General features: G+C 39.6%; 5 protein-coding genes and 1 pseudogene across 5 annotated transcripts in view; 1 reads left to right on the top strand and 5 right to left on the bottom strand.

Moving 5' to 3' along the window:
- LOC146503383 (extracellular calcium-sensing receptor-like) overlaps positions 1 to 8859 on the bottom strand; it is a 10294-nt gene extending 1435 nt beyond the window's left edge. The window contains exons 1-5 of the mRNA XM_085184086.1: positions 2775 to 8859; positions 1752 to 2546; positions 1348 to 1575; positions 1040 to 1163; positions 1 to 637 (exon numbers count right to left, since the gene is read on the bottom strand). The exon at positions 1 to 637 is cut by the window's left edge and continues 1435 nt beyond it. Coding sequence (XP_085040212.1) covers positions 1 to 637; positions 1040 to 1163; positions 1348 to 1575; positions 1752 to 2546; positions 2775 to 3248 — 2258 coding nt within the window. The 5' untranslated portion in view covers positions 3249 to 8859. The remainder of the gene's footprint in view (positions 638 to 1039; positions 1164 to 1347; positions 1576 to 1751; positions 2547 to 2774) is intronic.
- Positions 8860 to 21206: 12347 nt separating this feature from the next.
- Positions 21207 to 30886, bottom strand: LOC146503382 (extracellular calcium-sensing receptor-like). The gene is made up of 6 exons (XM_085131127.1): positions 30533 to 30886; positions 30364 to 30432; positions 23531 to 24325; positions 23153 to 23380; positions 22846 to 22969; positions 21207 to 22448 (listed from the first exon to the last, which is right to left on the bottom strand). The coding sequence occupies exons 1-6, from the start codon at positions 30884 to 30886 to the stop codon at positions 21544 to 21546; spliced, it is 2475 nt and encodes an 824-aa protein (XP_084987253.1). The 3' UTR covers positions 21207 to 21543.
- A 3255-nt stretch (positions 30887 to 34141) lies between these two features.
- On the bottom strand, positions 34142 to 38427 carry LOC146503381 (extracellular calcium-sensing receptor-like). The gene is made up of 5 exons (XM_085184085.1): positions 38125 to 38427; positions 37106 to 37900; positions 36727 to 36954; positions 36431 to 36554; positions 34142 to 35763 (listed from the first exon to the last, which is right to left on the bottom strand). Exons 1-5 carry the CDS (start codon positions 38386 to 38388, stop codon positions 34850 to 34852), a joined length of 2325 nt encoding a protein of 774 aa, XP_085040211.1. The 5' UTR covers positions 38389 to 38427; the 3' UTR covers positions 34142 to 34849.
- A 3141-nt stretch (positions 38428 to 41568) lies between these two features.
- LOC146503380 (extracellular calcium-sensing receptor-like) lies at positions 41569 to 49498 on the bottom strand (annotated as a pseudogene).
- A 491-nt stretch (positions 49499 to 49989) lies between these two features.
- Positions 49990 to 59759, bottom strand: LOC146503379 (extracellular calcium-sensing receptor-like). Its single transcript, XM_085184080.1, has 5 exons — positions 59462 to 59759; positions 58585 to 59379; positions 58206 to 58433; positions 57904 to 58027; positions 49990 to 52247 (listed from the first exon to the last, which is right to left on the bottom strand). Exons 1-5 carry the CDS (start codon positions 59723 to 59725, stop codon positions 51334 to 51336), a joined length of 2325 nt encoding a protein of 774 aa, XP_085040206.1. The 5' UTR covers positions 59726 to 59759; the 3' UTR covers positions 49990 to 51333.
- An 8296-nt stretch (positions 59760 to 68055) lies between these two features.
- Positions 68056 to 69081, top strand: LOC146503378 (general transcription factor II-I repeat domain-containing protein 2A). The gene has a single exon (XM_085131126.1). The coding sequence runs from the start codon at positions 68056 to 68058 to the stop codon at positions 69079 to 69081; it is 1026 nt and encodes a 341-aa protein (XP_084987252.1).
- Positions 69082 to 72089: the final 3008 nt, after the last annotated feature.

Genomic DNA, 72089 nt, shown 5'->3' with positions numbered 1-72089 from the left:
AAAATAAAACATAAAATAGCCAGAAGTCCTATATAACCAAGCACAGCCCAAAAGCCTACAGCTGAGCCTAGAGCACATTCCAGAGTGATCTTGTCTTTGATCTCCTTAAAATTCTTAAATGGAAAAGGAGGAGAAGTTGTTAACCAAATGATACAAATGATAACTTGTATAAGAGAGAATGCTGTAACACAGAGTCTCTGCTGTGTCTGCCCAAACCATTTCTGAACACTACTACCTGGACGTGTAGCTCTGAAGGCCATTAAAACAACCATTGTTTTTCCCAGAAGACAAGAGATACAGAGGACAAAGGTGATGCCAAATGCTACATGGCGGAACATGCAGGACCAATCAGAGGGCTGACCAATGAAGGTCAGAGAACACAGGAAGCACAGAATTAGAGAGAAGAGCAGCAGGAAGCTCAGTTCAGAGTTGTTTGCCCTGACAATAGGAGTTTTCCTATATTTGAAGAAAATGAGTATCACACCAATTGTCATGTATGCCCCAAATACAGATGCTGCAGTGAGCAGTGCACCCATAATTTCTTCATATGACAGAAACACTGCTTCCTTCTTGATACAGGCATCTCTTCTTTCATTTGACCAAAACTCAGGTAGACATTTCACACAGGTGACAGAATCTGGAAATGAATATTGAAGCAGATGGTACAAGTAGTTACACTCAGTACAATTCCATATGCCTGTGTTTGCATCTACAACATCCATGCAATATCCTACTGATGGTTTACAACATGTTTATTGAGTGAATAACACTTGCATTCTGTTTTGTGTTCAAGTGAGGACTGACAGATGTAACATCCAGAGTGTCCATTAATATTTGTGATTGTGGCATACTTTACTTTACATTTTAGAGTAATTTGCATACAATTCTAAATATTTTCCAGAGTGCACAGAATCAGAAAGGAGTGAATTGCCCCCCCCCCACCACCACCACCTTCTTCAAATCCAACAAAAGTGGTTTCAAATGTATGAGGTATGCATGTGCTGGTTTGTGCAAAGATTGAAATGAAATATAACAACACCTGTAATGTTGCTGATCTCTCCCTCTGCACATCTTATACAGTCATAGCAGCAAACAGGCCTTCCTTTCTGGAGAACCTTACGTGTTCCTGGGGGACATTTCTCGCTGCAAACTGACACAGGAACCTGTATGATCAAAATTTTTTAACTGTGTATAGACATAGAAAAAAATGTCTCTTTGATGTTGTCACTCAAAAAAGCCCCTCTTAATCTTGACGCATCAAAACCAAAATAAACAAAGTATGTACGTATGTATAAAATGAAAAACTGAACAAAAACATAAAAACAATGAAATTGTACGATAGCTTACCTGCTTTGAGTTTCTTGCCCAAATTAAAGACTTGTTTTGCAGATTTAGCTGTTTTTCTGGAACTAATGATGGATTATAAAGACCAACTGTGATAAACTCCACAACGCCGTTTTCTTTTGACTGCCAGTTTATAATGTCATACTTTGCTGCTGGATCTCCATTCTCGTTAAAGTGAACCTCATCTCCTTCCTTAGTTGTGAAATGGATCTTTCGTATGTGTTGCAGAACCTAAGAAACATGTTATGACTCAATTCATTGCATGAAAAATATTTTGCACACCTACTGACTGAAAAATATACAGAAGAACTGCAAAATGAAGTTCTTGTAAATATTTTTAACTAAAAGATATTTTTAATAATGTATCTTAATGTGAACATTGTAATGTAAATTAGTAAAAATCTCACCATGAATGGATCTAGCTGCACATTTCTGTTACATGTTTTATTACAGCTGAGGATATTGTGAAGTGCATGGGCCACTGCATACACTCCTTTGTAGACATTGTTAAAGAGAGGCATGAGAGACATGTCAATGAAGCTAATTTGAACTCCAGTCATATCTTCATGTCCAGTACACTCTCTCTGAATGTCTGACGATGACTTCAACTCCTTAAACTTACAACTAAATAATGTCTCCCAGAACTCAATAAACAGTTCATTGTTTGATGAATTCAGCGGCTTCTCATTCAGTATGAACTCTCTCAGGCCAGTGACATGTGCTTTAGGAATGGAAAGACCTATGGCACCATCCAGTATGTGATGTGTGTCCATTTCTGCAGTTCGTGAATCAAATATCCAAGTCTCACTGCCTACCCACTGATACCCAGACAAGTTATAATACGAAAACTCTCGTAGCAGCACATGAAAATCTGCACGGGAAAGGAATGTAACAATAACCTTGGAGGTTGAAGCCTTTATAATTTCAATTATCCTTTGTATTTTCGAATATGGATCTGTTCTAAAGAAAGATACTGAATACTCCAGACAGATGCCCAGCTGCTGTGCAGTTTCTGTGAATGTGGCCATGCCATTATTTCCATAATCACTGTTAGTTCTGATAGCTCCAACCCAAGTCCATCCAAAATACTTGACCAAATGTGCCAGGGCTCTGCTCTGGTAGTAGTCACTGGGTATTGTTCTGAGGAAGGATGGGTACCTGGTTTTGTCACTGAGACAAGCACATGTGGCAAAGTAGCTGATCTAGAAAAAAAAATGAAAAACTTATAAATGAAAAAGACACATGATGAAAAAAAAAAGAAACGGTTAAAAATAAAAGATTCAGTATTACTGTAAAAATACAAAAATAACAATTCCACTCAGTACTGAGTACATAAAATGTACCAGGCAAAGCTTTTATCTAAGAAAATAAAATATTTTTAAAAGTATTCAAAGATTTAAAAAAAAAGATTAAATATATAAAATACCCACCACTGGTATAAAAAAGGGTCCGATGACAGTAGCTAATGCTATTGTTGTAGAAGAAGAGGTCGCTCCTATTATGGCCTGTACATGTGCAGATGTGGTACATGGTGTTTTTGAGGGTACAGACACATTACCATTAGCCAAAGCTAGTGTAACTCCTACACTTCTTGCAACATTGTCACAAGTATCATAGATTTTATAACCCAGAGAGATTCCTGGCAGTAAGTCTGTACTTTTATTAACCTCCTCAATGGCAAAAAGCATAGCTTGGGCAAACTGCAATTCTCTGAAATTTAAACTTAATTGAGACGATAATAGACACTTATGAATAATTTGCTTTGCATCATGTTCTTTAAAACAGAGACTAATAATTATGTATAAATCTTTAAACAGCAACATAAGCATTTCAAACAACAATATTTGATGCAAACAATTTATAAAACTGAGAACATTAAAATATTTATCAAGTCTTATTAGCATCTACATATTTCAAGCAGATTCTTTTAAACTAAATTAATTTCTGCCGTGTCATTTACCTGGCGCATTGTAGTGGCAGAGGTTTATTCATGTAGGAATCCTTTCTGTCTTTCCAGCTTGTGTGAAAAGAGAACACCCCCCCCAGTATAATATCCCCATTCTTAGATAGCAGTGGGTTCTCAGGATCTTCTCTCTGTCTGCACACTGGCTCTTCAGCATGAGAGACAGATGCCACCAACAACAGTTGTAGAAATGCCCATCCCTGCTCTGGCCATTTCTGTGTTGATGTCATTTCTTGAGCTAAACCACTTAGTGGCATTAAAAGTATCTTGATGAAAATGAAAGTGTACTGCTATTTATACCTTTCAGTGCAACATTAGAAATAATATAATAGTAACAGTGTATTCTCTATAGACCTACAGGGTTGGGCACAAGGAGGGACCTGCCCTAATTTGCATTTTAATGTAGTTTAATATATGTAAAATAATGGTATACACACATATGCCCATTTAAATATGTAACAGTGCAAAACTTCTTAAAAATAAATATGCACAAAAATTGTTTTGCACATGGGAAATGTGCATTGAGCTCTTCTTATATGGCAATGAAGGTCATATATTTACTCTCTTATCAAGTCAATATCGTAATTAACAAGTGGATGCACTGAAATATTATTTACTGTATTTCATACAATACTTTTGGGCTACTCTTAGAGCTTTACACAACAAGTCACAGTCACCTATTCATCTCCATATTCACAGTGAAGATGTAATATTTTGAGTCTAAATTCATTCGCTCACTCTCACATACGTGCATTCTTCTTTCACATCCATATATTACTGTATACATGTTTATGAGGGCATATTTCAATTCATTTCAATTCAGTTTTATTTATATAGCCCCAAATCACAACAACAGTTTCTTCAAACCACTTGATATTGTAAGATACTGTCGGTGGCGCTGTCACTTGGTGTTCGCTCGCTCTGTGGTATAGTATCGCTTCCTGTTCCTGCTCAAACACAGTGGTGTTTCTGAGTAGCTTATTTGCTTAGCAGTTTAATTAACAACTTTTAAATACATTCTTTTTTCACAGTATAATCTTCACGTGCTTCATCCGAAGCACACTTTCTCTGTACTCACTACCTAATTTATAGCCAAAGTATTCACTCACTGTCTCTGTACTGTTTCGCTAGCTTAGCTCGTAGCCGACCCGTTAGCACCATGGCTACTTCACCTGTCCCTTCTGCACTTTCTTGCTCATTGTGTCAGATGTTTAGTTACTCCTCGGCCTCCTTTAGCAGTAATGATATCTGTAACAAATGTAACATATTTGCAGCTCTGGAGGCCAGGATTACTGATCTGGAGACTCGGCTTTGCACCCTGCTCTCACCCTTAGCTAGCCAGGCCCCTGTAGCTGGTGCAGCCGAAGATAGCGTAGGCCCCGCTAGCTGTTCCCCGGCAGACCCCAAGCAGCTGGGGAAAGATGGCTGGGTAATGGTGAGGAGGAAGCGTAGTCCTAAACAGAAGCCCCAGGTACACCACCAACCCGTTCATGTGTCTAACCGTTTTTCCCCACTCGGTGACACACCCGCTGGGGGTCAAACTCTGGTAATTGGTGATTCTGTTCTCAGACATGTGAAGCTAGAGACACCGGCAACCATAGTCAATTGTCTTCCAGGGGCCAGAGCAGGCGACATTGAAGGAAATTTAAAACTGTTGGCTAAGGGTAAACGTAAATTCAATAAAATCATAATTCACGTCGGCAGTAATGACACCCGGTTACGCCAATCGGAGGTCACTAAAATCAATATTGAATCGGTGTGCAACTTTGCCAAAACAATGTCGGACTCTGTAGTTTTCTCTGGTCCCCTCCCCAATCAGACCAGGAGTGACATGTTTAGCCGCATGTTCTCCTTAAATTGCTGGCTGTCTGAGTGGTGTCCCAGAAACGATGTGGGCTTCATAGATAATTGGCAAACCTTCTGGAGGAAACCTGGTCTTGTTAGGAGAGACGGCATCCATCCCACTTTGGATGGAGCAGCTCTCATTTCTAGAAATATGGACAAATTTATTAAACCCCTCAAAACATGACTATCCAGAGTTGGGACCAGGAAGCAGAGTTGCAGTCTTACACGCCTCTCTGCAGCTTCTCTCCTCCTGCTACCCCCCCAAAAACCCATCTCCATAGAGACTGTGTCTGCTTCCAAAAAGACAAAAAACAAACTAAAAACCAGCAACAAACAACTTAAACATTTACAAAGAAAGAACAATACAGTATCCACATCTGAACCAAAGAGTAAAACAGTGAAATGTGGATTATTAAATATTAGGTCTCTCTCCTCCAAGTCTCTGTTAGTACATGACTTAATAATTGATCAACAAATTGATTTACTCTGCCTTACAGAAACCTGGTTGCAGCAGGATGATTATGTTAGTTTAAATGAATCAACACCCCCGAGTCATTCTAACTACCAGAAATCTCGAAGCACATGTCGAGGGGGCGGTGTGGCAGCAATTTTTCACACCAGTCTATTAATTAATGAAAGACCAAGACAGACTTTTAATTCATTTGAAAGCCTGATGCTTAGCCTCGTCCACCCCAGCTGTGAAACTCAGAAACCAGTCTTACTTGTTATCATCTATCGTCCACCTGGGCCTTACACAGAGTTTCTGTCTGATTTCTCAGACTTTATATCTAATTTAATTCTGAGCTCAGATAAAATAATTATTGTGGGTGATTTTAACATCCATGTTGATGCTAAAAATGACAGCCTCAACATGGCATTTAATCTGTTGTTAGACTCAATTGGTTTCTCTCAAAATGTAAAAGAACCCAACCACCACTTTAATCACACTCTAGATCTTGTTTTAACATATGGCATAGAAACTGAACATTTAACAGTGTTTCCTGAAAACCCTCTCCTGTCTGATCATTTCTTGATAACATTTACATTTACAATAATTGATTACGCAGCAGTGGAGAGTGGACTTTATCAAAGTAGATGTCTTTCTGAAAGCGCTGTAACTAAGTTTAAGAATATAATCCAGCCACTGTTATCATCGTCAATGCCCTGTACCAACACAGAGCAGAGCAGCTATCTGAACGCTACCCCAACAGAGGTCGATTATCTTGTTAATAATTTCACCTCCTCACTACGTACGACTCTGGATACTGTAGCTCCTGTGAAAACTAAGGTCTCTAATCAGAAGTACCTGACCCCGTGGTATAATTCTCAAACACGTACCCTAAAGCAGATGACTCGTAATCTGGAGAGGAAATGGCGTGTCACAAATTTAGAGGATCATCATTTAGCCTGGAGAAATAGTTTGTTGCTTTATAAGAAAGCCCTCTGCAAAGCCAGAACAGCTTACTACTCATCACTGATTGAAGAAAATAAGAACAACCCCAGGTTTCTCTTCAGCACTGTAGCCAGGCTGACAAAAAGTCAGAGCTCTTTTGAGCCAACCATCCCTTTAACGTTAACTAGTGATGACTTCATGAATTTCTTCACAAATAAAATTTTTATCATTAGAGAAAAAATTACCAATAATCATCCCACAGATGTAATATTATCTACAGCTACTCTTAGTTTCATTGATGTTAAGTTAGACTCTTTTTCTCCAATTGATCTTTCTGAGTTAACTTCAATAATTACTTCCTCCAAACCATCAACGTGTCTTTTAGACCCCATTCCTACAAAACTGCTCAAAGAAGTCTTGCCATTGATTAATTCTTCGATCTTATATATGATCAACCTATCTCTAATAATCGGCTATGTACCACAGGCCTTCAAGGTGGCTGCAGTTAAACCTTTACTCAAAAAGTCATCTCTAGACCCAGCAGTCTTAGCTAATTATAGGCCAATCTCCAACCTTCCTTTCATATCAAAAATCCTTGAAAGAGTAGTTGTCAAACAGCTAACAGATCATCTGCAGAGGAATGGTTTATTTGAAGAGTTTCAGTCAGGTTTCAGAGTTCATCACAGCACAGAAACAGCTTTAGTGAAGGTTACAAATGATCTTCTTATGGCCTCTGACAGTGGACTCATCTCTGTGCTTGTCCTTCTTGACCTTAGTGCAGCATTCGATACTGTTGACCATAATATCCTATTAGAGCGATTAGAACATGCTGTAGGTATTACAGGTATTGCACTGCAGTGGTTTGTATCATATCTATCTAATAGACTCCAATTTGTGCATGTAAATGGAGAGTCCTCTTCACACACTGAGGTTAATTATGGAGTTCCACAGGGTTCAGTGCTAGGACCAATTCTGTTTACATTATACATGCTTCCCCTAGGCAGCATCATTAGAAGACATAGCATACATTTTCACTGCTATGCAGATGACACCCAGCTCTATCTGTCCATGAAGCCAGATAACACACACCAATTAGTTAAACTGCAGGAATGTCTTAAAGACATAAAGACTTGGATGGCCACTAACTTTCTGCTTCTTAACTCAGATAAAACTGAGGTCATTGTACTCGGCGCTGAAAAGCTTAGAAATATGGTATCTAACCAGATTCTTACTCTGGATGGCATTACCTTGGCCTCCAGTAACACTGTGAGGAACCTTGGAGTCATTTTTGACCAGGATATGTCCTTCAACGCACATATTAAACAAATATGTAAGACTGCGTTCTTCCATTTGCGCAACATCTCTAAAATTAGAAATATCCTGTCTCAGAGTGACGCTGAAAAACTAGTTCATGCATTTATTACTTCCAGGCTGGACTACTGCAATTCATTATTATCAGGATGTCCAAAAAACTCACTGAAAAGCCTTCAGTTAATCCAAAATGCTGCAGCAAGAGTACTGACAGGGACTAGAAAGAGAGAGCATATTTCTCCTGTTTTGGCTTCCCTTCATTGGCTTCCTGTTAAATCCAGAATTGAATTCAAAATCCTGCTCCTCACATACAAGGTCTTAAATAATCAGGCCCCATCTTATCTTAATGACCTTGTAGTACCATATCACCCTATTAGAGCACTTCGCTCTCGCTCTGCAGGCCTACTTGTTGTTCCTAGAGTATTTAAAAGTAGAATGGGAGGGAGAGCCTTCAGTTTTCAGGCCCCTCTTCTGTGGAACCAGCTTCCAGTTTGGATTCGGGAGACAGACACTATCTCTACTTTTAAGATTAGGCTTAAAACTTTCCTTTTTGCTAAAGCATATAGTTAGGGCTAGACCAGGTGACCCTGAATCCTCCCTTAGTTATGCTGCAATAGATGTAGGCTGCCGGGGGATTCCCATGATGCATTGAGTTTTTCCTTTCCAGTCACCTTTCTCACTCACTATGTGTTAACAGACCTCTCTGTATTGAATCGTATCTGTTATTAATCTCTGTCTCTCTTCCACAGCATGTCTTTTATCCTGTCTTCCTTCTCTCACCCCAACCGGTCGCAGCAGATGGCCGCCCCTCCCTGAGCCTGGTTCTGCCGGAGGTTTCTTCCTGTTAAAAGGGAGTTTTTCCTTCCCACTGTCGCCAAAGTGCTTGCTCATAGGGGGTCATATGATTGTTGGGCTTTTCTCTGTATCTATGAAGCGCCTTGAGGCGACATTTGTTGTGATTTGGCGCTATATAAATAAAATTGAATTGAATTGAATTGAAGATGAAAAACCTGCCAAAAAGGAAAGTCTTAAGCCTAATCTGAAAAGTACAGAGGGTGTCTGTCTCCAAAATCCAATCTAGGACCTGGTTCCCCAAAAGAGGTCCCTGAAAGCTAAAGACTCTGCCTCCCATACTACTTTTAAATACTCTAGGAACCACAAGCACATCTGCATTCTGAGAGTGAAATGAGTATTATGAGGTCTCAAGATAAGATGGGCCCTTGTTATTCAAGCCCTTTTATGTGAGGAGCGGGATCTTAAATTTGATTGTAGAATAGAATACAGAACAAACTGGAGAATTATATAGAAAAAGAGAGACATATACAAACTAGTGGACATGTCCACATGGCCTTCTCAGCTTTCCAGCTGACTCCTCTCCTCTCTCCCATCCTGGCGTCACTGAAAAAGGAAGACACTAATTAGGAGGATAAGGAACAGCTGCCCTGTCAGCCTCACTGGCATTGCCCCTCGAGCCTGCTGCTTCATCCCTCCCCTGCACCTACCCCAAAGACACATCCCCACCACCACCCTCACCACCTGGCCGAGACTGGGGAGCCATCTGGCCGAACCTACTCCCCCTCCTGTGGGTGTGGGAGAAGAAGTCGGCCACTGCCATCTGAGGACCAGGCCTATGGATCACCTTGAATTTAAAGGTCTAAAAAGCCAGATCCCACCAGGTGATCTGGGCGTTGGCATCCTTCATGCGCTGGAAGCACTGCAGCGGAGCAGGGTCTGAGCAGAGGGTGAACGAGTGTTCTGGGAGGTTGCGATGGAAATTTTTTTTACCTTAGTGTACTGATCACGTGTTCTGACAATAGTATACATATGTATTAGTGATATTAGTTATATATGAAGGATAACTTGTTTCCCACTCGCTGGTTGAACAAGAAGGGTCCTTGCAACTGGAAGAGGGAAGTAACACAAGCACTTTGTCTCCCGGTGAAAACTGCCTGAGTCTAGCCCCTCTGTTGCTCTGTGCTGCTGGGACTTGAGCAGTGTCTCTCATGATAACCTCCTCAAAGTGTACAGTTTTGGTCTCAGGTCCAGAACCTACTGAATCTGATTTTTTGCTGGGCTTGGACCTTCCTCTCAGTTTTCTTTAAGCGGGTCCAACACCCCTGCGGCTTTCTGCAGGGGGCACCTCATGCACTGCAAACAACAGAGGGTCTAACCAGCGATCACAATTGTGTTCATCCTTATGAATGAAATTCCGAATCATGGACTTTAGGTCCATAATCCACGTGGATGCCCGGCCAATAACATCTGGCCATTATTCTTTCCAGAGTCTTGTCATAAACAACAACAACTGTGTGTGTTCCTCTGTGCGAGTATCACAAATTACTCAATAAAGCCTATCATTTAACAATATGAAGTGCAAGTAGGTCCATGCGGCTTCAGGGTGCACCAAGTAACCATTAATTTCTATCACTTAGTTAAAGTCTGAGTGTAGGGGTCATCATGAGACTGCTTCAGTGGAAAATTCCGTGGGGTGAATCGTTGGAGCCAGCAGGACCTTCTAGTGAGGTCTACTCAGTCAGTACACGCTACTAAAGGTTCACTCAAAAAAATAATTCATTGGATGAACGTAATTTTATCTTGCCACTTATATTCCATCTAAACAAATCATGTTATATTAATCCATCTTGATTGTGTTGTGTCAACACGATATATGTGTGTAGGTTTAACATAATATTAGCATTAACATTCAATTAATTTGACTTTTGTTCAATCAACATGTTTGCACCACGTTAGTCCAATTAAATTTATTTAAATCCATCTTATATTGTTTAAACACTTTGGCACATCAAAAATCAGTCTTGTTACATGAACTAGTAAAATATTTGTTTGTTACACCAATGATAATCTTGTTGAATGAATGAAATGTAACTTATGTCTGTAGTACATGTTGTATTCATATTAAGTAATGTTCAACAAAAAAAAAAAATCAATGGATTTACAGCAACTTCCAATCCACCCATCTTCTTATCTTTATCTGGGCTGCGGAAGTGATAGGGCAAGAGGGACAGGGTACATCCTGGACAGGTCGCCAGTCTATCATACAGAAACAAACAATCATTTGCACTTTAACACCTTTGGGCAATTTAGAATAACCAGTTACCCTTACAACTGCATGACTTTTAACTGTGGAGGAAACCAGAGTACGCAGAGAGAACCCACTGCAAACTTCGCCACATTCGAACCCAGGATCTTCTTGCTCTGAGGCAACAGCACGAACCACCATGGCATTAATCTGTCAATACAGACGTAACAAAAGTAGGAAAGCTATGCTTGAAGATGCTTTATGTTGTTATCCTTGACAAGTTAAACCATAAGAAATAGTAACAGCATACACGTGGTGTGGTTGTCTGCCTCTTGTAACCCCACTGATTTTCCTGTGGTTTGACATCTAGTGTGATCTTGTGAATTTCGTGAGTCGACTCACAAAAATGAAATTGGGTGGTTGTTAGATGCATAAGATCCAAACTTGTAATTTGAATGAAATAATTCCATGTTTCTATGGTGAACGTAATTAAATCATGTAGCATCTGCATGAAATTCAGCAACTTGATTTGTTCTTGTTGAGATGACATGATACAATCCAGTAAGAGTGGCTGGATCCAGGCAACTAAGCGCGCTTACTAGATTGTATGAAGTCACCTCAACAACAACAAATTAAGTTGCTGAATTTCATGCAGATGCTACATGATTTCGTTACGTTCACCATAGAAACATGGAATTATTTAGTTCAAATTACAAGTTTGGATCTTATGCATGTAACAACCACCCAATTTCATTTTTTTGAGTGTTATGATCGTGAGCTAAGTGCAACCTTTATCCCATGCGTTTTTCCCTTGTATTTTAATAGCAGCAGCACAGTGGGGTATTTGTGAATATCCCCATGAACAACTTAATCTTCACCCACTCTGCTTCCAACAATGTCCTGGGGTGAACCGTGAACTAGGGTATGCTTGCAGCCCATGTCCACAAAAGCCTGCTGTATGCCCCCTTGACACCTTACCAGAGAGCAGCCAAAGCGGAACACCCAACTGACCTCCATCAGCTAACAATCCTGTAGTGGGTGTCCCGACCGACCACACTTTCAGCACTCCCACCCCTAGTGGCTTGGGTGCAGTGCCTGTTGTTGCCAGGGAGCGACTGGGTTTGTGGAATGTAGTGGTGGCTAGCCCTAACCCACTTCGATGGGGCAGGGCCTGCTGACCGGCTGGCTGCAGCCCTCCTTTGCTTGCCTCCATGCAGCCAGATGATCCTCAGCTAGGGTGACCACAGTTTCCAAACTCGCCAGCTGGTTGCAGCGGTCTCTATGGGCAGCCTCTGTCTGACACTGGGTGGGAAGTCTGAGACTAATTGTAGTTGGTTAGACAGGACGTCTTCTCAAGGTTGTACAGTTTGGTGGTGAGGATGTCTGGGATTGTGGTGATGAACGCTAAGCTGTAGTCCACAAAGAGCATCTTCATGTAGCTAATGTTGTTCTACAGAATGATCAGCGTTCTGTGAAGGGTGATGGCATCCTCCATGGACAAACTAAGTAAATGGTAAATGGTCTGTATTTGTACAGCGCTTTACTTGGTCCTAAGGACCCCAAAGTACTTTACACTATACACAATCATCCACCCATTCACACACACATTCACACACTGGTGATAGCAAGCTACAGTGTAGCCACAGCCACCCTGGGGCGCACTGACAGAGGCGAAGTTAAGGTTTCCAGGTTCTGCAGTTTAAATATGGATGAGTCTCTCAGATCAAGACAGTCCTTTAGCTGAAGGAAAGCATCATGTGGCCATGTTTTATTTACATATGTGCTTGGAGGAGTTTGTTTCCCTTTGGGGGATGTAGGCAGGGATGAAGAGCAGAGAGAGGTGGGCAGATTGTCCGAGGCGGTGTTGTTTTGTAGGCACGCTTGATATTACGTTACACATGTTCCAGTGTCATGTCCCCCCTGGTAGGACACTTAACACTTGAATTTGGGAAGTACGGATTTCAAACATGCCCCTGTTATTGTCCCCAGCAAATATATGTTCAACCCCCGGGTTCTCCTTCTGCTGTCTTACATACAGTGTACATCCACGTTAAAATGTATAAATGTGAGAATAAAAATGTGGAAATATAAAAATTAACATAAAACTATCTAAGAATAAAATTATGTGCATCTAATAGAAGAAAGTATGTGAGAGTAAAAAAAAAGGAATTCTGGCACCCATAAAATTATATTTTTTTTCTTGTTCAGCAAGAGCATCAATGGTATGTCTAAATTAGGTTGCTATGACCGTATGTGTTTGTTTTTGTGTGGACAACGCACTGTGGTATGTTAATTAAACTGTCCAGGAGCCCTGCTGCGATCAGTCCGTGAATGTACAGCTCCGAAGTGACTGGTTGCAGGTGGAGGACCCACCTCTTAAATGAGCGCTGGAGCGCTGCCGGCGAGGGAGGTTCTCGAGCTTCTCCCAATACCTGAGCAGTACGCTTGTGACAACCGCTGGCTGTGGTTCCCTGTAGCAGTTAAGGAGGTGGAATGGGTAGGGGTGAGCTGCCATTTCTTTTGATCACTCATTTTTCTTCTGTTTTGTGTAGGTCACAGAGGTCAGACTCAGCCTTTGGTTTTGGCTTTTGTTTTCTGTAAGTGAACTGGACATGTGTGTGCTTAGTAAACTGGCAAATTACAGCAGGATTTTCCTATCCTCGGTCAGAAGGCACAGGTGACTTATATGATGAAAGAGAGGGTCCACAGCAATGATAGTTTAGGTTCCTTTAATCCAAAACATCTCCAGCAGTGAATTCGTGTGAGTATATGTAAGTGTGTGGTTCTGTAAAATAACAGAAATTACAATTAGCAAACAATTAAAGTCAACCAAACTGGTCTAAATAATACAGAAAGGGTTGAACAGAAAATCTAATTCGAAAATGACTAAACCCCACCCCCTGGTGGACACAAATGGGCTGCTGCACAGGGATAGACTCCATCTTTACTTTGGGCAGCTCAGTTCACAAGGGTAGCGCCATTTTGGTCAAATCAGCGTGAATATACAGTGTCTCGTGGCTACACAAACTGCTGGAAAACTCTATAAAAGCATCACACAATGTACATAGGCAAGTATATGATAAGTTACAACCATAGAACAAACAAATATAAGGCACTTACTTATCATTCACGCACACGCACGACACATGTTCAGTACAACAGCCCAGCTCCACCAGCGCTATCACGGCGAACCAGCGCAAACACAAAACAAGGGATGGGAGGAATGTACCATCTTAGCAGTGGTTAGAAGGGGTCCGTGGAACAGTCTATATACACAAATCACAGGGGTTTTATACAGCCGCCCCCTAATGTGTATAGCACATTAGTAAACATTAAAAAACCCATGTGAATATAACTAAGGACATTCAGCTGACAGTTCAGGTAAAGTGATAAGTTTTGACACAGGCCGTTGGTATTTATGTTCCCCAATAGCGACTTCAGCTCCTCGCACCTGTCCATCCGGGCTGGGAAACACCTGTGTTACCTGTCCTACGGGCCAGAAGGCCCGTGGGAGCTGATAGTCCACCACCATGACCGTCTGTCCCACTTTCAAAGGTGGAGTAGTCTGGTTCCACTTCTGGCGAGGCTGCAGTCCAGGCAGGTAGCGCTGAATGAACTGAGTCCAGAACTGATCCGCTATGACTTGGCTGTGACGCCATTTTCGCCTTCCAAGTTCTCTGGTGCCATAAATTGCCTGGGGAAGGGAAGCATCACGCCACCCCATGATCAACATATTTGGCGTGATCGGATCAACATCTGCAATATCTGAGGAAACATATCCCAGTGGCTTGGAATTAAGTATGCCCTCTACTTCAATAAGAACAGTAAGCAACAAATCCTCTGGCACCGCTTGACCTTTGAGAGCAACTTGAAGTGCAGATTTGACTGAACGGATCTCCCGTTCCCAGGCTCCCCCAAAATGTGGAGCATGTGGAGGGTTGAAGTGGAAAGTGATGCTCTGTTCACTGAGCTTCTCCTGCAGTCGTGGCTCCATCGCTTTGAATGCCTCCTGCAGCTCTCTGTCTCCTCCTCTGAAATTGGTGCCCTGATCACTCAGTATTTCAAAGGGTTTTTCCTCATAGAGCAATAAATCTGCGCAGAGCCATGAGAAAGGAGTCAGTGTCCATACCAGTGAGAAGGTCGAGGTGAATGCAGCGGGTCGTAAGGCATTTGAATATAATGGCCCACCGTTTCTCGTCTCCTGTCTAACTTTATAGTGAAAGGGCCAAAACAGTCAATTCCTGTGGACCAGAATGGTGGCTGATTTAATCGCAAGCAGGTAGCAGGAAGATCAGACATCTTAGGTGAAACAGGATTGGCTCTCCACTTCTTACACTCCAAACAGCGATACTGATGCTTCCTTATGGCCTGTCTGCCTCTTAAAATCCAATACCTGCATCTCAATTTGGCAAAGACACGTTCTGGGCCAGGATGCAGGAGACGTGTATCATAGTCTTTGATGATGAGCTGAGTAGTAGGGTGGTCTGGTGACAACAGGATAGGATGCAGAGTGTCAGTGTCCATCTGCTCTGCCCGCCGGAGACGTCCACCTACTCGTATGAGGCCAAGCTGACTGTCATATTCTGGAGAAAGGTTAATAAGTCTGCTGTCTTTCTGCACCTCTTTCCCAGATTTAAGTGTGTGTACTTCAACAGGGAAGCTGTCTTGTTGTGCCTGTTTGAGAATTTGAACTTCTGTCTCTAGTTGTTGTGCTGCTGACATAGGAGGGGCAGCCACCCCGTGAGAAGACAGGTAGGTGGCCTGCACCAAATCAGCCTTGGTGTTGTATGCAGGATCAGACTGTGCCAAATCTGTAGTAACATAGGCACAGAAAGCTGATTTCTTGAACTCAGTATTATCTTCAGTGTCTGTACTCACAGTAGGTCGTGCTGGCCACTGCTTGGATGCTTGTCTCAGGAAGGGGGGCCCATCCATCCACTGGCTAGGTTTTGACAGCTCGCGTAATGGTTTTCCCCGGGTGATATCATCTGCTGGGTTCAAAGCCGAGGGGACATACCTCCAGCTGGCGGCCTCAGTCAGCTCCTTTATTTCAGCAATACGAGTACCTACAAACACTTTATATTGGCAGGGCTCAGACTGGATCCAATTCAACACAGTGGTAGAATCGGTCCATAAAGTAGTCTCACTAATGGGCAGAGTAAGCTCACTGAGGAGGAGTCTAGACAGTTGTGCCCCAGCCAGTACAGCACACAACTCCAAACGGGGAATCGACAGTTTCTTGCGGGGTGCCACACGTGATCTGGCCATGATAAAGGCAGTGTGGACCTCATGTTCTGTTGATTTAAATCTCAAATATGCCACTGCTCCATAAGCACTCTCTGAAGCATCACAGAATACATGCAGCTGGAAAGTTCCCTCTTGGGTTGCTGGGGCTGTGTAGCATCTAGGCAGACAGATTTCTGGTAGATACTGTAGCTCACTCACCCACTCTTGCCACCGCTGGAGTAACTCGCCCTCGATGGGATCGTCCCAGTTCCTGTCGTTCTGCCACAGACGTTGAACAATAACCTTAGCCCGGGTCGTGAAGGGGATGATGAAACCCAGTGGGTGGTATTGAGAGGCGAGGATGCTGTAGATGTTTCTCATGGTTGACTCCTGAGGAACCACTGGCTGACATCTGTAGGCAATCTGGTCTGTGGAGCAGTGCCATGCCAAGCCTATGGTTGGTTCTTGAGGATCTGGTTGGTGTTCAGTCAACCACAGCTCGCAGGTAGGGGACTTCGCTTCAGTAGGGAGATGAGCAACAGCCTCTGGGTAGTTACTGGCCCACTGTCGGATTTCGAAACCACCAGTAGATAGCAACTCTCTGATGTTATCGACAAGTGGTCATGCCTGCAAAGCAAAGGGCAGAGATTGCAAACAGTTATCGACATAAAATGAGCGCAGCACTGAGTCTAGTACTTGTTCATTGCCATCTTTATGATCCTGCACATGGCGCTGAAGGGCATATGTGGCACAACAGGGGCTGCATGTGGTTCCAAAGGGCAGGACACACCACTCATAAATGTCCGGGCTCCGATCTCTTTCCATATCTCTCCACACGAATCTCAGCAGGGGCCGGTCATGTGGAAGAAGCCGCACCTGATGGAACATACCTCGTATGTCTCCACTCACAGCAACAGGGTGCTCCCTAAATCTCAACAGGACACCTATTAAGGATGGACCGAGAGTTGGACCTGGTAGCAGCTGGTCGTTAAGGCAGTCTTGCCTGTATTGGAAGGAACAGTTGAAAACTATCCTGGGCTTATTGTTATGATGCACAATACGATGGGGCGGAGCAGAGGAGTAGCATAACGAGCTATCCCATCCACCTGTACACGTTCTGTGGTTTTCTGCAGTAACTCCAGTGCCTCTTTGTCTTGTTTAGAGCGAGTTACCTCTTTCTCTGATCGAAAGGGGAGCACATCTAACTGCCACAGCTTCTCAACGTTCTGTCTTAGCGCTTGAGAGGGAGTTGGTAACAGGGATGTGTGCAGACATGAAGCTTCAGTAGGTAGATGTAGAAAGGTAGCCGGTCCCTGGATGGCCCAACCGAGGTTAGTGTTGACAGCAACAGGGCTGCCTAGTGGACCAACTTTGACAGGTGACAGAGGGGTGATGAGCTGGACATTATCTGAGCCTATAAGAAGCATAGGCTGCACATCCTTAAATGCTTGGATAGGAACGTCATCCAGATGTGGATATCTCTGACGGAGTATGTCCACTGGACAGGATTGTTTTGCCAGATTAAGTTCTTTAGCACTAAAAACACGTCTGATGTGATGTTTGATTTGGGGAGAGCTGGGTGCGCTTAGTTCGAAAGAAACAGATGCGCCTTGTAACTGTGACGTCTCCTGCCTGATGGTTCGTAGTTTGAGGGACTCCTCTGTGACATTTAATTGCAGGTAATGAACTGCTGCAGATAGAACAATAGTTCGCTCTGATCCATCGTCAAGAATGGCGTAGGTGGACAGAGATCGCCCATTATTGTGGAGGGTAACTGGGACTACTTTAAGCATGACTCTACCTGAATGAGTGACTTGGTCCAAATACACCATGCTGGAGGCTGTACTCAATGTCAGGATACTCTTGTTTGAGCTGGAGGCAGCAGAAGGATCTGCAGGTGTTGTTCTCCACAGGTGGCACAAGGTTTCTTCAGATTGCAACTGTCAGGCTGGTGACTCCGACCACATCTCCAGCATCTCTTATTGTCATTAATCCACGTAATAATCTGTGTAGTACTTAGCTTGCTGAAATCAGAACAGGAACTCAAGTAATGTTCTGTAATGCTACAGAAGGGGCAGTAGGGTTTGAATTTCTCTCTTTTCTTCCCTTTCATAGGTTCTTTACTGTCAGTAGGGGCTGAAGTGGTATTAGCCGTCAGTGTTGTAGGCTTGTCAGTGCCATAGTAGACTGATGAGGATGTCTTTAATGGTCGTGATGACTTGTCTCTACGTTCTGAGCGGGGTTTATCAGATATGTAGCTTTCTGTAGCTCTTCGTGATATCTGTATGGCCTGTGACTTCCTCTCCAACCACTGTGCAAAGTCAGGGAGAGTATAGGTGTTAGCTGAGTCACTCTGCAAGATGCCCTTTGCAAGACAATATTCAGCAAAACTGTCTTGATAGGAGAAGGGGAGTTTACTCAAAAGCCTGTCCACATGGGAGCCACACTCTAGTTCGCTCTTAGCAGGTCCTTCCATGGAGTTTAGTAGTCCCACCAGACTACTAACTGATAGAGCAAAGTCTTCAAACCCCTGTGCATCTCCAGCTTTCACTGTAGGAGCTCTCAAAATGTTGTTAATTTCACCTTGGACTAATTGGCGTGGTTGTCCATAGCGCTGCTGTAGAGCCTGCATTGCTTTAGTGAAGGGCATAGGGTCATGCACATATCTCTTTGCAAGCTGAAATGCAGGAGGAAACTTTAGATGATCCAGCAGTACTTGGAATTTGTAATCCTCAGATAGATGTGGGTGTGGTCCCAAAACTCCATCCAGACCTTTCTTCAGTAGCAGAAAACTCTCTTTTCCTGTGGTGAAACAGATCAGATTGGGTTTAGGAATGCCATATGAAGAGGAAATAGCCATCTCCATCAAGTTCGGTCTCTGAGAGGAAAGCAGAGATGAGGAGTGTTGTGGGCTGCTCTGAATTACATCATGCTGTGAACTGACAGGTGGCGGTGCAGCTGGAGCAGAATGCTGATAGGTATACTGTGAGCTAACAGCAGGTGGCAGCACTGGTGTAACGTATGGCTGACTGAGAGGTGGGCCTGAAGTCCAAGGCGGATAACCTGGAAAGGGCATGCCAGGTGGCAGCGTGACAGGGTACTGCATAATGCCAGGGATACTAAACTGAGCAGCACTGTGTGGCACAGACCTCTGTGGGGTTGATGACGGCCAATTCAGGTCTCTTTGTTGATACCAGGGAGGATGTGGCTGGTCAGTTGCTGTAAATACAGACCGGGGTACCACTGGTGTTGGCTGAGCAGCTGATGGCATAGAAGAGTGGACGTATAGAGGGAGCTGAGGAATAGGTTGGTTAACAGGGAGAGTAGGGGCTGTTGACTGTAATATTTGAGGGTTATCAACATGATGAGCTGTGGAAGGGGAGGTCTGCTGTACAGTATGAAACTGAGGGCCAGGTATTACTGGAGATATGGGAGGGATGTTTTCTAGTCCGCCCATAGGAGGATCTTGTGTAGGATTATTATCCACAGTTAGTAAAGGCATACTATGGCTCCGGACCTGGGTTTGTAACTGTACTTGGGGGGTTCTTTGGCCAAGGTTCAAAGACACTTGTATAGCGCTCTGTATCTCCCTCATCTGCTCCTGTACCTGAGTAACACACTGCTCCATCCTCCTTATTCTCTTCATCTCTGGTGAGCTGTCGATGCCAGCTGTTTGGTGTATTGGGGTAGATGTTTGGAGCACTGGACTAGTTGCGTTAGTATTCGGTGGAATTGGGTTAGTCGGCTGGGGGGGATAGGTCCAGATGAAGTCATCCAGATATCTTGGAACCCTATGTGGTCTCCTGTGCCGGGCACCTTGTTGTTCTTCATCATATCGGGATGTCGCCATGTTAGGAAAAGCTGTAATTAATCCGGCTCGAAGGACCATTTGAACTGGACATGTGTGTGCTTAATAAACTGGCAAATTACAGCAGGATTTTCCTATCCTCGGTCAGAAGGCACAGGTGACTTATATGATGAAAGAGAGGGTCCACAGCAATGGTAGTTTAGGTTCCTTTAATCCAAAACATCTCCAGGAGTGAATTCGTGTGAGTATATGTAAGTGTGTGGTTCTGTAAAATAACAGAAATTACAATTAGCAAACAATTAAAGTCAACCAAACTGGTCTAAATAATACAGAAAGGGTTGAACAGAAAATCTAATTCGAAAATGACTAAACCCCACACCCTGGTGGACACAAATGGGCTGCTGCACAGGGATAGACTCCATCTTTACTTTGGGCAGCTCAGTTCACAAGGGTAGCGCCATTTTCGTCAAATCAGCGTGAATATACAGTGTCTCGTGGCTACACAAACTGCTGGAAAACTCTATAAAAGCATCACACAATGTACATAGGCAAGTATATGATAAGTTACAACCATAGAACAAACAAATATAAAGCACTTACTTATCATTCACGCACACACACAACACGTGTTCAGTACAACAGCCCAGCTCCACCAGCGCTATCATGGCGAACCAGCGCAAACGTGGATGGGAAAGGGATGGGAGGAATGTACCATCTTAGCAGTGGTTAGAGGGGGTCCGTGGAACAGTCTATATACACAAATCACAGGAGTTTTATACAGTAAGGTTAGGTGTGTGGGAATACGAGTTTAGTTTAGTTTATTATTTTGGCCTTGGCTCACCCTAAGTTGTTGACTCTCACGTTTTGTTGTTTCCTTTTCATTATGTTGTAAATAAATGGCATTTCAATGAACAGATATTTGTTTCTTGTGGCTGCTTGGGTATTTTGTGGGGTGGTGGTGGGGGGTGCTTCATTCATGTTATGACCTCGCCCCTAGACGGGTCGTAACAAGGCACTAACATAGAAGTTAATAAGGAGTTTGGATATATTTCAGACAATTCACACTGATAATAAACAGTGTGAATTGTCATACACAATTTATCTTTTGTTTACAGTAATTTGGGTTTACAATGGTTAAGTAAGGAGATTTCAATGGTAAATTGTCATCATATAAAGTATCATATACCATTTTTTTCTACTCCAATACCAAGCAAAGGTTTGGCTGGTGTTGCAAAAAGAAAGGGTTAACTTTCCTCATTTCATTTGCCATGTATCTCATGAGTGTAGCGGCTTTCTAGAAATCATGCAGAAGTGCTTGAGGCAAAGCAACTAATCAAGTTACATTGCACTTAATACTACAATTCATACATAGCAGCCTCTTGAAAAATAAGGAAGAATTGAGCAGGTTACATATGCTTTCTGAATTTATCTGCAGTACCATGTCAATTAAATTTAAATGTAAAAAATTCTAGTGTTTAACATAATAAAGAAACTATAAGAAGTGAATGCAAGCTAAAGGTTATTGAACCATACATATAATTACTATTGTGTGTCTTTATTGTATTAAGTAAGTAAACAAAATCTCATTTTACTACATACAGTTTTCAAAGTGACTAAGGTGCCTTCTTCCCCATGATATGTTTTTTTGTATTCTTTTCTGGTTTCAGTAAGATGATATAACATTTGGGTATGAAGATGCAAATTAGCAGTCCAAAACTTGATGCAAGTATAGCAAATATTTCTACAGCAACACTGAACTTCCCAGGGGAGCTGACATATGCTGGGATAAATGTAATCCACACTGCACAGAATATCAGCATGCTGAAAGTGATAAATTTGGCCTCATTGAAATTATCGGGTAGTTTTCGAGCTAAAAATGCAAAAATAAAACATATAATAGCCAGAAGTCCTATATAACCAAGCACAGCCCAAAAGCCTACAGCTGAGCCTAGAGCACATTCCAGAGTGATCTTGTCTTTGATCTCCTTAAAATTCTTAAATGGAAAAGGAGGAGAAGTTGTTAACCAAATGATACAAATGATAACTTGTATAAGAGAGAATGCTGTAACACAGAGTCTCTGCTGTGTCTGCCCAAACCATTTCTGAACACTACTACTTGGACGTGTAGCTCTGAAGGCCATTAAAACAACCATAGTTTTTCCCAGAAGACAAGAGATACAGAGGACAAAGGTGATGCCAAATGCTACATGGCGGAACATGCAGGACCAATCAGAGGGCTGACCAATGAAGGTCAGAGAACACAGGAAGCACAGAATTAGAGAGAAGAGCAGCAGGAAGCTCAGTTCAGAGTTGTTTGCCCTGACAATAGGAGTTTTCCTATATTTGAAGAAAATTTGTATCACACCAATTGTCATGTATGCCCCAAATACAGATGCTGCAGTGAGCAGTGCTCCCATAATTTCTTCATATGATAGAAACACTGCTTCCTTCTTGATACAGGCATCTCTTCTTTCATTTGACCAAAACTCAGGTAGACATCTCACACAGGTGACAGAATCTGGAAATGAATATTGAAGCAGATGGTACAAGTAGTTACACTCAGTACAATTCCATATGCCTGTGTTTGCATCTACAACATCCATGCAATATCCTACTGATGGTTTACAACATGTTTATTGAGTGAATAACACTTGCATTCTGTTTTGTGATCAAATGAGGACTGACAGATGTAACATCTAGAGTGTCCATTAATATTTGTGATTGTGGCATACTTTACTTTACATTTTAGAGTAATTTGCATACAATTCTAAATATTTTCCAGAGTGCACAGAATCAGAAAGGAGTGAAGTTGCCCCCCCCTGCCCACCTTCTTCAAATCCAACAAAAGTGGTGTCAAATGTATGAGGTATGCGTGTGCTGGTTTGTGCAAAGATTGAAATGAAATATAACCACACCTGTAATGTTGCTGATCTCTCCTTCTGCACATCTTATACAATCATAGCAGCAAACAGGCCTTCCTTTCTGGAGAACCTTACGTGTTCCTGGGGGACATTTTTCATTGCAAACTGACACAGGCACCTGTATGATCAAGAACATTTAATTGTATAAGGAATTTGACAAAAAAAAAAAAAGTCTATGATTTGTCAAACAATTTACTCATTTTGAAGCATCAAAACCAAAATACTGTGAAAAAAATTAAGTGTATATTTCTAAGATGAAAAAAAAGAAATGAAAACATAAAACATAAAGAAGGAATTTTACCTGCTTTGAGTTTCTTGCCCAAATTAAAGACTGGTTTTGCAGATTTAGCTGTTTTTCTTGAACTAATGATGGATTATAAAGACCAACTGTGACAAACTCCACAACGCCATTTTTTCTTGGCTGCCAGTTTATAATGTCATACTTTGCTGCTGGATCTCCATTCTCATTAAAGTAAACCTCATCTCCTTCCTTTGTTGTGAAGTGACTCTTTCGTATCTGTTGTAAAATCTAAGGAATATGACATAGCTTAATTCATTACATGATAAAGATTTTGCACAACTCTTGCTTAAAAAGTTTTAAGAATCATTTTTTATTAAAAATCTTCTTAATAATTTAACTTAATGTGAAAACTGTATTTTAAGCTACTAAAAAGCTCACCATAAATGGATCTAGCTGCACAGTTTTGTTACATGTTTTATTACAACTGAGGATATTGTGAAGTGCATGGGCCACTGCATACACTCCTTTGTAGACATTGTTAAAGATAGGCATGAGAGACATGTCAATGAAGCTATTTTGAACTCCAGTCATATCTTCATGCCCAGTACACTCTCTTTGAGTGTTTGCTGATGACATTGACTGCCTAAATTTACAGTTAAATAATGCCTCCCAGAACTCAGTAAACAGCCCATTATTTGATGAATTCAGTGGCTTCTCATCCAGTATGAACTCTCTCAGGCCAGTGACATGTGCTTTAGGAATGGAAAGACCAATGGAACCATCCAGTATGTGATGTATGTCCATTTCTGCTGTTTGTGAATCAAATATCCAAGACTCACTGCCTACCCACTGATACCCAGACAAGTTATGGTACAAGAACTCTCGTAGCAGCACATGAAAATCTGCACGGGAAAGGAATGCAACAATCACCTTGGAGGTTGAAGCCTTTATAATGCCAATTATCTTTTGTATTTTGTCAGATGGATCTGTTCTAAAGAAAGATACAGAATACTCCAGACAGATGTCCAGCTGCTGTGCAGTTTCTGTGAATGTGGCCATGCCATTATTTCCATAATCATTATTGGATCTGATAGCTCCAACCCAAGTCCATCCAAAATACTTGACCAAATGTGCCAGGGCTCTGCTCTGGTAGTAGTCACTGGGTATTGTTCTGAGGAAGGATGGGTACTTGGTTTTGTCACTGAGACAAGCACATGTGGCAAAGTGGCTGATCTAGAATTAAAAATGAAAAACATATAGATGTGAAAGTCAGAGAATGAAAAAAGATAAAGCTGTTAAAAATAAAACATTCAAATTTACTGCAAAACTCGATTGTAAAAATATGAAAATACTAGTACTAGTACAAATAAACAAAAACAGCTAATCTAAGAGAATAAAACATTTTCAAAAAATATTAAAAGATGAAAATTATATATAAAATACCCACCACTGGTACAAAAAAAGGTCCAATGACAGCAGCAACTGCAATGGCTGTAGGAGAAGAAGTCGCTCCTATAATGGCCTGCACATGTGCAGATCTGGTACATGATGTCTTGGAGGGTATGGACACAATTTCATTACCATTAGCCAAAGCTAGTGTAACTCCTGCGCTTCTGGCAACAGATCCACAATTATCATATATTTTATAACCCAGAGAGATTCCTGGCAGTAGGTCTGTACTCTTATTAATCTCCTCAATTGCAAAAACCATAGCCTGGGCAAACTGCAAATCTCTGAAATTTAAACTTAATTGAGACAATTATTTGCATTGCATCATGTTCCTTAAAACAGACACAAATAATCATGGGTAAATCTTGAAATACAAAGCAAAAGCATTTCAAATTAAAGCATTTAATGAAAGGAAATTAAGTAACTAAAACAAATTAAAATACCTTTTACTCCTCAGTTGTATTTGTAATGAATCCCAACAGATTCCTTAAACGTAAATGGATTTGTAGTGTGTCATTTACCTGATACATTGTAGTGGCAGAGGTTGGTTCATGTAGGAATCCTTTCTGTCTTTCCAGCTTGTGTGAAAAGAGAACATCCCCCCCAGTATAATATCCCCATTCTTAGATAGCAGTGGGTTCTCAGGATCTCCTCTACGCCTGCACACTGGCTCCTCAGCATAAGAGACAGATGCCACCAACAACAGTTGCAGAAATGCCCGTCCCTGCTCTGGCCATCTCTGTGTTGATGTCATTTCTTGAGCTAAACCACTTAGTGGAATGAAGATGAAATACTTAAGCTGGTGTTTATACCTTCTGGTGCAGCATAAGAAGTTATCGAATAGTGGCAGTATATTCCCAGTAGATGTATAGGTCCGGCAAAAGGCGAATCATGCCCAAATTTGCATTTAAATGTAGGTTATTATATATGTAAAACCACAATATACACATTACACATGAAGTAAAATATGAAGCAACAGTGCAAAAAACAATGCATTCAAAATAAATATAAACTAAACAATATTTTTCAGATATCATATTTCTATACAGAAGTCTTAGAGCTCTATTCCACAAGTTACAATAATCCATTCCACATTCACATCTGTGATTCATTGATGTGTTAAGATCTGTCATCACTCTGATATTAAATTAAAGTTGACATGAAATGCTAATGGAAATTTACAGCACCCCTACTTTAAAAGCTGTCATAGATTTACCACTGTCTTGGAAGTGTGGTTTAACCCTTCAAAGCCGGTCGGAGCGGGCACGCTCCATTTTGCGTAACTATTTTTAAATCCCGGTAGCACTGCAACCACGTAAGCTAGCACAATAATTTTTTTTGCATACGAAACCGGAGGAGTTGTACTTACATCTTATGCCATCAGCTTGTTCTAGATCACAGTTTCCTTCCACATATAGCTTTGCAAAAACTGCATAAAAAGCAACAAAAACATAATATTCCAGAAACACGCTTTGCCGATCCGATCAACTGTTCATAACACTTCCTACCTCCATCAGCGTGAACTATCGCATGTCCGCCATGACCTGCCCGAAACCGGAAGTGATGTCATCTTGCGGAAATTTTACCATCTGGGCCTTATGAGCCTATACTGGTGTTTTTAAAAGTTATGTTTGACTTTATGACTTTCTGTGTCGTTTCTGGGATGCTTAGGACTCATATTGCACTGCTGGAAATAGTTTATTTAGTTATTAGTAAATTTTACAAATTTGCATTATAATATTTTCGTTTTTCCTGCAGTATATGAAAATTGGCGTATTTCAAAAATAAAACTATGAAGACACTAATAAATTTTCTGTGGTGGGAAACTAGTTTTTTTTTTTTGTATTTACAGTTTTGAGGGATAAGCCTCTTAAATTTCTCTAACTAGAAATATATGTTAAAAAACCAAAACAATTTTCAATTGTTTGTAGTTTATTGCACTTTTTTGCAATTTATGTAAGTACTATGCACTTAATGCAGACATATTATTAAATGTTAGGCTATAATGGTTGTATATATGTATATCAACTTGAAATGCTCCCAAAAATGGCACTACAGCATGTAAAAATATAATATAAGCTCTGGCGGACTTGGTAGGTCTTAAAGGGTTAAGATCCATTCCAATTTACTTGGAAGACAGACTCCATTCAGCATCAGCAGCAATGCACCAAATGCTAGACGAAAAGCTAACACACCACAAATGCAACTGTACATGACCAGCATTTTAGAAGTATTTTAGACATTTGACACCAACAGATATCTTTGTTTTTACTGTAATTTTTTTTTACTAAAAACTTATCTTGTAAAGTACAATATATTATATTTTGTTTTGATCCTATTCCAAGGAAGAGCTTGTTATTGCTATTACCAATATATTAAGAGAAATTTTTTTTTTAACTTTATTTCCTTGATAAAATGGACCAGCGCTCTGTTCTGGTAGTAGTCTTGGCTTTTTGGTACTTATGTTTTTTTCACGGAGACAAGCGCATGTGGCAAAGTGGCTGATCTAACAGAGTAAAACATTTTTTTAAATAAAAACAAATTATATCTATATATCCTCTCGCGAGAGGCCTGGGAGGTTGTAGGTCCTGCGCAGTATCTTTCCTGTTCCTAGGACTGTGCTCTTCTGGACAGAGATCTCAGATATTGTTCCTGGTATCTGCTGGAGCCACTCGTCTAACCTGCGGGTCACTGCACCAAGTGTTACCATGGTGACTACTGTTATCTTTCCGATTTCCGAACTGTTGTTGGTGGCATCTGTCTCTCATGCTGAGGAGCCGGTGTGTAGGCAGAGAGGAGATCCTAAAAACCCACTGCTATCTAACAAAGAGGATATTGTATTGGGGATATTGTATTGGGCATGATTGTCAAGAGGGCCTGTGTCTGCAGAACCAGATATGGAGAAGGTTGAGTTAGTTTCACACAAGTTTTATTTAAGATCATGAACAACAAGAAAAAGTGCATGGTGTGGTGAAGTGAAGGGGTAAAGGCACCAAAGGTAAACAATTGGGGGAGACTTGTGGCATGGTGGTCTAGCGCTGGTAAATTGTGGACAGAGCAGATGGGAATTAGCAGGGACACAAAATGTATCCAGGAGGAAATGAAGGTTAGTGGGATATGCATGGTTTATTTGAGAGGCAGAGTTTTGAAGCTTGCAGAGGGAGGTGAAGGTCCCGGAGTCTAGCTGAGTGTGGTGTGTGATGAGATATGCTACCACATCTTTTTTTGCTGCCAGAGATTAATAATAACTTATAATTAGTGCTGTCAATAGATTAAAAATAGATGCGTTAAATGCATTAAAAAAATGTATTGCCTTGACCGTGATGGCAGATTAACTTGCGTTAACACGTTAATTTTGACAAAACTACTTGTAATTAAATGTAGAGTGGTCTAAACACATGGTGAGTGAAAAGGGGTGAGATAAGGAGAAACGCTTAGTGTATCATAGGATGCCAAGTCTATTATAGCAGAGTCCCCTGATCCAGTCCTAACTATAAGCTGTGTCAAAAAAGAAAGCCTTAAGCCTTATCTGAAAAGTAGAGAGGGTGTCTGTCCCCAGATCCAAGCTAGGAGCTTTTTCCACAGAAGAGTTTTTAAGGAGATAGGGTTTCAGATGATGCTAGAGATGAACAAGCATCCGGTTCCATTAACTTCTGCAATCCAGGGGTGAGAGAAACTTTTTAACAAAAAACATTTTCACATATAAAACATGTACTACTTGAAAGACAAAAAAGATTCATATACAACAGAACAACAAAATTAAAAACAGTGCCTTAAAGCTCCTCCCATACTACTTTTAATTGGAGATAAATTATCTGAATTTCAGGAGTGGGACCACTCCCCCAAACACGCCCCTTCTGTTTCTTATCTATATATGACCCTCAGTTCTACAAGCTGTTCGTTCTCTTTTTCGTGCCAACAAGGTTTGTTTTTGTCGGTTCTCGTTTTCGTGTGAATACCATTTAAGAAGGTCTTTAACACAGCTTATCTTAAAAGAGTAACATAATTTTATCTGATTCCCTTCAGGCGATCCAAGAAACCCAAACACTCTGAATGTCATGGCAGTGGTTCAGAGAGACCGAATGCCCTCTGCCATCCTGGGAAACTTTTTAGCAATTTTTTGTTAGCTTGATCTATTCAGTCATCTTCTCTCCAGTAAATTCAGTTATGAAGTAAGTCCGGCCACTGGCCACCTCCACGAAATTAAGGAAGATCACTCACCAGCAAAGCTCGCAGCTCCACTTACGTTACTCTGAAACTGGTCCACATGCCGGGTGACTTAGCCGAAAGCCGACAGACATCAGCACCGGACTCAGAAGCCATGCCATTCCCACGCTTCTGTATGGTCTTCCGAACATGCTGCCGTTAAGGATTCAGACTGGGTTGTAGCCAGGTTTTAACTGCTTCTGTTCACCAGTATTCTAACTTTCGTAGGTTTTTAACCTCGCACTAAATATCAGTCCAAAGTCTTCTTCTGTGCAGAAGCAAAATTGCAGCTCCAAAAGCAAAAGCACCAGGTAGCAGGGGCAAGCTCTGTACTATGCACCTGCACCCCACCACCATTTAATGCACAGCTGGAAAATAGTCGCTAGTTCCATGCTCTGCTGCTCCTCCATGCCGTTTATCTCTGCTAAGCATAGGATGTCAGCTTTGATGTTTTCCATCCCTCTTTACGCAAAGTGCAGAAGCAAACTTTGGCATTGTGATGCCAGGTTCTTTCTCTATCTGTCATTCGCAAAATGCAGCAAACTTCCTGCCACCGAGTTGCCAGTTTCTCTGCATTTCTTTTTGCAAAAAGCAGCTGTGAACCCTTCTGGCACTGGGATGCCAGGATCTTTCTCTAGCCCTCATTTACAAACACAGCATCAAGCTTTTCTACCACCGATTTGGCAGTTTCTCTGCATTTATCATTGAAAAATGACAGGCAGTTCGTCTTGTAATCAGAAAGTTGCCGGTTTGAGCCCCGGCTCTGACAGTCTCAGTCGTTGTGTCCTTGGGCAAGACACTTCACCTGTTGCCTATTGGTGGTGGTCAGAGGGCCTGGTGGCGCCAGTGTCCGGCAGCCTCGCCTCTGTCAGTGCGCCCCAGGGCAGCTGTGGCTACAATGTAGCTTGTCATCACCAGTGTGTGAATGTGTGTGTGAATGGGTGGATGACTGAATGTAGTGTAAAGCACTATACAAATACAGGCCATTTACCATTTTACTAAAAGCGCTGTCAAACCTAAAATGAGGATGTGGGCCCAGCTAGTGAAATATCCTAGGAACCACAAGTAGCCTTTGGTTTAAGACTGAAATTCTCAGTTGGGGTGATACAGCAGTATGAGTTCTCTAAGATAAGATGGGGCATGATTATTGAAGCCCTTGTAAATGAGGAGAAGGGTTTTAAATTTTATTGTAGAATAGAATAGATAATAGCCCTTTATTGTCATTGTACATTTACAGTGAAATTATGTGTGTTCCATGCCAAATATGCAAGAATAAAATATAAATTGCAAGACAGCAGAAATAAATAACAAACAGGAGATATACAATCATGCAGCAGCTTCTGGTCCAGGTTATTCTTCCTCCGGACTCCGAGGAAGTGCAACCACTGTTGGGTCATCATTACAAGGGCGTTTATGTTGTGGGTCTAGGTGAGATCAGCAGAGATGTGGTTGCCCAGAAACCGGAAGATGGAGACAGATTTCACCCGTTCTCCATTAAGTATAAGAGAGAAGACAGGAGACTGTCTGTGCCTCCTGAACTCCATTATGAGTTCTTTTGTTTTAAGGGCGTCTGACTTCAAATTATTTTCTAAACACCAGCAGGACCGATTTTCTACCTCCGACCTGTACGCTGTCTCATCTCTCTGAGAGATGAACCCAACCACTGTGGGCAATAAAGTAGGGGGCTGTGAATACAGCAATATGGAGATCTGGTGCTGAGTGACAGTGGGCGAGGAGTCAGACTGATTGAGGCTGGCTGATTAGAAAGTCTTCTGAAGGAGGTACAGTCTGGTGGTAAGGATGTCTGGGATTGTGGTGTGGAATGCTGAGCTGTAGTCCACGAAGAGCATCTTCATGTAGCTCTTCCTGTTCTCCAAAGGGCCCAGTGCTCTGTGAAGGGTGATGGCATCTTCCATTGACAGACTTAGTGAAGGTCTCCATGTCCTGCTGTTCAAAGATGGACCAGTCTGTCAGATCAAAACAGTCCTGTAGCTGGAGGACAGCATCATCTGGCCATGTCTTAATGACCTGGGTGCTTAGAGAACTATGTTCCCTTTGGGGGATGTAGGCAGGGATGAGGAGCAGAGAGAGGTGGTCAGATTGTTTCAGGTTGAGAGAGGGGTGTTGCTCTGTAGGCATGCTTCATGTTAGTACACAAATGGTCCAGTGTTATATCCCCCCTGTTAGGACAATTAACACGTGATTTTGGAGAGTACAGATTTAAAACATACCTTATTAAAGTCCCCAGCAACAATATGGGCATCCCCCAGGTTCTCTCTCTGCTGTCTTATACAGTACATACAGTGTACAGGGTGGGCCATTTATATGGATACACCGTAATAACATGGGAATGGTTGGTGATATTAAAGTCCTGTTTGTGGCACATTAGTATATGTGAGGGGGCAAACTCCTCAAGATGGGTAGTGACCATGGTGGCCATTTAGAAGTCGGCCATCTTGGATACAACTTGTTTTTTCAATAGGAAGACGGCCATGTGACACATCAAACTTATTGGTAATGTCACAAGAAAAACAATGGTGTGCTTGGTTTCAATGTAACTTTATCCTTTCATGAGTTATTTGCAAGTCACAGCCATTGACATGTCGAAGAGGTTAACACGTGAGGAGCGGATCAAAATTGTGTTGATATCTGGTGAACGCAGTAACCGGGTCATTGCAGCAGATTTCAATGCAAGACACCCTACAAGACCACCCATCTCCCATGCTACAGATAGCAAACTGCTTGCTAAGTTTCGTGAAACTGGTTCAGTGTTGGATTTGCCAAAATGTGGACGCAAGAAAACTGTCACTAATGAAGAAACATCAGTGTCTGTCCTAGCTTCATTCAGCAAAAGCCCACAGCGTAGCACTCGCCACATGTCACTGGAGAGTGGCATTAGTCAAACATCCCTTCTGCGGATATTAGCTACTCACAAATGGCACCCTTACAGACTCCAGCTACTGCAGCATCTCAACGAGGATGACCCAGATCGGCGCACAGAATTTGCAGAATGGGCAAAACAAAAATTGGAACCGGACCCTTAGTTCACACAGAAGATTTTGTTCAGTGATGAGGCAAACTTTTATGTGAATGGTGAAGTTAACAAACAAAACCACTGCTATTGGTCTGACACTAACCCACATTGGATGGATCCCTCCAAGACTGTTGGAACAACAACAAAAGTGATGGTTTGGTGTGGTATATGGGGTACAACGATAGTGGATCCATTCTTCATCAATGGAAACCTCAAGGCCACTGGATATTTGAAATTGCTACATGATGATGTGTTTCCCTCTTTGTGCACTGAAGCTGGCACGTTCCCTGAGTTTTTCCAGCAAGATGGTGCACCACCACATTATGGGTGCCAGGTCCAAGCATTCCTAGATGAACAGTATTTACAATATTATACATTAAAGTATAATATTGTAAAGGAAACAAAACATTAATCAAAAAATTGTTGAAACACAAATTACAACATTGTATAAAAATTTCAATCATCAACTCAAATACTTGGTTCTAATTGAACATAAATTTCTATGAACTTGTAAGAACTGTGTAGAACATGAATCAGTCTGTGTCAGATCCTGAATTTGAAATTTCCACTGAAGTCACGGGTAAGAGGCAAGTGGAACCAAGATCTAGGCCATTTGCTTTTTTAAGTTTGCAAAGACTGCTAAATTTTGCCAATGGTAGTTCACTCTTTACAACATAGTACGCTGTTCTAAACAGATATATCAGGTTTATTTTTAGTTTGTTATTTGCAATTGGTGTTTGTTCTGGGAAAGATATTGCAGACTGAGCAATAATGCATTTCTTGCATTTCTCATGGGTTCTAATGGGGGCCTTTCTTAAAATTACTGGTCCCAGTAACAAAGGCGCTTGTCGACTCAGAAATCATGGGAAAACCAACAACACACCCAGCAGAACCTTATGTTATTTACACAGGTGCACATAAGTGGTCTGCAGGTGCGCATTCGCTGTCAAAATAAAAGACGCGCACCAGATAAGAAGTTGCAACGCGCGATTGCGTCCATATAAAAGGCTGTTTTTGTCCGCTAGAGTGGGATTTTCACGGCACATTCTGCACCAAATCTCTGTGCGTTCATCATTTGTTTGAAGACAGCTCACCTCCTGCAACCACTTTTCCGAGAATATGCGCTTCTTTTGTGGTTCGGACTCCTTCTGACATTTCTTTGGAAAACCAAAGTAATTGCTTAAAGGAGCTTGCTTCTTCGACATCTTTAAGAGTTCTAAACAAATGTCTGTCCTCTCCTGAAAATCGTATGTACACAAACACGCGTTGCAACTTCTTGTCTTGTGCGTGATTTTTATTTTTGACAGCGAATGCGCACCTGCGGACCACTTATGTGCAGCCCTGGTTATTATTTAGCTTGTCATATTGCAGCCACAGAAATTCTTTTGTCCATGAAACCATAAAGCTGCACTTTCTTTTTGCCTTATAGTCTGATTTGTCATAACTTTTCCATTTTGTGGTAAGCTTTTCTTTGGCTGTCACTTTTTCACCCTGACTGGTCTTATTTGGCTCAGCAGAACTAAAATATATATCCTGCTGCTTTTACACACGCACTTACATAACGCTCAGCGATTCTCTGCGCGATCAACCTCTCACATGTTTAAGCTTGCTGCGGGAGATTTCACTTGTCATGTTTGCATAGTAAGCTAACGATTGATAAGACGATGTCAGAGGAATTGAAGCGCAAATTATCGTCACTCACCAATCAGTACTGTCGCTCTCTGAAAAGCAAAGTGAAAGCAAAAAACAAGCGCAAATTCAAACGCAATTTCAATATGTCACATATTGACAGTGGCTCACCGATGCCAATGACATAATTATCCAGCTACATTTCCGAAAGAATGCAAAAGCATTGCCATATATTTTTCCTTCCTACGATAGCCCGACGGGCAGGGCAGAGATAGATTTTGGTAGCCCGACTGGAAAAATCGCTAGCCCCGGGACGTCGGGCTAGCGATTTTGCGAGCCCTGGAGTGGGAGAAGAGGGTTGCATTGACAAACCAACACAATGGACAGCACATTGAACACATTTTATAAGTGGTCAGAAACTTGTAAATAACTCATGAAAGAATAAAGTTACATTGAAACCAAGCACACCATTGTTTTTCTTGTGACATTACCAATAAGTTTGATGTGTCACATGGCCGTCTTCCTATTGAAAAACAAGTTGTATCCAAGATGGCCGACTTCTAAATGGCCACCATGGTCACCACCCATCTTGAGGAGTTTGCCCCCTCACATATACTAATGTGCCACAAACAGGACTATCACCAACCATTCCCATTTTATTACGGTGTATCCATATAAATGGCCCACCCTGTACATCCATGTTAAAATGTATACATATGAGAATGAAAATGTGCAAATATAAAAATTAACATAAAATTATGTAAGAGTAAGAAGAGTAAAAATATGTGTATCTAACAGAAGAAAGTATGTGAGAGTGAAATAAAATTCTGGCTTGCATAAAATTACAATTTTTCTTGTTCAGCAAGAGCAGCAATGATGTGTCTAAATGAGGCATTAACATAGAAAAACAAAGAAGTTAACAGTAAATCAATAAATTGTATTTATTTTTTTGTTTACAGTAATTTGTGTTTAAAGTGGTTAAGTAATGTGATGAGAACAGCTAGTTATCATCATGTAAGGTACCATATAGCATTTGTTTTCTGATCCAATACCAAGAAAAAGCTTGGCTTTTATTGTTTTTTCCCATATATAATAAAAGGAAGAAAGGGTTAACTTTCCTTATTTCATTTGCCACGTATCTCATGAATGTAGCTGCTCTCTATGAATCATGCAGAAAACATACTAATCAAGATACATGCAATTAATACTAGAATTCAACTATGGCTCTACATGGCAGGATCTTAAAAAAGAAGGGAAAATTGAGCGGATGACATATGCTTTCTGAATTTATCTGCAGTCCCATGTCATTCAAATTTAAATTAAAAAATCCAGACTAAATCCAAACAAAATAAAGAAAGAAAAACCATAATAAATATATATACATCAGTAACTTTTAGCCTTCAGTCACTTGGTAAATCACATTTTACTGCATTCAATATTCAAAGTGAATTTGGTGCCTTCTTCCCCATCATATTCCTTTTTGTATTATTCTCTGGTTTCAGTAAGATGATATAACATTTAGGTATGAAGATGCAAATCAGCAGTCCAAAACTGGAAGCAAGTATAGCAAATATTTCTACAGCAACACTGAACTTTCCAGGAGAGCTGATATATGCTGGGATAAATGTAATCCACACTGCACAGAATATCAGCATGCTGAACGTGATAAACTTGGCCTCATTGAAATTATCGGGTAGTTTTCGAGCTAAAAATGCAAAAATAAAACATAAAATAGCCAGAAGTCCTATATAACCAAGCACAGCCCAAAAGCCTACAGCTGAGCCTAGGGCACACTCCAGAGTGATCTTGTCTTTAATTTCCTTAAAATTCTTAAATGGAAAAGGAGGAGAAGTTGTTAACCAGATGATACAAATGATAACTTGTATAAGAGTAAATGCTGTAACACAGAGTCTCTGCTGTGTCTGTCCAAACCATTTTTTAACATTACTACCTGGACGTGTAGCTCTGAAGGCCATTAAAACAACCATTGTTTTTCCCAGAAGACAAGAGATACAGAGGACAAAGGTGATGCCAAACGCTACATGTCGGAACATGCAGGACCAATCAGAGGGCTGACCAATGAAGGTCAGAGAACACAGGAAGCACAGAATTAAGGAGAAGAGCAGCAGGAAGCTCAGTTCAGAGTTGTTTGCCCTGACAATAGGAGTTTTCCTGTACTTGAAGAAAATAAGTATCACACCAATCGCCATGCATGCCCCAAATAAAGATGCTGCAGTGAGCAGTGCTCCCATAATTTCTTCATATGACAGAAACACTGCTTCCTTCTTTATACAAGCATCTCTTCTTTTATTTGACCAAAACTCAGGTAGACATCTCACACAGGTGACAGAATCTGGAAATTAATATTTAGTAAAAATGTCATATGCCTGTATTTGAATCAAAAACATCCATGTAATATTCTACTGATGATTTACAGTTACAAGATGAAAAACAACATGTTTATCATGTTTATCAACCCCCCCCCCAAAAAAAACCAACAACAAACAGACAAAAAAACAGTGCTTCACAGTTTTGTGGTTAAGTGAGTTTGCACAGTGTAGCTATCTAGTGCATTCACCTGCTGTTTTTGATTGTTGCATACGTTTCCTTTGCACTTTAAATGAATGAACATGCAATTCTAAATATTTTCCAGAGTGCATACACAATTTTACGAAGACCACATGTAAGTCCTGTTATAACATAAAAACTCTCTCTCTATTTGTCTATATTTACATATGCAGACATATGTAAACTTTATATAAATTTTAATTTTTTTTTTTTTTTGCAGAAATCCAATGCTATCAATTATCAAAAATAATGTCCAAATTAATTTTATCTCCTTACTCACGATTCTGTGATAAGCAGTTAATTATTTTCACATAGTTCAACAAGGAAATCTAAATGATATTATGTCTCCACAAAAACAGACATCAAACTTATTATATGGTTACTGTATGGCCTTCCTACGTACTTAACTTTGCTTTGCAACGCACCAAAGTTAAAATGAAATATCATTGCACCTGTATTGTTGCTGATCTCTCCCTCTGCACATGCTATACAGTCATAGCAGCAAACAGGCCTTCCTTTCTGGAGAACCTTGCGTGTTCCTGGGCGACATTTCTCACTGCAAACTGACACAGGCACCTGCATGATCAAAAATATTTAACCGTATATGGACTTTGACAAAGAAAAATGTCCATATGATGTTCTCTGTAGAACAATGTATTTTGAAGCATCAAAATATTGTGAAACATAATTAATTACATATTTTGAACAAAGAAACAAGAACATAAAAAGGAATTGTACGATAGCTTACCTGCTTTGAGTTTCTTGCCCAAATTAAAGACTTGTTTTGCAGATTTAGCTGTTTCTTTGTAGTTAATGACGTATCATAAAGGCCAACTGTGACAAACTCCACTGTACCATTTTCTCTTGGCTGCCAGTTTATAATGTCATACTTTGCTGCCGGATCTCCATTCTCATTAAAGTAAACCTCATCTCCTTCCTTAGTTGTGAAATGGATCTTCTGTATGTGTTGCAGAACCTAAGAAGTATGTCATAACTCAATTCATTGCATGACAAAGATTGTACATAATGACTGGTTAAAATATATATATAAGAATCCATTTTTTTAGATAACATTTTTCTTAATAACTTCATGTGAAAACTGTATTTTAAGCTACTAAAAAGCTTACCATGGATGGATCTAGCTGCACAGTTTTGTTACATGTTTTATTACAACTGAGGATGTTGTGAAGTGCATGGGCCACTGCATACACCCCTTTGTAGACATTGTTAAAGATAGGCATGAGAGACATGTCAATGAAGCTATTTTGAACTCCAGTCACATCTTCTTGTCCAGTACACTCTCTCTGAATGTCTGCTGATGACTTCAACTCCTTGAACTTACAACTAAATAGTGTCTCCCAGACCTCAGTGAACAGTTCATTATTTGATGATTTCAATGGCTTCTCATCCAGTATGAACTCTCTCAGGCCAGTGATATGTGCTTTAGGAATGGAAAGACCAATGGAACCATCCAGTATGTGATGTATGTCCATTTCTGCAGTTTGTGAATCAAATATCCAAGACTCACTGCCTACCCACTGATACCCAGACAAGTTATGGTATGAAAACTCAGGTAGCAGGACATTCAAATCTGCACGGGAAAGGAATGCAACAATCACCTTGGAGGTTGAAGCCTTTATAATTTCAATTATCCTTTGTATTTTGGAATATGGATCTGTTCTAAAGAAAGATACAGAATACTCCAGACAGATGCCCAGCTGCTGTGCAGTTTCTGTGAATGTGGCCATGCCATTATTTCCATAATCATTATTGGATCTGATAGCTCCAACCCAAGTCCATCTAAAGTACTTGACCAAATGTGTCAGGGCTCTGCTCTGGTAGTAGTCACTGGGTATTGTTCTGAGGAAGGATGGGTACTTGGTTTTGTCACTGAGACAAGCACATGTGGCAAAGTGGCTGATCTGGAATTAAAAATAAAAACTTATAAATGAAAAAGACACAGAATGAAAAAAGATGAAAGTGTTAAAAATAAAACATTTAAATTTAATGGAAAAAATATAGTAAAAATATTTTTTTTAAAAAACAGTTCTACTCAATACTTATACTGAGTACATAAAATGTACTTAAAATTTTTTTTTTAAGTATTCAAAGATGATAAAATAGGTTCTATATATAAAATACCAACCACTGGTACAAAAAAAGGTCCAATAACAGTAGCTACTGCTATGGTTGGAGAAGAAGAGGTCTCTCCTATTATGGCTTGCACATATGCAGGTTTTGTACATGAGGTCTTGGATGGTACAGACACAATTTCATTACCATTAGCCAAAGCTAGTGTAACTCCTACACTTCTGGCAACAGATCCACAAGTATCATACATTTTATAGCCCAGAGAGATTCCAGGCAGTAGGTCTGTACTGTTATTAATCTCCTCGATGGCAAAAACCATAGCCTGGGCAAACTGCAAATCTCTGAAATTTAAACTTAATTGAGACAATTATTAATAATTTGAATTGCATCATGTTCCCTAAAACAGACACAAATAATCTGGATGAATCTCAAAATACAAAACAAAAACATTTCTAATTAAAACATTTAATGAAAGGAATTTAAATAACTAAAACAAATGAAAATACTTTTTTGTCTGTAATGATTCCCAAAAGATTCTTTAAATGTAAATTGATTTGCAATGTGTCATTTACCTGGTACATTGTAGTGGCAGAGGTTGGTTCATGTAGGAATCCTTTCTGTCTTTCCAGCTTGTGTGAAAAGAGAACATTCCCCCCAGTATAATATGCCCATTCTTAGATAGCAGTGGGTTCTCAGGATCTCCTCTCTGTCTGCACACTGGCTCCTCAGCATGACAAACAGATGCCACCAACAACAGTTGTAGAAATGCCCATCCCTGCTCTGGCCATCTCTGTGTTGGTGTCATTTCTTGAGCTAAACCACTTAGTAGCATTAAAAGTACTATAATGAAGATGAAATACTTATTCTGGTATTTATACCTTTTGGTGCAGCATAAGAAATAATTGAAGAGTGGCAGTATATTCACAGTAGATGTACAGGTCTGGCAAAAGGAGAATCATGCCCAAATTTGCATTTAAATGTAAGTTTACGTATGTAAAACAAGGACATACACATCACACAGGGCTTAAATAAGAAGTAACAGTGCAAAAAACAATTTATTAGAAATAAATATGCATTGAAATTTATTCAAATGTTAAACATGCAGCATCCTTTTCCAAAGTGGTAACTAAGGTCATAAAATTACTTTCTTAGAAAGCACCTGCTTAATAAGGAAAGAAGTGGATGCACTGGAAACTTTACTTTTTTATACATTACTTTATACAACAAGTTACAGTAATCCTTTAACTTCCACTTTCACATCTGTGATGCATAGATGTGACATTAAGATCTGTCAACAGTCTGATACTAAATTAAAGTTGACATGAAATGCTAAGGGAAATTTACAGCAGGGAGGATTTGACATTTGAAGTGTAGTTTAGGAAATAAGTGTTTTAAGTTTTTACAACAGGTGTAGCGCCATCTTGTGCCCGTACAGAACCTGATGTCACTAGGTTGGTTGGTTTTTAATTGTTAAATAGATTCCCACTGAAATAAGGTAATCCACCTGTGGGCCATAATGCTTGGGATTGTAGATCACTTTGCAAATGACAGTTCGGTGGATAAGTGTGTGTTTAAGTCAGTTGCATCGGTGGTTCACCAGACCCACAAGCTGAAGTTGACACTGTCCCCTCTGTGTTTGATTTTTCCTCGTCAGGCCACGTGGAAAGACCAAGCAGCACAATCAGCTGGCAGTGCAGATGTGCGATGAGTACCCAAGCACATCAAATCAATTTACAACCAGTTTGCAATCAGTGTTGCAGTCATTACTCAAGAACAGTAATGTATTATACATTACGTGTTACTTTTGAGTAGCACAGTATGTTACCTACTCCTATGATAAAGCCATTTGTTACACTACTCGATACTTTCTGCTTACTCTGTAAAATGACCAGTTATCCTGTTTTTTGATGAGCAGCATTTTATTTGCATAAAATATTGTTGGTCGCATCTTACAGACATCTGCTCTGCCAGCTTGGTCTGTATACTGATCTAGTAAGGAAAAATCTAATCTGACTTTAGCCTGTTGGTCCGGTGAACCACCGGTGCACCCACGCATACAGGCTCTCCTCCACAAAGTCTTCATTTATAATTGACTCTTCAAAACTATGCATTACGGCTAACAAGTGGATTCCATTTGAGTTCAGTTAGCCAACAATAAATAAATAATTAAAATAACCTGTTGCTTAATAGACAGAAGTTGAAAATGAACTGCATATCCTCGTGTTTTTGTTCTTAAAATTAAATCTATTGCTGCTACTAGGGGCAGTATGACAGCTTTTTAGAGTTTAATGTCCACCTTAATTAGCTAGACTCAGACTCCCAATCTACTTGGGAGACAGATTCCGTTGCCAGCAGAAAGGCAACAGTAAATGATTAGCAGTTTAGAGGTATTTTAGACATTTTACACCAACAGACTTTTTTCTATATTTACTGTTTTTGTATTTACTCTAAAATCTCATCGTATAGAGTACCATATATTATACAGTGGAACCCTGACTTACGAAATTAATTCGTTCCTGAGGGTCTTTCATAAGTCAAAAATTTTCATAAGTCGAAGTACCCATCGCGCCTTTTGAGTGAACGATAGGCTATAGGCTAATTGCTAACTGCAACAACAATACGTCATTCAAGTGGAACAGCAAAGCGCAAGTACGAAAGCCTAGGGGTTGTCACATGATTCGGAAGGCATTCTGGGCATTCTGGGCTCAGCCAATCAGAGCCAGTGGATTTCGTTATGTCGGCATTTTGCCGTAACACGGGCAGAAATATTGCCGTTAAGTGCCTTCGTAACTTGAATTTTTCGTTAAATGGGGTATTCGTAAGTCGGGGTCCCACTGTACAAGTAATCTGCAATAAATTACAGGTAGTAATAAAATAAACTACTAACTCTTTTACTGTGCGTCCACACCTACATGGGTATTTTTGAAAACGCAGCTATTTCTATGCGTTTGGGACTGTATTTTGTTCTGATCTTATATCAAGGAAGAGCTTAACTGTTATTGCTATTATCATTAAATTAAGAGAAAAAAGTTAAACTTTTCTGATTTCATTAGCCATGTATCTATGAGTAGCTGCTCTTTGAGAATCATGCATAAAACGCATACATGGACAAAGCAAAGCAACTACTGTAATCAAGTTAGACTGTGCTGCACACTAAAATTCAACAGTGGTTATACATGGAGGCCTCTTGAAATGGAGAATGAACAAGTTACAGAATAATACATACTCTTACTAATTTTATCTGCAGTGGCATGTCATTCAAATAACAAACTTCCAGAGTTTGACAGAACAAAATAAAAGCATGTCATGATGAATGTGTGAATGACTCAGTAACCTTTAGCTATCAGCCACTTATGTATGTTTTTTTTTTTGTTTGAGTAAATTACAAAGTAAGTAATGAAAATGCATTAGAAAGAAGAAGCAGTTTCTATAAAGCCAGTATCAATTGGAGTATATCCTGCTGGCAGCTTATTTATATTCTGACAAGATGATGACCCAATTATGTAAAAATAATAATAACATTAAAATTCCATTTTACTGCATTCAGTTTTGAAAGTGACTATGGTGCCTTCTTCCCCATAATATGTTTTTTTGTATTCTTTTCTGGTTTCAGTAAGATTATATAACATTTGGGTATGAAGATGCAAATTAACAGTCCAAAACTGGAAGCAAGTATAGCAAATATTTCTACAGCAACACTGAACTTCCCAGGAGAGCTGACATATGCTGGGATAAATGTAATCCACACTGCACAGAATATCAGCATGCTGAAAGTGATAAACTTGGCCTCATTGAAATTATCAGGTAGTTTTCGAGCTAAAAATGCAAAAATAAAACATAAAATAGCCAGAAGTCCTATATAACCAAGCACAGCCCAAAAGCCTACAGCTGAGCCTAGAGCACACTCCAGAGTGATCTTGTCTTTGATTTCCTTAAAATTCTTAAACGGAAAAGGAGGAAAAGTTGTTAACCAGATGATACAAATATTAACTTGTATAACAGTGAATGCTGTAACACAGAGTCTCTGTTGTGTCTGCCCAAACCATTTCTTAACATTACTACCTGGACGTGTAGCTCTGAAAGCCATTAAAACAACTATTGTTTTTCCCAGAAGACAAGAGATACAGAGGACAAAGGTGATGCCAAACGCTACATGTCGGAGCATACAGGACCAATCAGAGGGCTGACCAATGAAGGTCAGAGAACACAGGAAGCACAGAATTAAGGAGAAGAGCAGCAGGAAGCTCAGTTCAGAGTTGTTTGCCCTGACAATAGGAGTTTTCCTGTACTTGAAGAAAATTTGTATCACACTAATTGTCATGCATGCCCCAAATAAAGCTACTGCAGTGAGCAGTGCTCCCATAATTTCTTCATATGACAGAAACACTGCTTCCTTCTTTATACAAGCATCTCTTCTTTCATTTGACCAAAACTCAGGTAGACATCTCACACAGGTGATAGAATCTGGAAATTAATATTGAAGCAGATGTTACACTTAATGAATACAATTGTTTATGCCTCTGCTATGATATATTCTACTGGTGTTGAATTAGAAGTGCATAAACAACATTATTATTGAATGGCTGCCACACTGTTTTGTGATCAAATAACGATTTAAAGATATAACTTTTAGAGCATTCATCAGAGTTTATGAATGTGGTATACTTGTCCCTTGCATTTTAGAAGCAATGTGCAAATAATTCTAAATATTTAATAGCGAGCACAAAGGCAGAAAGATACACAATTTTACATAGGCCAAATATACGTCCTGTTACAACAGTGGTTCCCAAAGTTTTTCTTTGCTAGGCACCCCTTTGTTTTACAAGAAAATCTTGCCCCCCCACCCCCACCCCCACCTAAACCCCACCCCCCGGCACAAATACATCTTCTAACCACACACACCCATATTTTTTGTTTTCAAACTCAATTGCAGTTTATTTCACACCTCAAATATTTAGTAAACAAACAAATTAATTAAACTGCAATAAATTACAGGTAGCAATAAAATGAACTATTAACTCTTTTACGCTACGTCCACACATACACGGATATTTTTGAAAACGCAGCTTTTTTATGCATTTATGCATGGAGCTTTTGTCCACAGGTAAACAACTTTTCGGATCACCGCAAACTGAGATTTTTAAAAACTCCTGTCAGGTTGGAGATTTTCAAAAACTCGGTTTTTGCGTTTACGTGTGGACGAGGAATACAGAGTTTGTCACGCAACATCAAAGGTATGTGCCTTTTTTGACATCACGCTGTGCGCCACGTTATTATTTACATGAGATGAATTTCTACAATGGCTGTTAAATACTGTTAATGTTACTATCTGCAGTTTTTACACGCTTACATATACACACACAGTTACTGTCCCTCCATTTAGAAAGGCAGAGGCGTCACGGTGTAATTATTTTACGTGTAGTTGTTTTTCTTCCTGTGTAATACTGTTCAACATAGCTATCAATACATTTTTCAAAAAATGCCTCTATGCAAAATGGTTTTAAAAACATAAACAACTGTGGGATACTGTTTGTCCGTGATTTGAACAGCCCAGCGCATGCTCCCGACGCATGGGAAACAAATTGCGAAGGTAGGTCGCACAAAGGTAAGATATGCTATTAGCCAAAGGTAAGATATGCTATTAGCCAAAGGTAAGATATGCTTCATCATATTTCCTAGTCTTTGGGTTGGGAAGTTGGTTTGGAAGCACATTTGGCGATGCTTCATCTTCTGCTTTGCGTTTCTGTGGGAGCCCTGTCAAAAACCTGTCCATTATGCTAGCAGTTCCCCCCCCCCCCCCCCCCACTTTGGGAACCTCTGTGTTACAAGATCAAACATGTGTCTCTCTTTCTAATAATACATCGTTTTCTATGGTAGCACTTTTTATTACAGCTTGGTCATTTGTAAGTCATTACCACTCAATTACTGGTGGTAGTTTCTGTGTAATAAGCAGAAACAGAACTACAAAGCGCAAAACTGCTTTTCTGTTTAATAACATATTAGGGAGTCTTTAGAATCTTTTTCTCCAATTGATCTTTCTTAGTTAACTTCAGTAATTAATTCCTCCAAACCATCAACATGTCTTCCTGACTGCATTCATACAAGACTGCACAAAGAAGTCCTGCTATTAATTAATGTGTCAATCTTAAATATGATCAACCTATCTCTAATAATTTGCTATGTACCACAGGCCTTCAAGCTGCCAGTAGTTAAACCTTTGCTCAAAAAGCCATGACTTGACCCAGCAGTCTTAGCTAATTATAGGCCAATCTCCAACCTCCCTTTCTTTTCAAAAATTCTTGAAAGAGTAGTTGTCAAACAGCTAATTGATCATCTGCAGAGGAATGGCTTATTTTAAGAGTTTCAGTCAGGTTTCAAAGCTCATCACAGTAAAGAAACAACTTTAGTGAAGGTTACAAATTCTCTTCTTATGGCCTCTGACAGTGGACTCATCTCTGTGCTTGTCCTGCTAGACCTTAGTGCAGCATTAGACATTGTTGAACATAATATTCTATTACAATGATCAGAGTGTGCTGTAGATATTACAGGTACTGCACTGCAGTGGTTTGTATCATATCTGTCTAATAGACTCCAATTTGTTCAAGTAAATGGAGAGTCCTCTTCACACAGTAAGGTCAATTATGGAGTTCCACAGGGTTCAATGCTAGGACCAATTCTGTTTAACTGCAGGAATGTCTTAAAGACATAAAGGCCTGGATAACTGAGGTTATTGTATTCAGCCCTGAAAATCAAAGAAATATTGTATCTAACCATTATTATTCTTACTCCGGATGGGCTTACCTTGGCCTCCAGTAATACTGTGAGGAAAACTGGAGTCATTTTTGACCAGGATATGTCCTTCAATGCACATATTAAACAAATATGTAGGACTGCTTTTTTCCATTTGTGCAGTATCTCTATAATTAGAAATATCCTGTCTCAGAGTCACACTGAAAAAACTAGTTCATGCATTTATTACCTCTAGGCCAGACTACTGTAATTGATTATTATCAGAATGTCCTAAAAACTCCCTGAATAGCATTCAGTTAATTCAAAATGCTGCAGCAAGAGTACTAACAGAGACTAGAAAGAGAGAGCATATTTCTCCTATATTGGCTTCCCTTTATTGGCTCTCTGTTAAAGAATTGAATTTAAATACTGTTCCTTATATACAAATTCTTGAATAATCAGGCCCCATCTTATCTTAATAACCTTATAGTACCATACCAACCCATTAGAACACTTTGCTCTCACACTGCAGGCTTACTTGTTTTTCCTAGAGTAATTAAAAATAGAATGGGAGGGAGAGTATTCAGTTTTCAGGCCCCCGAAACCAGCTTCCAGTTTGGATTCAGGAGACAGACACTATCTCTACACAAAGATTAAGCTTAAAACTTTCCTTTTTGCATATAGTTAGGGCTGGATCTCGTGACCTTGAGTCCTCCCTTACCTATGCTGAAATAGGTGTAGGCTGCTTGGGGATTCCAATGATGCATTGAGTAGTTCTTCTTCAGTTACTTTTCTCACTCCCTATGTGTTAATAGACCTCTCTACATTGAATCATACTTGTTATTAATCTCTGGCTCTTCTCCACAGCTTGTCTTTTATCCTGTCTTCCTTCTCTCACCCCAACTGCCCCTCCCTGAGCCTGGTTCTTCCAGATGTTTCTTCCTGTTAAAAAGGTGGTTTTCCTTCCCACTGTCGCCAAAGTGCTTGTTCATAGGGTGTCATGTGATTGTTGGGGTTTTTCTCTGTATGCATTGTTCTAGGGTCTACCTTATAATGTAAAGTGGCTTGAGATTACTATTGTTTTGATTTGGTATTGAATTGAAAAACGCAAAAGGTGTTTCCTGGTAGTCATTACTATTCTTTAAGTGTGATTATTAATATGTTATTAGATAGAAACAGGCAGTTTTGCATTTTGCAGCTCTGTTTCCTGATTATTACACAAACACTCAAACAGTAATGGAGTGCTAATAAATTAGAAAGTACCATATTATTACATTCTTGTTTCTGCCTTGTTACCCTACTATTTCCTAGGGGTGGGTTTTTATAATCGATTTATCGATTAAAATCGATTCTGGCTTGGATTACGTAAAATCGATTCATTAAAATCCTGAATCGATTTTTTAATACAAATTTATTTTGCCCGAAATGCCAGAATCTCTGGTGAAATCTCACAAAATTTCAACAACCACCAAACAGCTAAAACAGTAAATGAGAGCAGGAACACGGATTCTGCACAAAGACTTAAACACACAGCGCAGCCCGCGGATCAGAATCAGTTAGATGTCGCCTTTCTCACAGTCGGGGCTGAAAGCCGACAGCCCGCTGATTCTGATCTGCCGGCGGGTCCGTGCTTTGTGTTCACGCCCTTTATGCGCTGATTGTAAAGCTGTTAGTTTGATGTCTCTCCAAACAATATTGACCGAACCAGCAGCAAGAGAAGATCCAAACTACGCTTCACATAAACATCGTCATGTATTCACTCTGACTTTTACTGTTTTGCTTCTACCATGAGGCACATCTCTCTCTCTCTCTCTCTGTATGGTTTTCTGCATTATTCGCTTGCTTGTTACGCACAAGTCTACCTTTGTTTACAGCGCTATCGGCCGACTTTTTTTTTTCTTTCCGTTTTATATACTTCCGAAAAGAAAACCTAATTTCTGCCGTTCAATGCTGAACAAATTTAAACTTTTTAAAATTATGCAAAACGCTTAGCCGTGTCTCTAATAAAATCGCTGTAACTTCAGAGGTAATGTTCATATGTTTATTAATGGTTTTCTTTCGTTTTTGATGTACTGCAGAATATTTTTATAAAATCCCAGGCCAGGAAAAATCACCTTCATGTGTTTTATCTTCAGCTACTTTGACACAAAGGCATCTGCTGTGACGCTCACACCTTTGATAAAGTCTTGCGTGTGTCAGCTTCCTTTTTATAGATACAAAAATATGTAAATGTACTGATGTGAATTATAATATTTCTGACTGTCAAAATTTCCCATATTCAAATCGAAGTGAATCGAATCTAATCTAATTAAATCGAATCGTGAATCAAATCGATTCTGGACCTTGTGAATCGGAATTGAATCGATTCTAGAAATCAGTGACGATACCCAGCCCTACTATTTCCCCTTTTTTTACTGAGCTGTAGTTCCACATTATTACCCCTAGATTTTGGGACTTATTATCCATTTACATTAATTTCAGCATTTTATTATTATATTATGCTACCATGATATTACTTCGATATTAAGTGGTTATCACTTTATAAGTGAGCTGTAATAACAAATGCAAACATATATACTATTCTGTGGCAATGTGTTAAATATTTTTTAATATTTCAATCAGGCAATCTAGATGGAGATTATCTCTGCATAAAAACATTCATCAAAATGATTAAATAGTTCTCGTATGGCGTTCCTACATACATAACTTTGCTTTGCAACACACCAAAGTTAGAATGAAATATCACCACACCTGTAATGTTGCTTATCTCTCCCTCTGCACATCTTATACAGTCATAGCAGCAAACAGGCCTTCCTTTCTGGAGAACTTTACGTGTTCCTGGGGGACATTTCTCACTGCAAACTGACACAGGCAGCTGAATGATCAAGAACATTTAACCGTGTATAGACACTGAGAAAAAAAAAATGTGTCTATGGTGTTCTATGTCAAACGATTTCTTAATTTTGAAGCATTAAAACCAAAATAAACAATTTAAGTACATATACATACAATAAAAAAAGGAATTGTATGATAGCTTACCTGCTTTGAGTTTCTTGCCCAAATTAAAGACTTGTTTTGCAGTTTTAGCTGTTTCTCTGTAGTTAATGATATATCATAAAGACCAACTATGACAAACTCCACAACGCCGTTTTCTCTTGGCTGCCAGTTTATAATGTCATACTTTGCTGCTGGATCTCCATTCTCATTAAAGTAAACCTCATCTCCTTCCTTAGTTGTGAAATGGATCTTTCGTATGTGTTGCAGAACCTAAGAAACATGTCATAATTCAATTCATAGCATGAAAAAGATATTACACTCCTACTGACTGAAAAATATGCAAGAATCAATTTTTAATTAAAAATCTTAATGTGAACACTGTCATGTAAATTAGCAAAAAGCTCACCATAAATGGATCTAGCTGCAAATTTCTGTTACATGTTTTATTACAGCTGAGGATATTGTGAAGTGCATGGGCCACTGCATACACTCCTTTGTAGACATTGTTAAAGAGAGGCATGAGAGACATGTCAATGAAGTTATTTTGAACTCCAGTCATATCTTCATGTCCAGTACACTCTCTCTGAATGTCTGCTGATGACTTCAACTCCTTGAATTTACAACTAAATGTTGTCTCCCAGAACTCAGTAAACAAATCATTATTAGATGGATTAATTGGCTTCTTATTCAGTATGAACTCTCTCAGGCCAGTGACATGTGCTTTGGGAATGGAAACACCTATGGCACCATCCAGTATGTGATGCATATCCATTTCTGCTGTTTGTGAATCAAATATCCAAGACTCACTGCCTACCCACTGGTACCCAGACAAGTTATGGTATGAAAACTCGGGTAGCAGCACATTAAAATCTGCGCGGGCAAGGAATGCAACAATCACCTTGGAGGTTGAAGCCTTTATAATTTCAATTATCTTTTGTATTTTCACATATGGATCTGTTCTAAAGAAAGATACAGAATACTCCAGACAGATGCCCAGCTGCTGTGCAGTTTCAGTGAATGTGGCCATGCCATTATTTCCATAATCGTTATTGGATCTGATAGCTCCAACCCAAGTCCATCCAAAATACTTGACCAAATGGGCCAGGGCTCTGCTCTGGTAGTAGTCACTGGGTATTGTTCTGAGGAAGGATGGGTACTTGGTTTTGTCACTGAGACAAGCACATGTGGCAAAGTGACTGATCTAGAATTAAAAATAAAAACTTATAAATGAAAAAGACACAGAATGAGAAAAAATGAAACGGTTAAAAATACAACATTCAAATTTAATGTAAAATTACAAAAAGAACAATTCTACTCGGTACTTGTACATGAGATGCACCAGGCAAATATATATATATATATATATATATATATATATATATATATATATATATATAATACCCACCACTGGAATAAAAAAAGGTCCAATGACAGTAGCTACTGCTACGGTTGTAGAAGAAGATGTTGTTCCTATAATGGCCTGCACATGTGCAGGTCTGGTACATGATGTCTTGGATGGTACAGACACAATTTCATTTCCATTAGCCAAAGCTAGTGTAACTCCTACACTTCTGGCAACAGATCCACAATTATCATAGATTTTATAGCCCAGAGAGATTCCTGGCAGTAGGTCTGTACTGTTATTAATTTCCTCAATGGCAAAAAGCATAGCCTGGGCAAACTGCAAATCTCTGAAATTTAAACTTAATTGAGACAATTATGATTAATTTGCATTGCATTGTGTTCCTTAAAACAGACACAAATAATGTGGATAAATCTCAAAATATAAAAAAAACCATTTCAAATTAAAGCATTCAATGGAAGGAAATGAAATAACTGAGAAAATCAAAATACATTTTACTCCTCTTTTGATAGCCAACAGATTCCTTAAATGTAAATTAATTTGTATTGTGTCATTTACCTGATACATTGTAGTGGCAAAGGTTGGTTCATGTAGGACTCTCTTCTGTCTTTCCAGCTTGTGTGAAAAGAGAAGATAGCACCCAATATAATATCCCCATTCTTAGATAGCAGTAGGTTCTCAGGATCTCCTCTCTGCCTGCACACTGGCTCCTCAGCATGAGAGACAGATGCCACCAACAACAGATGCAGAAATGCCCATCCCTGCTCTGGCAATCTGTGTGTCGATGTCATTTCTTGAGCTAAACTCTTAGTAGCATTAAAATACCGCAATGTAGATGAAGGTATTTATACCTTTTGGTGCAGCAAAAGAAAAAAAATAGAATAGAGACAGATCATTCCCATTCGATGTACAGGTTCAGCAAAAAGGAGGGACTCGCCCAAATTTGCAATTTAATGTTGGTTCATATACAGAAAATAAGGATATACAAAGGCCCATTTAAATATGAATTAACAATGGAAAGAACAATTCACTACAAATAATGTACTAAAAAAATATTTTTCCTATACAGTACTTTTATACTCTTAGAACTTTATACAAGTTACAGTCATCCATTCACTTCCACTTTCACATCTGTGATGCAAAGATGTGATATTAAGATCTGTCATCAGTCTGATACTAATTCAGTCTGAAGTTAACAGGAAATGCTAAGGAAAATTTACACCATTGAACCCTACTCTAAAAACATGTCATGGACTTAACAATGTCTGAAGTGTGGTTTAAGAAAGTGTTTAAAGATTTTACAGCATGTGTAGCGCCATCTTGTATCAGTACAGAACTTGATATCACTGGGTTGGTTGGTTGGTGTTACGTTTTTTGCTTGGTGTACTGAAATAGGGCAATCCACCTGTGCCCCTAATGCTTGGGTTTGTAGACCCACTTTGCAAATGACAGTTGTGTGGATAAGTGCGTCTTTGCGCCAGCTGCAGATGAAGAGGTAACAGAGAACAAAGGCAACAGCAAATAATCAGCAGTTTAGAGATATTTCAAACATGTGACACCAAAAGATTTATTTGTTTATTTACTGTAACTTGTGTTTACACTAAAAACTCATCTTTTAAAGTACCACATATTATATTTTGTTTTAATCCTATACAAAGGAAGAGCTTTACTGTTATTGCTATTACTCATATAGTAAGAAAGTTTTTTTTTTACTTTCCCTATTTCATTTGCCATGTATATGTGTAGCTGCTCTTTGAGAACCATGCATTAAACACATACATGCACAAAGCAAAACAATTGATGGAGTTGCACTGTGGTGCGCACAAAAATTTGATAATGGCAATGGAAACCTCTTGAAAATGAGAATGAACAGGTTATAGAAGAACAGGTACTCTTACTAATTTTATCTGCAGTGGCATGTAATTCAAATTTCAAGCTTCCAGGGTTTGACATAAAATAAAGACAAAATAAAGGCATGCCATGATAAATATATGAATGACTCAATAACCTCTAGCTATCAGTGACTTGGTATGCTTTTTTTTTTACCTAGTTGCAAACTAAGTAATGAAAACGCATCAGGAAGGAGAAGGAGCTTATTCATATTCTGACAGGATGGTGACGAACTAATTTGGTAAAAATAATAAGAGTAAAATACCATTTTACCAAATTCAATATTCAAAGTGAATTTGGTGTCTTCTTCCCCATCATATTCCTTTTTGTATTTTTCTCTGGCTTCATTAAGATTATATAACATTTGGGTATAAAGATGCAAATTAGCAGTCCAAAACTAGATGCAAGTATAGCAAATATTTCTACAGCAACACTGAACATCCCAGGGGAGCTGACATATGCTGGGATAAATGTAATCCATACTGCACAGAATATCAACATGCTGAAAGTGATAAACTTGGCTTCGTTGAAATTATCGGGTAGTTTTCGTGCTAAAAATGCAAAAATAAAACATAAAATAGCCAGAAGTCCTATATAACCAAGAACAGCCCAAAAGCCTACAGCCGAGCCTAGGGCACACTCTAAGATGATTTTATCTTTGAATTGTACCAAATTCTTAGATGGAAAAGGAGGAAAAGTTGTTAACCAGATGATACAAATGATAACTTGTATAACAGTGAATGCTGTAACACAGAGTCTCTGCTGTGTCTGCCCAAACCATTTTTTAACATTACTACCTGGACGTGTAGCTCTGAAAGCCATTAAAACAACTATTGTTTTTCCCAGAAGACAAGAGATACAGAGGACAAAGGTGATGCCAAATGCTACATGTCGGAGCATACAGGACCAATCAGAGGGCTGACCAATGAAGGTCAGAGAACACAGGAAGCACAGAATTAAGGAGAAGAGCAGCAGGAAGCTCAATTCAGAGTTGTTTGCCCTTACTATAGGAGATTTCCTATACTTGAAGAAAATGAGTATCACACCAATTGTCATGCATGCCCCAAATAAAGATGCTGCAGTGAGCAGTGCTCCCATAATTTCTTCATATGACAGAAACACTGCTTCCTTCTTTATACAGGAATCTCTTCTTTCATTTGACCAAAACTCAGGTAGACATCTCACACAGGTGACAGAATCTGGAAATTAATATTGATGCAGATGTTACAAGTTGTTAAATTTAATGAGCACAATTTCATATGTGTTTGCATTTAAAACATCCATGCAATATCCTACTGATGCTGTACAATTACAAGATGATAAACAATATGTTTATTAGGTTAAGCACACGGGTATACTGGTTTGTGATCAAGTAAGGATTAACAGATGTGATGTCTAGAGAGGAGACGCCATGCATCCCAGTTTGGATGGAGCAGCTCTCATTTCTAGAAGTCTTGCCAAATGTATTAATTCCCCCCAAAACCTGACTATCCAGAGTGTGGACCCAGAAGCAGAGTTGCAGTGTTTCACGCCTCTTTGCAGCTTCTCTCCTCCCATTATCCCCCAAAACCCCATCTCCTCAGAGACTGTGTCAGCTCCCAAACAGACAAAAAACAAACTAAAAACCGTCAAAAAACAACTTAAACATAAAAAAATCACAAAAAAGGGACAACACAATAATGCGCTTCTACACCAAAGAGTAAAACAATAAAATGTGGATTATTAAATATTAGGTCTCTCTCTTCCAAGTATTTTAGTCTCTTCGTACATTAATTAATAATTGATTAACAAATTGATTTACTCTTCCTTACAGAAACCTGGTTACAGCAGAATGATTACGTTGTTTAAATGAATCAACACCCCTGAGCCATAGTAACCATCAGGGCTGAGGGGTCGGTGTGGCAGCAGTTTTCCACACCAACTTATTAATCAACCAAAGACCAAGACAGACTTTTAATTCATTTGAAAGCCTGATGCTTAGCCTTGTTCAAAACTCAAAAACCAGTCTTATTTGTTATTATCTTCCTTTTTATCTGATTTACTGGTCAGATCAAATAAAATAATTATTGCTGGTGATTTTAACATCCATGTAAATGCTAAAAATGACAGACTCAACACAACATGTCTGAAACTAGCACCACTGAATGAACAATGGGCTGGGAGGTTCGTTCCTTGATCATTAATATGCAAATTCTCATGACCATTGATCAATCAATCAAATTTATTTATATAGCACATTTAATGTGCGAAGTACACCAAAGTGCTTTCCAGTAAAACCATGATACAGGTAAAAATCACAATATGAAATATAAATTACAGATATAAAATATAAAATAATTACATAATCTAAATGCAGAGCCAGATGTAAATTATCCTAATTAGCCTCGAATGCCTCGGTTAACACCAGGCTAAGCAAAGAAACCCTCCCTCTCCTCAGCCACCTCCTTCAGCTTGTCCGGAAAAACACCAAGGTGTTCCCAGGCCAGCCGAGAGATATAATCTCTCCAGCGAGTCCTGGGTCTGCCCCAACACTTGGCTACGCCTAGAAATTCTGTCTATAAAAATTACAAACAGAATCTGTGACAAAAGCAGCCCTGGCGGAGCCCATCACCCATCTGAAATGAAACCAACTTTTTGCCGGCTATGCGGACCAATCTCTTGCAACGGTTGAATAAGGATTGAATGGCATGTAGCAATGGGAGAGATACCCCATACTCCCTAAGCACCTCCCACAGGACACTCCGAGGGACACTGTCGAATGCCTTCTCCAAATACACAAAACACACATGGGACTGGTTGGGCAAACTCCCATGCACCCTCAAGTATCCTCGAGAGGATACTTGAGAGTATCCTCTCGTTCCATGACAGGACGAAAACCGTACTGTTTCTCCTGTATCTGAGGTGCAGCTAACGGATGGACTCTCCTTTCCAGCACCCTGGCATAGACTTTCCCAGGGAGGCTGAGGAGTGTGATCCCCCTGTAATTGGAACACACCAATTGTTCCAATTACCCCCTTCTTAAAGATGGGAACCACCATCCGGTCTTCCAATCCAGAGGTACCGCACAACATTGAAGAGTTGTGTCAGCCAAGACAGCCTTACAAAATCCAGAGCATTCAGGAACTCAGGGCAATTTTCTCAGTCGAAGTTAGCAGTGCTACACCCGCACTATGCACAGTGCAGGTAGAGTACCACTTTCCCCTTCTGAGTCGCCTGACGGTTTGCCAAAATCTCTTTGAGGCAGTCCAAAAGTCTTTTTCCGTGCAGTGACGAGTCCCGAGCCATGTTCTACTTGGCCTGTCCGTACCTATCAGCTGCCTCTGAAGTCCCACAGGCTAACCAAGCCCGATAGGACTCCTTCTTCAGCCTGGTGGCTCCTTCACCTCTGGTGTCCACGATTTGGTTCAGGGGTTACCAGCATGACATTCACCAACCACCTTGCAGCCGCAGCTCAGTGTAGTGACTTTGGTAATGGAGGTGCTGAATATGGTCTATTTGGACTCAATGTCCACAGATTCCCTCAGAATGCTGTTGAAGCTCTGCCGGAGGTGTGCATTGAAGATCTCGTGGACTGGGGCCTCTGCCAGGCGTTCCCAGTGCACACTCACTATATGTTTAGGTCTGTCCAGCATCCTCCACCTGATCCAACTCACCACCAGGTGGTGATCAGTTGACAGCTCAGCCCGTCTCTTTACCTGAGTGTCCAGAACATATGGCCGCAGGTCTGGTAATACGATTATAAAATCAATCATTGACTTCCAGCCTAGAGCTTTCTGGTGCCACGTGCACTTATGAACACTTGTGTTCGAACATGGTGTTTGTTATGGTCAAACTGTGGTTTGCACAGAAGTCCTCCCAGTTATGCCCCCCGAGTCTCAATGTCATTGCCCACATGAGCCCCCCCCCCCCCCCCCAAGAGGGACTCCAAAGGGCTGGGTACTTTGAACTGCCACTTGGCACATAAGCATAGATGACGGTCAGGACCCGTTCCATGACCCGAAGGCGCAGGAGTAAACCCTCTTGTCCACTGGGAGAAACCCCAATGTACAGGCAACAAGCCAAGGTGACACTATGGATACCCACCCCAGCCTGCCGCCTCTCACCAGGGGCAGCTCCAGACTGAGAAACTGAGAGTCCAGCCCCTCTCCGGATCCGCCAGAGCCTCCACTCCTGGCCGCCACCCAGCACACAATACACCCAACCCCTACCCCATCTCCTGCAGGTGGTGGCCTGCAGGGCGGTGGGCCCATGTCCCCTTCAGTAACTTCAGTAATTACTTCCCATTTGCACATAGAAGTCCTACCATTAATAATGCATCAGTCTTAAATATGATCAACCCATCTCTAATAATCAGCTATGTACCACAGGCCTTCAAGCTGCCAATAGTTAAACCATTACTTGGAAAGACATCTCTTGACCCTGCTGTCTTAGCTAATTATAGGCCAATCTCCTACCTTTGTTTCTTTTCAAAAAATCTTGAAAGAGTAGTTATCAAACAGCTAACTGATCATCTACAGAGGAATGGCTTATTTGAAGAGTTTCAGTCAGGATTCAGTGCTCATCACAGTACAGAAACAGAAAGCTTTAATGAAGGTTACAAATTATCTTCTTATGGCCTCAGACAATGCATTCATCTCTGTGTTTGTCCGGTTAGACCTCAGTGCAATGTTTGATAATGTAGACCATAATATTCTATTAGAACGATTAGAGTGTGCTGTAGACATTACAGGTACTGAATTGCAGTGGTTTGTATCATATCTATCAAGTAAACGGAGAGTCCTCTTCACACAGTAAGATCAATTATGGAGTTCCACATGGTTCCAATTGTGTTTACATTACACATGCTTCCATTAGGAGGTATCATCAGAAGGCATAGCATACATTTTCACCGCTATGCAGATGACACCCAACTTTATCTATCCATGAAGCCAGATACCAATTAGTTTAACCGGAAGGGATGTCTTAAAGACAAAGACCTGGATGACCTCTAATTTTCTACTTCTAAATTCAAATAAAACTGAGGTTATTGCACTGCCCTGAAAATCAAAGACATATGGTATCTAACCAGATTCTTGCTCTGGATGGCATTACCTTGGCCTCCAGTAACACGGTGAGGAAACATGAAGTCAAATATTAAACAAATATGTAGGACTGCTTTTTACCATTTGCTCAATATCCCTAAAATTAGAAATATCTTATCTCAGAGTGACACTAAAAAACTAGTGCATGCATTTATTACATCTACGCTGGAGTATTTTTAATTGGTTTGTCATTAGGATGTCCTAAAAACTCCCTGAAAAGCCTCCACTTAATCCAAAATACTGCAGCAAGGTTATGGACAGGAACTAGAAAGAGAGTGCATATTTCTCCAATATTGGCTTCCCTTCCCTGTTAAATCCAGAATTGAATTTAAAATAGGGCTTCTCACTTTTAAGCTCTTGAATACTCAGGTCGCATCTTATCTTAATGACCATATCACCCTAGTAGAGCACTTCACTCTTGGACTGCAAACTTACTTGTGGTTTCTGGAGTATTTAAAAGTAGAATGGGAGCCAGAGTCTTTGGTTTTCAGGCTTCTTTTTCTACTTTTGAACCAGCTTCCAACAACAACAACAGCCTCAAGGCAACAGTTGTTGCGATTTAGAGCTGTATGACTAAAATTGAATTAAATTAAATTGAGCATCCATCAGTGTTTGTGATTGTGACATACTTTTCATTTAAATTTTACAAGGAGTTATAATAGATTTTCTATACTTTCCAGATATTATTCCAAATGTTATTTAGTGTTTAATATTTAGCCTCAGTGGTGTTATCAGATAGAGAAAAACATTTATTGAGTATTAATCACCATTAATTGTATTAACTCTAAGTTTAGAACAAAGGTTTGTGGTAAATATTACACTCACACTCACACACATAACGGAGAGGCAGTCCCACACTATCTCCCTAAAGCACAGACTACACTGGCTACATTCTTAAAGGGCAATGCCTGTAACACTCATCAACACTGCTCATATTGCCTTCATATTAAATTATGTTTTGAATAATAATTAAAAAGAAAAAGATTTCACATCAATATGCAGTCCGCAAGTAGAGGGGCCGCAAGTTTGAGAACCCTGGTCTAGAGGCTGTTAAGCCTGTCAATTATATCAGCTACCTATGACAGAGAGTCTGTAGAACAACATGTGTTACTGTTCCAAATAAACTCATAAACAGAATAACCGACTGTCTCTGTCTTCTGTTGGAAAGACACTACAATATAAATAAAAAAGACCTGATGAAATTTGGCACAGACTATATCTTTATATTTCTATTTTGACTTGTAAGTTGTGCATGTTATTGTGCGTCTCTGTGTGTAAAATAAATTATTATTTCTATTATTATTATTAGCAACAACAAGACTAAATACAACGTCTTGAATAAACCTGTTCTTTTTTTCCATGTAAACTTTTATCTAATTCTTTTTATCAATTCTACTTCATGACCGAGACATGGATAAGCAGCAGAAAATGAATGGATGATTTCTTCTTCACCATATTGGTTACTAGTTTCATGTATTTTAAATTATGAGTATATATGTGAAAAAATGCACATATAGTTCTATGCAGCTCTGTAAAAATCCAAAACCGTCAACTGAAACAATGCCCAACCTAAATCTGTCTCCTTACTGTTGAAATGTTATGATTCTGTGACTATTAGTTAAATAGTTTTACTTAGTTTGAGAAGGAAATCTATATGCATATTATGTCTGCATAAAAACAAACATCACGATTATTAAATAGTTCTCGTATGACCGTCCTACATGGTTAACTTTGCTTTGTAATGCACCAAAGTTAAAATCCAATGTCACCATACCTGTAACATTGGTGATCTCTCCCTCTGCACATCTTATACAGTCATAGCAGCAAACAGGCCTTCCTTTCTGGAGAACCTTGCGTGTTCCTGGGGGACATTTCTCACTGCAAACTGACACAGGAACCTGCATGATCAAGAAAATTAAACTGCATATGGACTTTAAGAAAAAAAAATGAAGTTCTCAGTCAAAGAATTTCTTAATTTTGAAAGATCAAAACCAAAATACTGTAAAACAAATTAAATACATATTTATAAATTGAAAAAAATAAAACAAAAAAACCCAAAATTGTATGAATGTGTACCTGCTTTGAGTTTCTTGCCCAAATTAAAGCCTTGTTTTGCAAATTTAGCTGTTTTTCTGGAGCCAATGATGTATCATAAAGACCAACTGTGACAAACTCCACGATGCCGTTTTTTCTTGGCTGCCAGTTTATAATTTCATACTTTGCTGCTGGATCTCCATTCTCATTAAAGTAAACCTCATCTCTTTCCTTTGTTGTGATGTGAATCTTCCGTATGTGTTGCAAAACCTAAGATTACATGCCAAAACTCAGTTACTTGCAATAGAGATATCTTGCACACCTAATGGTCAAAGATTATGAAAGACAAAATATTTTTTTAATTATGACAACAATGTTCTTGCTAATGTGATTTAATCTTTTAAGTTGGTGTAAAGCTCACCGTGAATGGGTCTAGCTGCACATTTTTGTTACATGTTTTATTACAGCTGAGGCAATTGTGAAGTGCATGGGCCACTGCATACACTGCTTTATATACATTATTAAAGATAGGCATGAGAGACATATCAGTGTAGCTGTTTTGAACTCCAGTCATGTCTTCATGTCCAGTACACTCTCTCTGAATGTCTGCTGATGATTTCAACTCCTTGAACTTACAACTAAATAGTGTCTCCCAGAACTCAATAAAGAGTTCATTATTAGATGAATTCAGTGGCTTAACATCCAGTATGAACTCTCTCAGGCCAGTGACATGTGCTTTAGGAATGGAAAGACCTATGGCACCATTCAGTATGTGATGTATATCCATTTTTGCTGTTTGTGAATCAAATATCCATGACTCAGTGCCTACCCACTGGTACCCAGACAAGTTATGGGATGAAAACTCATGTAGCAGCACATCCAGATCCGCATGGGAAAGGAATGCAACAATTACCCTGGAGGTTGAAGCCTTTATAATTTCAATTATCTTTTGTATTTTCACATAGGGATCTGTCCTAAAAAAAGATACAGAATACTCCAGACAGATGCCCAGCTGCTGTGCAGTTTCTGTGAAGGTGGCCATGCCATTATTTCCATAATCATTATTGGTTCGAATAGCTCCAACCCAAGTCCATCCAAAATGCTTGACCAAATGGGCCAGGGCTCTGCTCTGGTAGTAGTCACTGGGTATTGTTCTGAGGAAGGATGGGTACTTGGTTTTGTCACTGAGACAAGCACATGTGGCAAAGTGACTGATCTAAGAAAATAAAAATATTTTTTTAAACGTTATATATATCTTTATATATATAAAAAATGTATAAAGAAAGGAGTCTACCCACCACTGGCAGAACAAATGGTCCAATAACAGTAGCTACTGCAATGGTTGGAGAAGAAGAGGTCTCTCCTATTATCGCCTGCACATGTGCAGGTCTGGTACATGGTGCCTTCGAGGGTACAGACACAATTTCATTTCCATTAGCCAAAGCTAGTGTAACTCCTACACTTCTGGCCACAGATCCACAAGTATCATAGATTGTATAGCCCAGAGAGATTCCAGGCAGTAGGTCTGTACTATTATTAATCTCCTCAATTGCAAAAAGCATAGCCTGTGCAAATTGGAAATCTCTGAAATTTAAACTTGAGACATTTATGAATAATTGGAATTGCATCACATTTTCCCTTAAAACTTGAATTTCTTAAAAATGACTGCATTAAATTCATTTCTTATCATTTACCTGGTACATTGTAGTGGCATTGGTTTGTGTGTGTAGTTGTCCATTCTGTCTTCCCAGCTGCTGTGAAAAGAGAACATCCCCCCTAATATAAAATCCCCATCTTTTGATAGGACTGGGTTCCCAGAATCACCTCTCTGCGTGCACACTGGGTCCTCAGCTTGAGAAAAAGAAGCCATTAATAATAATTGGAGAAGTGCCCACCCCTGCTCTGGCCACCTGTGTGAGGATGCCAAGTCTAGAGCTAAACCACTTAATGCCATTATAAATGCCTTCATGTAAATGAAAGACTTGCACTGATATTTATACCTTCTGGTGCAACCTAAGATGTAAAAACAGAAGAGAGATGATGTATTCTCAGGTTGAGGAAGAGGAGGAACATGTCCAATTATACAATTTTATGGAGGTTACTTTTTGTAAAAGAAGGAAATGCAGTTTAGGTGTGTAGGTATGTAATATGTAGTTATAATACAAAAAGTGATTCACTATGAATAAATATGCACTGAAAAATTATGAAATTATAGTGGTTTCTTCCTACAGTAAGTTACAAAAAAGTTGTTATTATTACTTTCTTAGAAAACACCTACTTTTTTATTAATTCAATTAAAATAATTGAGCTGCCTACTTTATTTACTTCACTTTATATTGTATTTTCAGGCTGCTCTGAGAGCTTTGTGTAAGTCACATTCACCCATTCACTAACCCACATTCATATTAGTGATGCACTAATGCAATATTATATATCAATCTTAAAACAACTGTATTTCTCACAGTTGGGCAACTGATGGGTCAGATTGATTCACTTTGATGTTTTTCTGTGTTTTCTACAATAAAGATTACCAGCAGTCTACCAGTTGCTGGAAGGATAGAAGCTAATACTAAAAAAATCGACAGTTTGGAGGTATTTCAGGCTGTCAGTATCAACAATTTCACTTTTTCTTTATAGTAATTTGTGTTTACAGTGGTTCCCTCTCCAACTGCAACACCTAGCTACCAATTTGATTTTCTTCACTTCACCTGTCTTTTGTCTGTGTGAGGAAGTAAAATCACAATGAAACAGTATAAATTTAGCAATAAAGATTCACACTCTTAGTTGCAATGAAACACTTAAAAATAAAAATTACAAAAATGTAATTTTAACGATTGCTTTTTAAAAAAATGTTTCTAATCTACTTGTGTTTATAAAGTGTAACAGCAACTGCAATATTTTATATCATTACAAAACAGCATAGTACCTTATTCCACATCTTAGTTGTATTTCACACATAATGATAAAACAACACTGTTAATGACATTTAACCAGAAAGAAAAAATATAATTCTTGTGTTTAATCCAGGCTAACTTTCTAAAGCACCAAATTCTGCTGCATCCATTTTTCTGTTTTCTCTTTTCTTCTTTCTTTTCCAACAATGCCTAGCACCCTCTTTTAGTCATTTGGAAAATTGTGGTCCTACACCTACCCTACCCTACCTACTACTACCTACTAGTACCTACTAGCGTAATATAATACATTATAATAATATACAACATAATGTTTTATAGTATTTCTAATTAAACTGGTTACACAATGAAAATTGTTTACATAGTCACATTACTATTTTTTTTTAACACATACTGTTTTGAATGTGAATAAATCATAAAGCAACAATCTGTTACATTAAAAAAAAATAAAAGAAAAAAGCATCAAAGGACTTGAAAGTGTGCATAAGACAACTAAACTGCGTGCTGACAGAATTATTTCCATGGTAATGAAAAACTCAAGACAACACAACATCTAACCAAATTAAGAAAGCTCTCGAGTAGGTTGGTACATTATTATTAGTGTCTAGGGACAGGACTTAAGAACAGATAACCAGAAGTCCAGTTCCTTGGAACTGTTAAGTCTGCTTGACTCTCAATCCCGTTTATTGATTCCACTTGTACTTGTGCTACAGTGAGCTAATTTAAATTTGTGCTCCAGAGAAGGAAAATAGCAGCACAGTCTACAGTATGGATATGTACATTACTTTTATTTTTATCATACAAAAAGATGAGAGCACAACAGTAATGTGCAAATACAATTTTGACTCTTTGCTAGCACCTGCACAGTGAGCATCATAATGCTAAGCTTGCCAAGAACCAAGTGACGATAAAGCTGAGTGAATGGAAATCCGAGCCCAGCTCCCAGACCTGGAACTTTAACAGGTAACAAACGTAGTGATAGGCAGTTTCTACTGCTTCATTTTTATACAGTAGATAACTCCGCTAGGGTGGCAAAAGTACAGGCATTTTGTAATTCAGTAGAAGTACAGATAGTTTGAAAAATACCTAAGTAAAAGCAGAAGTACTGATTCAACTTCTTTACTCAAGTAAAAGTGAAAAAGTACACACTCTAAAATTTACTTAAAGTAAAAAAGTAAAAAGTTGCCCTTTGGAGGACGTTTCTACCAGCTATTTTTGTACAAAGCTAACTGAATCTTATGCTATCATCACCCTTTTTAACTGAGTAGTCAGAATAATCAAATCCACAGTAATCTGTCATCTGAAGTCAAATAAATAAAAAAAAACTGGAATCTACTCTTGTTGGGTTCAGTTAGGATTGTGAGGAGACTGGCAGTGGTAATGCAACTTAGAGAAGAAAACCTCCACTTAAAATGAGACACTGACAACGACTTAAAGGAAAAAAGTGATTTGAGTGTATTAAAACATTTAAATTGCCCAAAAAACATAGACATGAACAAAACATTTAAATCATTTCAAACATGTAGTTCACCTTAGTGATTTGACTTTCAAGATGCTCAATACCATCACTTTAAGTGTCCATAAGTATTTTGGGTACGCTTTCCATTTCAGGTGAGTGCACTTAATATTCACTATTTGGTAAATGCTCAAAGTTATTTTGATTGTCTTTAGTCACAGTTCTGCTTTCTGATGCATAAGTTTTTGTTAAGCGGTATCAAATCTGACCAATTACTGTAGAAAACATGGACAACACAACAGCTCCCCCAAAATGAAGCCAAATTGGGCTGCTGTCTGCTCCTTGCTATCTAAAATATAACCGGGCACTCAAAGGTGTGTGCCTTTTTTCACGTCATGCTGTGCGCATGTTATTGTTTATAGTGATGGGATTTCCGGCTCTTTTTAGAGATCCGGCTCTTTCGGCTCGGCCCACTAAAAAGAGCCGGCTCTTTCGGCTCCGAACCGGCTCTTCAGGTTGTTTTGTTGCTTTAATTAATTTATCATTAACAATAATATAAAATTATGCAGAAAAGGAATTACTAATGTAAAAAAAAGTGGTTTTATTTATATATGCTTATATATGGCCTACTACTTGATTCTGAGTTTGTACGTACTTCTGAGTTTTTACGTGTTTTGGAGTTTGTACGTGCTTTGTCTCTAAGGGCCACCGTAAATATACTTTATTTATTCACTCCACATAAATTGTAATAAATAAATCATATAATACAAAAAACAACTATTTACATTTTAAACTTTTAACTATTTAAATTTTCAGCTTTTTCCTTTTAAACAAATTTAACATGAAACAACACAAAACACTGCAAACCACAACACAATTAAATATAAATTAAAATATTAAAACAAAAAGAAGATGCACATTCTCTGTCATATGGGCCTGCATGATTTCTGAATCCTTTATCATCTGTACCTGAAAATATTGGATGATTACTATACCTTTCTAATGTGACGTTGTTGTCCCTCGCTCTCTTTCTCTCTGGCTCTGTTCCTGTGCTACTGCAAGTGTAACTAACGCCCCTCCCCCTTCTGCCCAGCGCAAAGTACAGGCCGCGCGTGCGGCGTTTAGCGGAAAAAAAGGCGAGAGAGAGGGTGAGAGAAAGAAAAAAAAAACCCTCACGGCTCCCAATAAGGAGCCGGATCGCGTCGTTCACTTCAAAGATCCGACTCTTAAGAGCCATTTCGTTCTCGCACGACCCATCACTAATTGTTTACATGAGATGAATTGTAGAATGGCAAATAGAGACAAAATATTGTTACTGTTAATCTGACTATCTTCAGGTTTTACACGCTTACATATACACACGCAGTTACTGTCCCTCCATTTAGAAAGGCAGAGGCATCATGGTGTAATTATTTTATGTGTAGTTGTTTTTTTCCTGTGTAATAATATTCAACATTGCTATCAATACATTTTTCAAAAAATGCCTCTCTGTGCAACATGGACTTAAAAACATCAACAACTGTAGGATACTGTTTGCCCGTGATTTAGACAGATGGGACAAATCGTGGCAGGATCATCCTGATATTATTTGTATCCCACTGTAACTTTACTGTATAAAGACTTAACATCTCCAAAATGTCAGGAGTAGTTAGTTATTACAACAAGTGTTCGTGAATTAAAAATCAAGAATGTGGGACACTGTTTGTCCGTGATTTAAACAGCCCAGCGCTGCTCCTGATGCAGGGAAAACCAATTAACCAGGGGAGACCTACCTTGGCACTTGTGCAGGTGAAGCCAAAGGGAAGATATGCTGCACAATATTTTCTTGTCTTTGGCTTAGAATGAAGTTGGTTTGGAAACATATTCAGCGATGCTTCATCTCCTGCTTTGCGTTTGTGTGGGCGCCCCGTGCTAGCAGTGTCCAAGCGTTTGTTTGTTTGTTTTCTCCTTTTTCATACACCCCCCCCCCGCAATGGCTCGGGCAGGCCCCACACTTTGGGAAGCTCTGCTCTACAGTATCTCTGAGTGAAGTTACTTCTTTTTCTTTTTGCTCCCTGTGAAATACAGCTGCTGTACATTTAGCTACCAGACACACAGTGCAACAAGCCGAAGACAAACAGAAATGCGCATTTGAAATTACCTGCTACTTTTTGCTCCTCTCACTGCTCTTTTGAAGCGCTAGTTGAATGCAACTGCACCCTATGGACGTCTGCAAAGGTTCCAGTGTTGCACCCAAAAAACACAAAACAAACAAAAAAAACACTAATCCACTTTAACCTCTGACTATTCCACAAGATTTTACCTCTTTCATCTATATTTGTTCAACAAGTCCTGGTGATTAATACAAAAATAAGACTCTCTTTTGTCTTTGACTGTTTAGGCTCAAATTGCTTAGATGTTTGCAGGCTTGCACTGACCTAAAATCATATGCCTTTAACCAAATGTAATGAAAATGTTTTAAAAAAGAAATTACACATATTTGTTTGAAAACGTAGAGAGTAAAAGTAAAAGGTGGTCAAAAAAATAACTTTTACCTGAAAATTCCACTTAAGGACATCAATGAAATATTTTGTTACATCCCACCTCTGGCAATCCCTTCTAAGTTTCTGTGCTGGCTGGTCAGCTTCTATTTTTTTATGCATAAGCCATCATATAAAATTTAATAAAATGGAAAGCCTCTTTTAAAAAAAATGTTTTATGAGTTTTAACCTTAATCTAATTTTATGCACTTTGCATTAAGCAAAAATTAAATTATATGCAACAGTCTTTGACTTGAAGAAATTCTTTAACATTTAAACCTATTTTCTGCATATTCCAGCATATAAAATAAAATAATGTTTTGTGTTTACACTCACTCTTTCAAATAGATGCAAGTAAAACACAGCAGAAAATAAATAAAATCAAAGATTCAGCGGCACTAATCTATTTTCACCTGTTTAGTAGGAGTGGAACCGGTGAAGGTTTGCCCAGTGCCGCAGCAGTCGTGTCAGCGGGGGGAATCCGGGGGTTTCTCTGTTAATGTGAAATCCCCATGGCGGCTTGCTAGGCACTCAGATTTGAAGTTTAATTTTTTTGCTGTAGAATTATTTTTTTTTCTTCCCACGCAGAGTGTACAGCGGACGCTAATGTTTTTGTCACTTTTTATGGACAAAAATTTAATGTAATGTAGTAATATAAGTACGTCCACGCTTTAAATGCTGCATGGTCGTACTGTGTCCCGCACTCCATATTATCCATTGTTGATCTACACAGGGCGTCGCACGTGCTTATGTCATTGTCATGAGACAGTCTCACAAACAAAATCACGATGGTTTAGTATTGCAGCGTGCTTACGGGAAAGTAACAGTAATCTAATTACTTTTTTGCAATAGTAATCCCTTACATAAGTTATTACTTGAAAAAGTAATGAGATTACAGTAATGTGTTACATCCCCACATAAAATCTAGGTGATGAGGGTGGGGGACAGTAACAGTTGGATCCGGGTTGAAATGAAAAGAACACCAGGCAGAGGTAGGTAACACAAAATATATCTTTATTATAATCAATTACCTCAATAATCATATAAATAGTAACAACAAAAAGAGACAGCACCGCTGCTTTAATGATAAATCAGACAGGTCAACCCAAAGAGATAGTGACCACTTCAACAAAGAAGGCTTCAACAGAAAAAGACAGCAACGCTGCTATTAACAATAACCAGGCAGGCCAAACAAAATAATGGAGGCCGCTGTCACTTAAGGGAAACCACCGCTCAGTTAAGAACTACTCACAAAGAGCCATGCACAGTGGGGCTGGTCACACACAACAGGCCTTTTCCATACCTAGACCAGTATCACACACTGACCAGCACAGAGCAACTCCAACAGAAGCCTCTCCCACCTCCACACTGCTCTTCTCCAGCTTATATCACCTCTGAGGGTAATTGGTGGTAAATGAGGGCAGATGAGCAGCAGGTGTGTCCTAAAAGGAGAAGGCAGGGGCAGAGAGAGACAGGGGAGGGGCACTAAAGAAGGAGGAGGAGAGGGAGAGGACAACACCACGCCCACACACTCCCACAGCCTCACAGAATGTAACATTCCCCCCACCCTATATTTACACTATGCAAAACACAGAATAAACTCATCACTAAGCGCTGCGTGAGAGTGCATCAGCCACCAGATTTTCAGTCCCTTTCTTGTGCTGGATAACCAGATCATAATCCTGCACCAGCAATGCCCAGCGCATTAGTCGCTGGTTGTGGTTGTACATGCATTGGAGGAAAGTAAGGGGATTGTGATCTGTATACACCAGGCAACCTGCGGCTCCGGAGCCGCATGCGGCTCTTTAGCCTCCTAGTTGCGGCTCCCTCTGGACTTGACAAAAATCGGAAGAAAAAAAAAAAAATGAAAGGTATTTCAAAACTCATTTTTATTCATACATGATTATTAGTTTACTTTTTTGCCTAGTTATCTTGGAGTTTGAGTTGATACTATCTAATTTTAAAAAAGCTATTTTTAATTTATAATTTTTCAACAAAAATACACGTCACATCAACGTCAACAGACCCCGCCTTTACCTGCTGGTGGATTTTAGAGTATGCTAACCCTGCAAAAGGCTAACCATGAAAAAATCGCAAAAAAGAAAAGTTTCGGAAGAAAATAGAGAGTTTAATTCAGCGTGGACATATTTATTTGCATTCACCGCCAACGACGCTGGCTTACCTGTGTGCTTGATATGTGGCGAGAGAATATCGAACAACAAAAAATATAACATTGAAAGACATTTTCAAAACAAGCACTTAGCATTCGCTGAAAAATACCCAACCGAAGATGAGCGAAAGAGAGCAATTTCAGAACTGCTGCGAAAAGCTGAAGAGAGCAAACTATCTTTCAAGAAGTGGATCAGCTCTCCACAGCCAACTAGCACTGCTAGTTGTGTGGCAGCTCTGGAGACTGTAAAGAGGGGGAAGCCGTTCACAGACGGAGAATATTTGAAAGAATCGTTCATAAAAATATCAGAGCATCTATTCTCCGACTTTAAAAACAAGGGGGAAATTGTTCAGAAAATTAGAGAAATGCCTCTCTCCGCAAAGACCGTCAGAGACAGGACCATTAAAATGGCGGAAAACATCAGCTGTAAGCAAATTGATGACATCAATTCAGCTCAAGCATTTTCAATTGCCTGCGATGAGTCAAGTGATGTAAACGATGTTGAACAGACAGCACTGTTATGCAGGTATGTCAACTGTGATGGACCTCAGGAAGAACTGATTGAACTCATACTGCTAAAGGGCCAAACACGAGGGCAGGACATTTGTGAGGCTGTTGTGAGTTGTCTAGAAGTGAAAGGAATAAACACCACTCACCTGGTGTCAGTGTCTACTGATGGGGCACCCAGTATGAGAGGAGCACAGAAGGGATTTGTGAATTTGCTTCAAAAGTCACTGGATCGAGAGCTGATGGCGTTTCACTGCATCCTCCACCAAGAAGCACTGTGCGCACAAACATTCCCCCCCCCCCCCCCCCCCCCGAATGTGTCGAAGTGATGAACCTTGTTATCAAGATAGTGAACAAAATAATTGCAAACGGGTTAAGCCACCGACAGTTTTGTTCATTGTTAGAAGAAGTCGACAACGCATATTCAGATCTCCTGCTGCACAACAAAGTCCGGTGGCTGTCCAGGGGAGAGGTGCTGAAACGCTTCGCTACCTGTCTGGAGCATGTGAAAACGTTCTTGGAAAGCAAAGGCCTCCGCTATCCTGAACTGGAAGAACCCGATTGGCTGGGTAAATTTTACTTCATGGTGGATATGACAAGTCACTTGAACACGCTGAATACAAAACTACAAGGAAAGGGAAGCACGGCCCTGCAGATGCTGGAGAATGTTTTGGCATTTGAGCGCAAAATGACAGTGTTCGCAAGAGATGCACAAAAACGTACGCTCTCTCACTTCCCCTCCCTAAGAGAGTTCAAAGAAGCGAACAATGAAATAAATTATGAATATTTCCACCGTGCCATCATTGCAATGCAAGCTGCATTTGGAGAACGATTCAGTGATTTCAGAAAGGAGAAACATACTCTCTCTTTCCCTGTCACACCGCTGGACATCGACCCATCTCCGCTGAACACAGTTGCATTCACCGGAGTATGTAAGTCTGATCTAGAAATTGAACTGGCCGACATAGCGGATAAAGATTTGTGGGTAAATAAGTTCAAAACACTGACGGCGGATCTTGAAGAAGTCGCCCGTCAGAAGGCTACGCTCGCTAAAGAGCACAAATGGAGTGATATGGAAAAACTCCCCCACCCCGACAAACTTGTTTTTGAAACATGGAGTGCCATTCCTGACACGTATATTAACATGAAAAAGTATGCATTTGGAGTATTGTCCATCTTTGGCTCAACATACTTATGTGAGCAAGTTTTCTCAAGCATGAATTTTATAAAGTCCAAACACCGCTCCCGCCTCAAAGATGAGAGCCTACAGTCCTGTATGAAGATCAAAGTCACATCTTACAGCCCCGACATAGGGAAGATCTGCAGCGAACTTCAGACACAGAAGTCACATTAAAATGGTAAGGACAATAGTATTTTACAAGCTATTATTTTTCAGAAAAAAAAATAAAATTTAGACTCCGAGCTGATGTAGATTTTTTGTATGTTCAGGTGCTTCAGTTGATTGCTGGCTGAGCAAAAAACCCGAAGAGGACGAGAGAACACTGACATGGACTTGTCAAAGACTCCTAATTTTCTTTTTCTTTTAAAAGCTGCTAAGTTTCAGCTAAATGTTTTATTTATATTAAAGTGGGCTAGTTTTTATTTTACTTTTACAAAAATATACGGCGGACTTAAATAGGCCTACAGTTAACAGTTTAATTTATTTCAAAGCAGGCATACAAATGCACATTGCACTTCTGTTTGTTTTATTCAGTGGTTGTAACAGGTAAAATAAAATAAAGATGAAAAGTTATTTTTTGCAGCTCCCTATGATTTTTTTTTGGCAGAAGAGGGGCAAAATGGCTCTTTTGATGATAAAGGTTGCAGACCCCTGGTATACACCGTTACTGGAAAGGAGCTAGAGCCCACATACACAGTGAAGTGCTGCAAGGCCATCAGCAGCGCTAGAGCTTCTTTCTCTATGGTGGAATAGTTTAGCTGATGGCGCTTGAACTTTACAGAGTAACAGCAGACTGGGTGACACACACCCTCTGCGTCGTCCTGCAACAGCACCGCACCAGCTCCAGTGGCACTGGCGTCGACTTCCAGTTTGAAAGGCTGAGAGAAGTTGGGGGCAGCCAGAACTGGGGCGCTGCAAAGGAGAGATTTTGCAGACTCAAATGCATGCTGGCATTCCCCTGACCACTCAAAAGGGATTTTGTGGCTACATAGCTTTGTCAAAGGGGCCACAAATGCCTTTGTTGCATCATATTGCTGTAATTGTTTATATGCTTTATATATTCTGAGGTAAGTTGATCTATAGTGTTACATCATATTCTATAAGGATGTTATGTGTTTGTAGACTTTCTGCCCAGTTTGACCCATTTAGCAGAAGTCAGCCTGTTTAAGGCTCTGATATCTATTCTGTATGACATAAGGAGTCATGACATGGTCTGATTTTCTCACCCAATAAAGGAATATTTAATATATCAGTCTACTCTTCATTCTATCAGAAACAGTTATCACAGCTCGTACATTTGCTTTTTCCACACATATATAAGCATTGAGCCAGATTTTGTAATGCCAACATATTAAAAGAACAATATTTGACTCTTATATATGATACATCTATAGATACACTGTCAAAGATACTTGTCTTTAAGTGAAGATTTAAGGTGATAGGAAATATAAATAAATGCAACTTGAATCTTTACTGAAGCTCAGTGTTTGACACAGAGTTTATGTTCACTGCTGTAATAACTAATAACGATTAATATAATATTGGCCATATTATATTTACATTACCAAAGTGAGATGACTTTAGTCTCATGAACAAAATTAGCTAATTGTTATTTACTAGCTAATCTTAAATGACTGTTCAGTACAGAAATGAAGCCCAAAAATCATGTTTTACAGTCCTGTGGTCTCAGCCTCAGATACTTATCAAATCACACAAAGCTCATGTAGAAACAAATGTACAAAATATGTTCTCCTTCATTTCTGTCAAACAAAGCTGTCTCCCCAGAAACATTTCCGTTGTGTTGTGTGTGCTTGTGCAGCGTTTTTCTTTTTGCAGCGTTTTTCTTTTTGCAGCATTTTTCTTTTTGCAGCGTTTTTCTTTTTGCCGCATTTGTCTTTTTTAGCAGCATTTTTCTTTTTGCAAGTGTTTTTCTTTTTGCAGGTGTTTTTCTTTTTGAAGCATTTTTCTTTTTGCAGCATTTTTCTTTTTGCAAGTGTTTTCTGAAGTTGTAGTCCGTTTGGCCTCTCAGGGCCACCGTAGTGACCCAGTGTTTTGTGTTATTATTAATATTTGATTTCATCATAATTTATTATTAATAGTATTTTTGGTTTATGGTATTGTATTTCTAGCTATCTAGTTCTTCTTTGTTTGTGATTTCTAGTTCTTGGGTTTTTTTCTTGTGCCCCTCATGTTTAGTGTAGGCGTAGTTCTGTCTTCATGTTTATTTTCTTGTTCCCCAGTTAGTCCTGTCCCTGTGCTCCATGTTCCCTCTGTTCAGTGTCAAGTCCATGCCTCTGTGCCTGTCATATGTTTCCTGTTTTCTTTTGATAGTCCCTGTCCTGTGTGCAGTGTGTCTGGTTTTGCTTCCCTTGTCTCGTTAGGTCTGACTTGTCCCAGCTGTGTTACCACCTGTCCCCCATCCTCTTGTTGTCCTGCCTGTGTATTTAAGTCCTGTGTTTATTTCTGTTAGTTGTTGTGTTGTACCTTCATTGTGCTGCGTTTTCTCCTCTGTGCTAATGGTAACATTATGGTTCTCTGTTCCTGGTTTTCATTTTTAGTTTTCCCAGATTTCTAATTAGAGCTTTGTGCTTTGAGTTTCTAGTTTGAGTTATCTTGTATTTCATGTTTGAGTTTTTCTAGCAAATAAAGCTGTCGCTTTGAGTTTAATTTTTGGGTCTGCATTTGGGTCCTTCCTCCTGGCTGTCACAGAGCGCACACCATGACCGTCATTTTTTGAGCAATGACTCTAACACCACTCACAATAAAGAGGAGAAATACCTCCACGTGGACAAACTTTTGCTATGTCTTTGATATCCTGCTTTGAGATGGTGGTGACTCTTAAAGTAGAGCCAATGAGAATCCAATGATAAGGAATTGATAAGGAACCAAATATTGATAAGCAATATTAATAATAGAATCAGAATTGCTAAATTCTAATCAGTTCCCATAATTGTACATGACTGACGTACTGCCAAAAGTATATCCTCAACTCCTTTCACGTGCACATTAACGTCACATCCTATTCTTAATCAACAGAGTTTAATATGATGTCGACCCACCCGTTGCAGCTATAACAGCTTTAACTCTTCTAGGAAGGCTTTAAACAAGGTTTAGGAGTGTATTTATGGGAATTTTTGACCATTCTTCTAGACATACATTTCAGAGATAAGACACTGATGTTG

The sequence above is a fragment of the Neolamprologus multifasciatus genome, chromosome 14, assembly GCF_963576455.1.
Source record: "Neolamprologus multifasciatus chromosome 14, fNeoMul1.2, whole genome shotgun sequence".
Taxonomy (NCBI): domain Eukaryota; kingdom Metazoa; phylum Chordata; class Actinopteri; order Cichliformes; family Cichlidae; genus Neolamprologus; species Neolamprologus multifasciatus.
The sequence above is the reverse complement of the archived record's forward strand: the minus strand, read 5'-3'. Positions and strand labels throughout refer to the sequence as shown.

Coding starts and splice junctions, on each gene's coding strand:
- LOC146503381 (XM_085184085.1), bottom strand. CDS start 38,388: ATGGTTTTTGCCATCGAGGAGATTAATAACAGTACAGACCTACTGCCT. Junction 36,955..37,105: donor TGCAGCTAGATCCATCCATG/GTAAGCTTTTTA, acceptor CATACTTCTTAG/GTTCTGCAACACATACAGAA. Junction 35,764..36,430: donor AGAGATCAGCAACAATACAG/GTGCAATGATAT, acceptor ATTAATTTCCAG/ATTCTGTCACCTGTGTGAGA.
- LOC146503378 (XM_085131126.1), top strand. CDS start 68,056: ATGAACCTTGTTATCAAGATAGTGAACAAAATAATTGCAAACGGGTTA.
- LOC146503382 (XM_085131127.1), bottom strand. CDS start 30,886: ATGCCTACAGAGCAACACCCCTCTCTCAACCTGAAACAATCTGACCAC. Junction 24,326..30,363: donor AGACAGCGTACAGGTCGGAG/GTAGAAAATCGG, acceptor TTTTAATTCTAG/ATCAGCCACTTTGCCACATG. Junction 22,449..22,845: donor AGAGATCAGCAACATTACAG/GTGTGGTTATAT, acceptor ATTCATTTCCAG/ATTCTGTCACCTGTGTGAGA.
- LOC146503379 (XM_085184080.1), bottom strand. CDS start 59,725: ATGCTTTTTGCAATTGAGGAGATTAATAATAGTACAGACCTACTGCCT. Junction 58,434..58,584: donor TGCAGCTAGACCCATTCACG/GTGAGCTTTACA, acceptor ATGTAATCTTAG/GTTTTGCAACACATACGGAA. Junction 52,248..57,903: donor AGAGATCACCAATGTTACAG/GTATGGTGACAT, acceptor ATTAATTTCCAG/ATTCTGTCACCTGTGTGAGA.